At 47.2% G+C, this 72,089-nt stretch overlaps 1 protein-coding gene and 1 long non-coding RNA gene across 2 annotated transcripts; both read left to right on the top strand.

Annotated features, from left to right (window-relative positions):
- Positions 1 to 21,484: 21,484 nt before the first annotated feature.
- LOC139049796 (uncharacterized) lies at positions 21,485 to 27,120 on the top strand. The gene is made up of 3 exons (XR_011508571.1): positions 21,485 to 21,550; positions 21,614 to 21,746; positions 27,017 to 27,120. It is a non-coding gene; the product is annotated as an uncharacterized lncRNA (long non-coding RNA).
- Positions 27,121 to 40,585: 13,465 nt separating this feature from the next.
- Positions 40,586 to 54,299, top strand: LOC135917965 (uncharacterized). Its single transcript, XM_070524725.1, has 9 exons — positions 40,586 to 40,661; positions 47,573 to 47,674; positions 47,782 to 47,870; positions 47,979 to 48,110; positions 48,174 to 48,306; positions 48,748 to 48,875; positions 48,938 to 49,065; positions 49,380 to 49,488; positions 49,986 to 54,299. The coding sequence occupies exons 6-9, from the start codon at positions 48,818 to 48,820 to the stop codon at positions 50,279 to 50,281; spliced, it is 591 nt and encodes a 196-aa protein (XP_070380826.1). The 5' UTR covers positions 40,586 to 40,661; positions 47,573 to 47,674; positions 47,782 to 47,870; positions 47,979 to 48,110; positions 48,174 to 48,306; positions 48,748 to 48,817; the 3' UTR covers positions 50,282 to 54,299.
- The last annotated feature ends 17,790 nt before the right edge of the window (positions 54,300 to 72,089 follow it).

Below are 72,089 nucleotides of genomic sequence, written 5' to 3'. Positions count from 1 at the left end.
TTCATTTGCTGTTTCATTGCTGCAACGACTTGTTTTATCTGTGCAGGTTGTTGCTCTAATTTATGATTAGCTATAGCCTCCGCGCCGCGCGCTTCCACTTCACGGCGTTTGCCCGTTCCTGGTTCTGCTCCTAGACATGGATCTGCTGCGCCCTTCTTTCGAAGGTTTTGAAAGAGTTTACTGTCGATCTTCAGGCTGCTTATGCTATACGACTCAGCTTGCGTCGTGTAGTTTTCTTGTTCTTTGCCTCTTTCTTGCTTAATTCTTTCCCAGCGACGTTTCTTCACCAGGAAGGGTATATTGTACGTTGTCTTGCATTCTTGATCGACTGTAGGGTGATCCATATAGCATAACTGACACTTAGCCTTGCATTCATGGTTTTCGGGAGGGTCTGCCTACCCGCGCCTTCGGTACATCTTGACTTCGGAATTAGGACACACGTCCGCTCTGTGTTCTGTTCGTCTACATTGGTAGCATAAGTCGAGTTTCTTGTATAGTGAACACCTCAATAAGGCCGTACCGTATCTCACGTAGCTTGGGACCTTGTATCGGTCGAACACCAGAATCATATTAGCGGTGTTGCCAATTTTCTTAGCAGCGATTGCTGCAGGATTTCTTGGAGTTGTTACTTTTCTCACGATGTGTTTTGCACTGTCTTCCAGTCGTATGCCCCGGATCACTCCTTTGAATGGATTGTCCAGGGTGGCTTCGCAAGCGCTGGCTTCATATTCCTGTGCACTTGTCCTGATGCAGACTATCTTGTTGTAGTTGTCAGCGTGTTCTTCTTTGCTGGTTCTGATCAGTATTATGTTCGGTTGATAGTCGATACATATGGTGTCTTTCGCTTGAGCCTCTTCAGGTAGGCTGGTCGCATTGATGATGCCTTGTACGAGGTGGGTGCTCGTGTAGTCAGAGACTCGAAAACCCCCTCTTGGTCGTACTATTATATTGTATTGCCCGTTGGGTAAGTACGGCATTCCGCTGGCCTTGTTGATCCGTCGTATACGCGGTTATATCTTCTTGCCTTCTCTTGTCGACTGGGGTCACGCGTGTTGTCACTCTGGCGTTGATACCGTGGCTTTACGTCGTATAACCGGACACCAGCTTGTGCTATCCTCGCAGATTTGGTGCGTAACCTCTTCTCTTCAACCGATACTTCGATATGTCTAAATTTCCTGCCCGCTATGCGCACGGGAAGCCACATCGACAGAGAAGTGGCGAAGCCGCCGACTGCTGCCATCCAGGCGCAGTGTGGTCGAAAATCGGTCCTTACCTGAATTAGGTGTCGGGGCGATCGTGGTGATTTGCTGCGTCATCTGTGCTATGCCGCCACATACGTGATCTGACTTATGACGAACACCGGCATGATTCTCATGACGCTTGCTTCTTTCATTCCGTCGTGCCTGTTGGTGATTTTCTTGATCAATCGCATCGTCTGAGAAACTTTGGCTTCGATATTGCGAATGGCGTCTCGATTGGTGCACTTGGCTTCTATGATCACTCCCAACACCCTCATCTTCTCGACTTTGGGTATGAGTTTTCCATCTTTGTGAGTTGTGGTTCTTGGAAGGTCTCCCTTTAGCGTTGGTCTGTACAGCAACAACTCAGATTTTTCGGATGAACATGTTAGATAGGCGCCTTCTGTGTATTTCTCGACATATTCATCTGCTTCTTTTAGTCAGTTCAATCGATCCGTCACTGCCATAGTTTATCCATAACGTGATGTCGTCTGCATAGATTGTGTATGTAAGTCCATTAAATTCTTTGTAATTTGCTAGGAAGACTGATCAGAGAGAGGTTAAAGAGCTTAGGCGACATAACCAATCTGTGCGGTGTGCCTGCCCTGCCGATAGGCACTCTCTCGCACGTCCGATCTCCTACCGTGATTTTTGGTTCCCTATGCGTTAAGATGTTTCGTATATATTCGCACGTCCGTTCGCCGAAGCCAAGGTAGCTAGCTGATTTGGCGCAGTGTGGTTTGGTGTGCCACATTGTCGAATGCCTTCTTGAGATCTAACCCGAGGATGGCTCGAGTCGATCTCCCTGGTTCGTATATTACTTGGTGCTTCAGTTGCGGCGTGGCGTCTTGTGTAGACATGTTTCTTCGGAATGCTATTATTGCGTTTGTTAGCAAGTCCTTCTATTCTGTTGGTGAGTGGCGAGGAAGGCAAGCTCAATTATTTTTCCCCACGCAGGAAGTTAAGGACATGGGTCTTAGTTTCCCGATTTGCAGTTGTTTGCCATGCTTCGGAATTAGGATGACTTGTGCCGTCTTGCAGTGCTGTGGTATCTTTGCTTGTTTCCAGCACTCGTTGATATATTCTGTTAGTTTGCCAATTGACGCCTCGTCCTGGTTTCTGAGTGCCTTATTTGTAAGTGCGTCTGGATATTGTGGCGATTAGGCTACCGTGCTGTTATTTCTGCATCGCTAAACTCTTCGTCGAGGTCGGAGTTATGTTCCCCTCGTATTCGGGATGAATCCATGGTGATGCCTGCCATATGTATTTGTGTTGGACCTCGTTCAAGAATTCTTGCTGTGTTCTTTTATACGCGTATAGTATGTTCATGTTTTGCCTGTGCACCATTTTGTTTCCTCTGGGTGAAGGAGATATTTGAGTAGCCTCCACGTCTTGCTCGTGCTCAGTTGCTGATCCATCTCCCTTCATAGTTACTCCCATTGTCGTGTTTGTAGCGGTTGCGCATATTGCTCTTTTTGTTTAGTAAGGCTATCTTACTTAATATCGTGTTATGTTTCTCCGTATTGCATCGTTCCTGCAGGCTTGGTTTGGCTTCCCACATGAGGGAGAGCCTGCTGTCTATCGCTTCTAGCTGAGCCTCTTGCTGGATCATCTCCTTTGATTTGGAGATGTCTTCCTTTAGTTTTGCTGTTTAATTGCCTATGTGTGCAATAGTTTCTTAGTGCCTCTCTTCCCTTACTTTAGTGAATTACGCCAAATCAACTAATTTGAGGTAATTACCTGTGTGCTTTTCAGGACCTTCATTTGGCTGGATTTCGATTATGGAGTGGTCCAACCTCAGGCTTTCGTGTGTATTTAGCCATCTTATTGATTGTGCATTTTTAGCGAAGGTGAGGTCTGGTGTGGAGTCGTCACAGACGGCTATTGCGTTGCCGTGTGGGCGTAGCTGTGTCCGTGACGAGGGTTAGACCTTCATGTTGGTAGCCGAGCCATAGATTTATGCCTTCGGTGTGAACGTACTTGTACCCCCACGTGGTGGGGCAGCGTTCAAGTCTCCACCTATTATCACCTTCCGGTCAAGTGCTATGTTGAACGTGCGGTTGAATAGTGTTAAGGATCTGTGTTTCTTTTAGAAGTTTAGAATATATCTGTCTTCTTTGATGGTATCATTTCAATTAGAATGTTTCCTATGTCTGTGATTCGTCTATCATGTTGTGCACCGTACGGTCTCTTCTGAGTAGGGTAGTAATGGTGTAGGTTTCACCTATGGTATTGCCTATGGTTTGGTACCCTGATAGTCTGCCGGAATTCGTTTCTTGTAGAATTATTACGTTTGGCCTGTCCTTTATTTTAGGTATTGATAGAGATTCGCTTTTTGATTTCGGTAACTCCTGCAATTCCATTGCCATATAGTATATATACTTTTACTTTCGCCGGGACTATTGTTATATTTAAGGCCGTCCTGTCTATTGTCGACGGCTTGAGCAATAAGGAAGACTTGAGAGCTTCCTGGACTTTTTGCATTTCCTTTGCAAGAGGTACAGCGTCGATTCTTTCTTCTAATTTCATCACTCTTGACCTTATGTTGTCAAGATGTTGCTGTACGGGTTGCAGTTGGGCGACTGTTCTGACCACGGCCGCCTTCATTGATAATTCGACCAGGCTCATGCCTTCTATCTTTTTCTCATGTCTGGGTGCAAATTCTTCTAGACGTCCCTTTCTTATGCTTGCAGGTTTAGTTTTCTTGGGTTTGGTTTCGTTGTCCTAAATAACCTCTGCGGTCTTGCGTTTAAGTTGTATAGTATCGCTGTTTTGTTTCATGTTCACCTTCTCGCTATCCATTAAGTTTGTTGTACCTGCGCTGTGTTCTCGTTTTTCACCGTGATGTTTGTAAACCTCCTTTAATTTGTTATTCTCCTCACTCAATTGAACCATTTGTTGTTTCATTGCTGCGACGACTTGTTTTAGCTGTGCCAGCTGTTCCTCTAACTTATGATCAGCTACAGCCTCCACCTCCGCGCTCTTCCTTTTGACGGCGCTTGCGCAACTCACGGTCGGTGTTGGCGTGGTGCCTCCAGAAATCTGGGGTTCCTTGGTATCTTGGACCTAGCTCTGCTCCTCGACCTCCATCTGCTACCCCTTCTTTCTAAGGTCTCGAAGGCGGTTCCAGCCGATTCTTCAGGATGCTTGGGCGATGGGGCTAATCTTGCGTCGTGTAGTTTTCTTCTTCTTTATGTCTTGTTTAATTCATTCCCCGCGGCGTTTTTTCACCAGGAAGTGGATGTTGTACCTTGCCTTGCATTCTCAATCAGCCGTAGGCTGATCCATGTAGCAGAACTGACACTTAGCCTTGCATTCATGGTTTTCGGGAGGGTCCGCCGACCCGCATGTTCGGATAATCTTGTCGCCGGAATTAGGACACACGTCTGGTCTGTGTTCTGATGGTCCACATTGGTAACACATGTCGAGTTTCTTGTATAGTGCGCACCTCAACAAGGCCGCACCGTATCTCAGGTAGCTTGGGACCTTGTATCTGTCGAACACCACAATCATGTCTGTTGCGTTGCCATTCTGTTGTCGACGATTGCTGCAGGATTTCTTGGAGTTACTACTTTTCTCACGATGTCTTGTTCGCTGTCTTCCAGTCGTATGCCTGGGCTCACTCATTTGGATGTACTGAATGGGTCGCTTCGGAAGCGCTGGCTTCATATTCCTGTCTATTCGTCCTGATGCAGGCGATCTTGTAGTTGTCGGCGCGTTCTTCTGTAGGAGTACTGATCACTATTATATTCTGTTGATAGTTGATACACATGGTGTCTTGCTCTTGAGCCTATTCAGGTAGGCTGGTCGCATTGATGATACTGTGGACAAGGTGGGTGCTCATGTAGTCAGAGACTCGAGAACCGCTTCTTGGTTGTGCTATTATCTGGTATTTGCCGTTGAATAGGTACATTATTCTGCTGGCCTTGTTGATCCGTCGTACACGCCCTTATATCTTCTTGCCTTCTCTTGTCGACTGCGGTGACACGTGTTGTCACTCTGGCGTTGATTCCTTGGCTTTACGTCGGATAACCCTACTCCAGCCTGTGCTATCCTCGTAGTCTTCCTGCGTAACGTCTTCTCCTTCGACCGATACTTCCATATTTCTAAAATTCCGGCACACTGTATGCGTAAGAAGCCACGTCGATTGAGAAGCGGCGAAACCGCTGACGGCGGCCGTTCACGCGTAATGTGGTCGAAAATGGGTCCTCCTACCCGAATTAGGTGACAGGGCGATCTCGGTGGCTTGCTGCGTCATCTGTGGTATTCCGCCATATACGTGATCAGACTTATGACGAACAGCTGCATGACTCTCATGACGCTTGCTTCTTTCATTCCGTTGTGCCTGTTGGTGATCTCTTCTCTTAGGATGCTCCATTTGTTTGCCCCCGCAGGATTAGTCTCAGATTCCCGATTTGTAGTGTTTTGTCTGAGAAACTTCGGCTTCAATTTTGCGAATGGCATCTCGATCGGTGTTCTATGATCGCTCCGAACACCCTTATCTTCTTGACTTTGGGTATGGGTTTTCCATCTTGGGTCATAAGTTGTATGTCTTTGTAGGTTTGTGCGTTGTGGTTCTTCAGAGGTCTCCCTCTAACGTTGGTCTTTACAGCAACTGCTCAGATTTTTTCGGATGAGCATGTTTGACCGGTGCCTTCTAGGTATTTGCCGACATTTTCAACTGCTTCTTGTAGTCTCTGTTCAGTCCATACATCAGTGCCATCGTTTATCCATAGCTGTATGTCGTCTGCATATATTGTGTGTGTAAGTCCATTCGATTCTTTGTAGTTTGCTAGGAAGACCAATCAGAGAGAGGTTAAAGATGATTGGATATATACCCGGTCCCTGCGGCGTGCCTGCACTGCCAGTACGCACTTTCTCGGACATTAGCTCTCTTACCGTGATTTTTGCTTGTTGTACATTAAGGAGTTTCGTATATAGTTGTACGTCCGCTCGCCGAAGCAGAGGTTGCTGATTTGGTGCAGTATAGTTTGGTGTGCCACATTGGCGAATGCCTTCTTGAGATCTAACCCGAAGATGGCTCGAGTCGATCTCCGTGTTTCGTCTATTACTTGGTGCTTCAGTTGCAGCATGGCGTCTTTTGTAGACAGGTTTCCTCGGAATCGCATCATTGTGTTTGGGAGCAAGTCATTGTGTTCTATGTTGTTGGTGAGTGGCGAGGAAGGCATGCCCCATTAGTTTGCCCCCGCAGGAAGTTAGCGATATGGGTGTCAGGTTCCCGATTTGTAGTTTTTTGCCAGACATTGGAATTAGGATGGTTTTATCCGTCTTGCACTGCTGCGGTATCTTTGCTTGTTTCCAGTAGCCGTTGATATATAGCGTTAGTTTGCCAATGGGTGCGTCGTCCACGTTTCTGAGTGTCTTGTTTTAAGGGAGTCTGGGCGTTTCGACGATTTGGTGTTGACTTTATACTGGACTGGTGTTATTTCTGCTTCGCTTAAGTCTTTGTCGAGGTCGAAGTTCACTTCCCCCTCGTTTTCGGGACGAATACATGGCGGTGCCTGTGATATGTATTTGAGTTAGACCTCTTTCAGAATTTCTCTCTCGGTTTATTTATAAGCTTATAGGTTCTTGTGCATGTTTCGCCATTGCTTCGTATATGTTTCGTCTGGGTTAAGGAGATTTTTGAGTGACCTCCACGTCTTGCTTGTGTTTCCGTAAACAGTTCTTCCCATTGTCGTGTTTGGAGCAGTTGTGCATATTTTTCTATTTCTTTGTTTACAAAGGCTATTTTTCTTAATCTTCAGTTATGGTTCTGCGTTTTGCATCGTTTCTGCAGCCCTGGTGTGGCCTGCCTCATGTGCGAGAGCCTGCTGTATATCGCTTCTAGCTGAGCCTCTTGCGGGTTCACCTGCGTTGATATGGAGATGTCTTCCTTTATGTTGGTTGTCCAATGGTCAATGTCTGCAATGGTTTCTAAGTTCCTCTCTTGGCTTATATTCTTGAATTTGACCCAATCAAATAACTTTACTTGATTACCCGTGGGTTAGTCAGGTTCTCAGTTGAGCTGGATTTCGATTATGGAGGGGTCGATTCTCAGGTCTTCGTGTGTATTTAGCCATCTTATTGATTGTATATACTTAGCGAAGGTACGGTCAGGTATTTAGTCGTCAGAGAAGCTATTGCGTTGCCGTGTGGCCGTTGCTGGGTCTGTGACGAGGGTTAGAACTTTCAGTTGAAAGTCGAAACATAGATTTTCACCTTTGGTGTTGACGTACTTGTACCTCCACGTGGTGTGGGCAACGTTGCAGTCCACCTGTCATCACCTTCCCGTGACGTGCTATGTTGAGTGTGCGTTTGAATAGTGTTAAGGATCTGTGTCTCTTGAACTTTGGACTGCTGTCAACGTGTAAAGTATATTTGCATTTTTTGATGGTATAAGTTCCAAAAGTATGTTGTCTATGTCGGTGACTCGTGTATCATGTACAGCCGTACGGCCTCTTCTGACTAGGGTGGTAAAGGTCTAGGTTTCTCTTAGAGCTTTGTCGAAGGGTTGGTACCCTGATAGCCTTCCGGGACCATTCGTTTCTTGTAGTTATTAATAGAGATTTGCCTTTTTATTTCAGTAACTTCTTCAATTCCATTGCCATATTGTATATCTACTGTTTCATTGCCTGACCATGATTATGTTGTGATTTAGGAGGCCGTCGAGTATAGTATCGACGGCTTGAGCAGTAAGGAAGACTTTGGAGTTGCGTGGACTGTTTCCATTTCCATTGCAAAGGCTACAGCGTGGATTCTTTCTTCTAACCTTGTTGCTCTTGCTTTTATTTTCTCAAGATGCTGTTACGGGTTGCACTTGTTGTGCGACTGTGCTGACCTGGACCGCCTTAATTGATTCTTCCATCTGGCTCATGCGTTCTTGTATCTTTTTCTCAAGTCTGGGTTCAAATTTTCTAGACGTTCCTTTCTGATGCTTGCAATTTAGCTTTTTTTTGGATTTACTTCCATTGTCATCAATAATCTCTGTGGTCTTGCGTTTAAGTGCTGGATTGTCGGTGTTTCCTACCATGTACACATTCGCGCTGTCCATTGTGTTTGCTGTACATGCGCTATGTTCTCGTTTTTCAACATGGTGCTTGTGAGTGTCTTTTTTTATCTATTATTCTCCTCACTCAATAAATCAATTGTTGTTTCATTGCTGCAACGACTTGTTTTAGCAGTGCCAGCTGTTCCTCTAATTTATTATTAGCTACAAGCTCCGCCTCCGCCCGCTTCCCCTTGACGGCGCTTCCCCAGGTCACCGTTGGCTTTCAGATATATGGGGTTCCGCAGTCTTGGACCTGGCTCTGCTCTTGAACCTGGATCTGCTACGCCCTTTTTCGAAGGTTTCGAAAGGAGTTCCGGCCGATTCCTCAGTATGCCTAGGTGATGCGAATCATGTTGCGTCGTGTAGTTTTTTTGTTCTTTGTGTCTTTCTCGTTTAATTATTTACCAGCGACGTTTCTTCACCAGGCAGGGTATCTTGTACCTTGGCTTGCATTCTCGATCTGTGGTATGGTGATCCAGGTAGCATAACTGATACTTAGCCTTGCATTCACGGTTTTCAGGAGGTTCGCCAACCTGCATCTTTGGCAAATCTTGTCGCCGGAATTACGACACACGTCCGGTCTGTGTTCTGATCGTCCACATTGGTAGCACATGTCGAGTTTCTTGTATAGTGCGCACCTCAACAAGGCCGCACCGTATCCTACGTAGCTTGGGACCTTGTATCCGTCGAACACCACAATAATGTTTGTGGCGTTGCCGATTTTCTTGGCGGCGATTGCTGCAGGATTTCTTGGGAGTTATTTCTTTTATCATGATTTCTTGTGCGCTGTCTTCCAGTCCTATGCCTTGCATCACTGCTTCGGATGTATTGTCCGGAGCCTCTTAGTAAGCACTGGCTTCATATTCCTGTGTATTCGTCTTGATGCGGACGATCTTCTTGTACTTGTTGGGGTGTTCTTCTGTGGGAGTAGCAAATAATCACGGTTATGCTCTGTTGATAGTTGATACATATCGTGTCTTGCTTTTGAGCCTCTTCAGGTAGGCTGGCCGCATTGATTATGCTTTGGACAATGTGGGTGCTCGTGTAGTGGGAGACTCGAAAACCCCCTCTTGGTCTTACTATTATCTTATATCGCTTATTGGGTAGGTACGGCGTTCTACAGGCCGTGGTGATCTTTCGTATGCGCCGTTAAATCGTTTTCTTGGCTTCTCCTGTCGAATGAGGTGGCACGTGTTGTCACTCTGGCGTTGATTTCTTGGTTTTACGTCCCATAACCGGACGCGAGCTTGCGCTATCCTCGTAGTCTTGCTGCATAACGTCTTCTGCTTCGACCGATACTTCCATGTTGCTAAAATTCCTGCCCACTTCGCGCGCGGGAAGACACGTTGACAGAGTAGAGGCGAAGTCGCCGACTGGTGCTGTCTACGCGCAATGTGCTTGAAAATCGGTCCTTCCACCTGAATAAGGTCTCAGGACGATCGCTGTGACTTGCTGCATCATCTGTGGTTTGCCGCAACATACGCGATCTGACTTCTGACGAACGCCTAGATGATTCTCATGACTCTTGCTTTTTTCATTCCGTCGTGCCTCTTGTGGTTCTCTTGATCAATCGCATCGTCTGAAAAATTTTGGCTTCGATTTATGAATGGCGTCACCGTTGGTGCACTTTGCTTCTATGATCACCCCAACACCGTTATCTCCTCGACTTTGTGTATGGTTTTTCCATCGTGGGTTATGAGTTGTATGTCATTGTAGGTGTGTTGTGGTTCTTGGGAGGTCTCCCTTTAGCGTTGGTCTGTACAGCAACAGCTCAGATTTTTCGGCCGAGAATGTTGGACCGGTGCTTTTTAGGTATTTCCCGACTATTTCAACTGCTTCTTGTGGTCTGTTCATTCGATCCATCACTGCCATCGTTTATCCACAGCGTGATACCGCCTGCATAGATGGTGTGCTTAAGGTCTTCGATTCTTTGTAGTTTGCTAAGAAGACCAATCAGAGCCAGATTAAAGAGGATTGGATATATGCCCGGTCCCTGCGGTGTGCCTGCACTTCCAGTATGCACTTTCTCGGGCGTCAGGTCTCCTACCGTGATTTTTGCTTCTTCATCCGTTAAGAAGTTTCGTATGTAGTTGTGTGTCCGCTCGCCCAAGCCAAGGTAGATGATTTGGTGCAGTATAGTTTGGTGTGCCACATTGGCGAATGTCTTCTTGAGATCTAGCCCGAAGGTAGCTCCAGTCGATTTCTCTGTTTCGTCTATTGCTTGTTGCTTCAGTTGCAGCATGGCGTCTTGTGTAGACAGGTTTCTTCGGAATCCTATCATTGTGTTTGGGAGCAACTCATTGTCTTCTATGTAGTTGGTAAGTGGCGAAGAAGACATGCTTGATTATGGTGTCCACGCAGGAAGTTAACGATATGGGTCTTATATTGCCGATTTGCAGTTGTTTGCCAAGCTATTCAATTAGGATGTCCTGTGCCATCTTGCATTGCTGCGGTATCTTTGCTTATTTACAGCGCTCTTTGATATATTCTGTTAGTTTGGCAATGGAGGCGTCGTCCAGGTTTCTGAGTGTCTTGTTCGTAAGTGCGTCTGGCCACGGTGCCGATTTCTTGTTTAGTTTTTGCTCGGGTGCTGTCTTTTCTGCTTTGCTAAACCCCTCGTCGAGGTCGGAGTTCTATTGCCTTCGTATTCGGGATGAGTCCACGGCGGGCCCTTCATATGTATTTGAGTTCGAAGTCTTTCAAGAATTCTTGCGGTGTTCCTTTATACGCGTATAGAATGTTGTGCATGTTTTGCCTGTGCACCGTTGTTCTTTTTACTGGGTTAAGGTGATATTTTAGTAACCTCCACGTATTGCTCGTGCTCATTTGCTGATCCATCTCCGTATATAGTTCCTCCTATTGTCGTGTTTGTACCTGTTACGCATAATGTTATATTTCTTTGTTTAGTAAGGCTATCTTCTTCCTTAATCTCCTGTTATGATTCTGCGTTTTCCATCGTTTATGCAGCCCTGGCCTCCCAGTTTTGGCCTCCCACATGATTTGGCCTCCCACATCGCTTCTACCTGAGCCTGTGTCGGTTTCACCGGCGTTGATTTGGAGATGTCTTCCGTTAGGTTGGTTGTCCAATGGTCAGTGTGTGTTATTTTTTCTCTGTTCCTCTCTTTGCTTATTTTCCTGAATTTTACCCAATCGAATAATTTGAGTTGACTGTCCTTGTTTTTGCCTGACCTCCATTGAGCTGGATTTCGGTTATGGTGAGGTCGATCCTCAGCTGTTCGTTTGTATTTAGCGATCTTATCGATTATACATCTTTAGCGAAGGTGCCGTCTGGTGTGGAGTCGTCACAGACGCCATTGCGTTGCCGTATGGCCGTTGTTTCGTCCATGACGAGGGTTAGACCTTCCTTTTGGGAGTCGAGCCATAGATTGTTGCCTTTGGTGTGGACGTACTTGTGCCCCCACGTTGTGATTTTAGAGGCCGTCGGGTGTAGTGTCGACAGCCTGAGCAGTAAGGAAGACTGGGGAGTTTCCTGGACTGTTTCCATTTCCTTTGCAAGGGTAACAGCGTCGTTTCTTTCTTCTAACCTCGTTACTCTTGCTTTTATATTCTCAAGATGTTGCTGTACGGGTTGCAGTTGTGCGAATGTGCTTACCATAGCCGCCCTAACTGATTATTACGATGTGGTCCATGTGACTCATGTGTTCTTCTGTCTTTTTCTCAATTCGGGGCGCAAATTCTGCGAGTCGTTCGTATTCTATGCTTGCAGTTTTAGTCTCCTTGGGTTTCGTTCCGTTGTCCTCAATATTCTTTGTGGTCTTGCGTTTAAGCTTTTTGGTTTCGCTGTTTTCTTCCAAGTTCGCATTCCCGCTATGCATTTTGTTTGTTGTACCTCGCTCTGTTTTCATCTTTCAACTTAGTGTTTGTGAACTTCTTTTAATGAGTTATTCTCCTCACTCAGTGCTACCATTTGTTGTTTCATTGATGCAACGACTTGTTTTAGCTGTGCCAGCTGTTTCTCTAACTTATTATTACCTACAGCCTCCGCCTCCGCGCGCTTCCCCTTGGCGGTGCTAGCCCAGATCACAGTTGATGTTGGCGTGGTGCCTCCAGAAATGTGGGGTTCCTTGGTCTTGGACCTGGCTTTGCTCCTAGACCTGGATCTGCTACGCTCTTCACTGGAAGGTTACGAAGGGGGTTCCGGGTGCTCTTGCGTCTTGTAGTTTTCTTGTTCTTTGTCTCTTCCTTGTTGAATTCTTTCCCAGCGACGTTTCTTCACCAGGAAGGGTATCTTGTACATTGCCTTGCATTCTAGATCTGCTGTAGCGTGATCGATATAGCATAATTGACAGTTAGCCTGACATTCATGGTTTTCGGGAGGGTCCACAAACCCGCATCTTCGGCAAATCTTGTCGTCGGGGTAAGGACACACGTCCGCTCTGTGTTCTTATCGTCCACATTGGTAACACATGTCGAGTTTCTTGTATAGTGAACACCTCAACGAGGCCGCACTGCATCTCACGTAGCTTGGGACCTTTTATCCGTGGAACACCACAGTCATGTTTGTGGCGTTGCCCATTCCCTTGGCGGTGATTGCTGCAGGATTTCTTGAAGTTATTACATTTCTGAGAATGTCTTTTTCGCTGTATTCCAGTCGTATGCTTCGGATCACTCCTTTGGATGTATTGACCGCGGCCGCTTTGTAAACGCTTGCTTCATATTCCTGTGTATTCCTCCTGATGCAGACGATCTTCTTGTCGGCGCGTTCTTCTGTGCGAGTACTGATCACTGTTATGTTCGGTTGATAGTTAATATATATCGTCTCTTAATCTTGAGCCCCTTCAGGTAGGCTGGCTTCGTTGATGATGCTTTTGCAATGTGCTTGCTCGTGTAGTCGGAGACCAGGAAACCAACCCTCTTGGTCTTCCTATTATCTGGTGTTGCTCCTTGGGTACGTACGGCATTCTGCTGGCCTTGGTGATCTGTCGCATATGCCGTTCTATCTGCTTCCTTCCTTCTCCTGTCCAGTAGGATGGTACGTGTTGTCGCTGTGGCGTTGATTCTTTGGCCTAACGTCGTATAACCGGATGCCAGCCTGTGCTATCCTTGTAGTCTTCTGGCATAACGTCTTCTCCTTCGACCGATACTTCCCTCTTGCTACAATTCCTGCCCGCTACGCGAGCGGGTAGCCAAGTCGACCGAGATGCGGCGAAGCCGTTGACGGCAGCCGTGCACGCCTGATTTGGTAAAAATTGGTCCTCGTACCTGAATTAATTTTGACGACGATTGCGGTGACTTGCTGCGTCATCTGTGGTATGCCGAAACATACATGTTCTGACGTATGACGAATGCCTGGAAGATTTTCATGACGCTTGGTTCTTTTATTCCCTCGTGCCTGTTGGTAGTTCTATTGATCAATCGCATCGTCTGAGAAACATTGGCTTCGATTTTGCGAATTTTTTCATCGCTGGGGCCCTTTGCTTCTATCATGATTCGCAACACCCTTATCTTATCGACATTGGGTATGGGTTTTCGATCTTGGGTCATGAGCTTTTATATGCGTATATGATCTTGTGCATGTTTCGCCTGTGCACTGTTTTTGTTTCCTCTGGGTTAAGGAAATATTTGAATAACCTCAAGGTCTGGCTTGTCCTTAGTTGCTGATCTATCTCCGTACATAGTTGCTCCCATTGTCGTGTTTGCAGCTATTGCGCATATTGTCCTATGTGTTTGTTTAGTAAGGCTATCTGTCTTTGTAGGTTTTTGTCCTGTGGTTCTTGGGAGGCCTCCCTTTAGCGTTGGTCTGTACAGCAACAGCTCAGGCATGTCGACCGTGTATGTTAGACCGGTGGCTTCTAAGTATTTGCGGACTGTTTCAACTGCTTCTTGTAGTCTCTGTTCAGTCCATACATGAGTGCCATCGTTTAACCCTTGCGGTATGTCGTCTGCATAGGCTGTGTGTTTAAGGTCTTCGATTCTTTGTAGTTTGCTAGGAAGACCAATCATAGCCAGGTTAAAGAGGATCGGATACACACCCGGTCGCTGCGGTGTGCCTGCACTACCAGTATGCACTTTCTCAGACATGAGATCTCCTACCGTGATTTTTGCTTCTTTCTCTGTTAAGAAGGTTCGTACATAGTAGGTCCGCTCGCGCAAGGTAAGGTTGCTGATTTGATGCAGTATGGTTTGGTGTGCCATATTGTCGAGTGCCTAGCTGACATCTAGCCCGAGGATGGCTCGAGTCTATCTCCCTGGTTCGTCTATTACTTGGTGTTTCTATGGCAGCATGGCGTCTTATGTAGACAGGTTTCTTGGGAATCCTATCACTGTGTTTGGGAGTAAGTGATTGTCTTCTATGTAGTTGGTTAGTAGCGAAAAAGGCATGCTCCATTATTTTGCCCACGCAGGAAGTTAACGATATGTGCCTTAGATGCCCGATTTGTAGTTGTTGGCTAGGATTTGGAATTAGGATGATTTGTGCCGTCTTCCACTGCTGAGGTATCTGCTTGTTTCCAGCACTCGTTGATATATTCTGTTAGTTTGCCAACGGACGCGTCGTCCAGGTGTTTGAGTCTCTTGTTTCTAAGGGCGTCTCACTACGGTGCCGATTTGGTGTTGAGTTTCTGCAGGACTGCAGTTATTTCTACATCGATAAAGTCTTCGTCGAGGTCGGAGTTCTGTTCCACTCGTATTCGGGATGAATGCACGGCGATGTTTGTCATATTTATTTGAGTTCGACCTATTTCAAGAATTCTTGCTGTGTGCCTTTATGTGCACTACTACCTTGTGCATGTTTTGCCTGTTCACCGTTTTTGTTTCCTCTGGGGTAAGGAGATATTTCAGTAACCTCCACGTCTTGCACGTGCTCAGTTGTTAATCCATCACTGTTCATAGTTCCTGCCATGGTCGTCTTTTGAGCTGTTGCGCATATTGTTCTATTTGTTTAGAAAGGCTACCTTCTTCTTTAATATCTTGTGTTTCGGTGTTTTGAATCACTTCTAGAGGCCTGGTTCGGCCTCCCACATGTGCGAGAGTTTGCTGTCTATGGCTTCTAGCTGAGCCTCTTGTGGGAATGTCTGCGTTGATTTGGAGATCTCTTCCGTTGAGTTGTCTGTCTTATGGTCAATATCTGCAATGGTTTTGATGTTCGTCTCTTCCCCAATTTTTCTGAATTTCACCTAATCAACTAATTTGAGTTGATTACCCATGCGTTTTTCAGGACCTCCATTAAGCATGATTTTGATTGTGTCGTCGTGCATCATGAGGTCTTCCTGTATATTTAGCCATTTTATTGATATTAAATCCTTAGCAAAGGTGTGGATCTGATGTGGAGTCGTCACCGACGCTATTGCGTTGCCGTGTAGGCGTTTTGGGTCCGTGACGAGAGTTAGACCTTCGTGTTGGTAGCCGAGTCATGGACTTTTGCCTTTGGTGTGGATGTACTTGTACCCTCACGTGGTGTAGGCAGCGTGAAAGTCCACCTGTTATCACCTTCCGCTGACGTGCTATGTTGTGCGTGCGTTTGAGTAGTGTTTAGAATCTGTGCCTCTTGAACTTTGGACTGCTGTATACGTTTAGAATATGTTTGTCTTCTTTGATGGTATAATTTGAATTAGGTTGTCGATATCTGTGACTTGAGTTTTATGTTGTACAACCGTACGGTCTCTTCTGACTAGGGTGGTAAGGGCCAACGTTTCTGCTGCGGCATTGCCTAAGGTTTAGTTTCCTGATATTCATCCGGGCCATTCGTATCTTGTAGAATTATTACGTCTGTCTTGTCCTTCGTTTATAGGTATTGATACAGATTCGCCTTTTTATTTCGGTAACGCCTGCACTTCCATTCCCATATGGTATATACACTTTTTCTGTGCCTGGCCATGATTATGCTGGGAGTTCCGGCCGATTTTTCAGGATGCTTAGTCGATTCGTGTCATCTTGCGTCGTGTAGTTTTCTTCTTTTTGTCTGTTGTTTAATTCTTTCCCAGCGGCGTTTCTTCACCAGGAAGGGGATGTTACACCTCGCCTTGCATTCTCTATATGCTGTAGGGTGACCCATATAGCACTACTGACGCTTTCCCTATCATTCATAGTTTTCGGTAGGGTCCACCAACCGCATCTTCGGCAAATATTTTCGTCGTAATTGGGACACATGTGCGCTCTCTGTTCTGATCGTCCACATTGGTAGCACATGACGAGCTTCTTGTATAGTGCACACCTCAACAGCTTCGGACCCTGTATCCGTCGAACACCGCAATCATGTTTCTTGGATTGTCCATTCTCTTGGCAGGGACTGCTCCAGGACTTCTTGCAGTTATCACTTTTCTCACGGTGTCTTTTGCGCTATCTTCCAGTCGTATGCCTCTGATCACTCCTTTGGATGTAATGTCCGGCGCTGATTCGTAAGCGCTGGCTTCACATTCCTCTGTATTCGTCCTGATGCAGATGATCTTCTTGTACTTGTCGGCGTGTTCTTCTGTGGGAGTACTGATCACTGTTATGCTCTGGTGACTGCTGATACATGTCGTGCCTTGCTCTTGAGCCTCTTCAGGTAGGCTGGCCGCATTGATGATGTTTTGGACAATGTGGGTTCTCGTGTAGTCGAAGACTCGAAAACCCCCTCTTGTGTTTACGATTATGTAGTCGTGCTCCTTGGGTAGGCACGGCATTCTGCTGCCCTGAGTGGTCTGCCGTATACTCTGATTTACCGCCTGGGGTGGCACGTGTAGTCGCTGTGGCGTTGATTCCTTGACTTTGCGTCGTATTACCGGACGCCAGCCTGTTCTATCCTTGTAGTCTTTCTGCGTAACGTCTTCTTCTTCCCCCAATACTTGTATCTTGCTAAAATTTCTGACACAATGAGCGCGGGAAGCCTCGTCGACGGAGATGCGCCGTAGCCGCCGACGGCGGCCGTGCAGGCGTAATGTAAATAATCGGTCCTCCCACCTGAAATTGGCATGAATGCGATCACGGAGACTTGGTGCGTCAATACGTGATGGTTGTTCCGATTATTCTGGTGATTTTCCGCCCAAGATTCACTCCAGAAATAAAGCCGAGGTGGGGTGCGTCCGCTGACCTTTGTCTTCTTCCCTCTCAATAACCGAAAGCAGGAAGACATTCCATACCTCAATATCGACAGTGCACAGTAGTGTACTATTCGGTCTCAGGTTCCTTAGAGCATAACAACTAGAAGTCTTGTCAGTGACGGAAACGTGAGGAGCTACGTTGCACATTAGCTTTAGGTTGAGCGCACCTTAGACAGAACTAGCCAGTAAAGTTCGCACCTTACGTTTTCGTTATGGACATTGGCCTGTTCCGAATGCACTTGCAACGAAGAACTTTTATCGTGTCAAGGAATGTCCGCGCGCGAAATGTGCTCTTGAACGATAAATTGATCCTAGATGCAAGGCATTCGGAATTCTCGCCCACCACATCTAGCAACTGCGAAGAACGGACGTTGCCTACGGTCTGCGACACATCGCACTTCCGTCTCAGCAAAGGTACTGTGACTGACTATTTATCGACAAATGCTGCAATTATGAATGGACAAATGCTGTTATTATGAATAACAATGGCGATTTCAGCTCATGGACTGTTTACTTGGCTGCAATCTCTTTGGGATACAAGACATTTGTGCTCACTTTATTAAAAAGTATTTGGAGCCTTATATTTTTGCAGATTGGCCTCCTCACTCCGAACACAGTTCGAGCAAGGGCATCGCAGCGCTCTGCAATTTTCGGATTTAATTGTTCGTGCTCCGTGGTTGTGCTTCAAGCGTCAATGACTCCTGCCACCGCCATTCTGTTGGCTGGCACTTCTCAGGTAATCTCCTGAATGACCGGGTTGGCTTTTCGGTAATGAGTTTGCTTTCCGAATTTTCAGCATTCCACTCAACGTTGAATTTTGCATGTTGAAGTGTCAGCTGAAGGTTTCCGGACAGCTTGGAACCAGAAAATAACCGGCGACGGTGGACGGATCCGAAAAACCACGGGAAAGCTTCATCACGGTGCACAACAGAGTACGTATCCAGAGATATCAGTAGTGTTGAGTTTCAGTTTAATCCATCGTGCATAAGTTAGACTGGTCACCCTATATTTACTAAGCTCTATTCCCGGGTGTATCCAGATGTACTTCCTGGACCGTGGAATCGTATCAACTTTTCGAAGGTTATCATCGTATGGTCGAGCCATGGAGTGTCGCAGTGGACTGATGACGAAAGCGATGGTGTTGCTACACACCTTCTTTGGTGCTGCTTGACAGGTAAACAATATCAGTTAATTTAATTTCCATGGACTAAGTTTCTCTTCGTATGAAATATATGCAGACTCGGTCTCAAGTATATCATTGGCAGGACGGCTCCACCATGACCACTGCAAGACCCAGTCGTGCCGTGCATTAATGGATTCACTCGAAAAGAGGGCCGTTACCACCATATTGCCTCGTTCCTTCGGCAAAGGTGAGCATCGTTACTGATTGTTCTCCGTTTTGACTTAGCTTTTGTTTTCTTTTAAATTTTTAGATCGTCTACCTGGAGATTCTGTTTGGTTGGGTTGTTTCATCGAGATCATGGAAGTGATAATTGGTGGAGTTAAGAAGTGTTCCGGTATTGGACATCTGCCGTTGGACCCTACTGACATTCAACTGTTGCTCAGGTGAAAAACTTCGGTTGCTTTTTTTCAGTTTTAAGAAGCTACTCCCACCTTTAGAAACAGCATATTCGGCATAAAATATACCTTTTTCTCGAGCGTTCCACAGTGGTCATTGAACAGTGCAGTCGTACAGCACTTCTCTCGTGGAAGATGGAGGGATACTTCCGCCGTAACTCCTGGTTTGTTATTCTATGATGAATATCTTTCGTAGTTCATATTGCTTTTACAAAGGTGTTTTGCTATATTTGTAGATCAAATACCACAAGTTTGATTTTGTATTGGAGTTTTCATTGTGGTCGTGGAATATATCAGTGGCAGACTATCAAAGAGCTTTAGCGATGTATGCGTGGCAATCGAACGCATTCACTTGCTGTTGCTGCTGAAGTGAACAATTTCAGTTGCCTTATTTCCTTTTAACAAAGTGGGAATGTCTTTTCATGTCTGCAGGATCGGCCTGTGGTCTATCCTCTGAACGGTTCTACCCTGATCATTTCACTTTCGAGTGGGGGCATTTAGGATGAGGATTCTCGATAGAACAGCTGTGGTCGGCCTAATGCTTTGCTGCAGTTTATCAGGTGAGTCTTCGTTTAAAAAAACAGTCTCCTTTTTCTAAGCTTTCCTTTGTGTTCATTTGCAGATGCGCTACCAGACGTTGGTGTTGATGGTTCCACTGTGATTGAGGAACACACCAATCGTGGAATGCAGAAGGGCTCTGTTGATGAAGATGTTTTATTGACACTACATGTTCTAGCAGCTCTATCTCAGGTGAGGAAATCGCTCTACTTACATTATTTTGATTATAGCAAGCTTCCTGGGCCCTATGCATTCGCGAATGTACCGCTTTGCGTTTAAATTTGTGTGGAACGCATTAGTAAGGACCGCAGGTCGTTTGATAGCTTTGAATGTAGACGTTGTCAACTGTGGGAACGTTTCGGTTTTAAGGAGACTCAATGCGCCACCCTCGTGTATGGAAGTTGCGAGTTTGGCGAACGCGTACACTACTTTGCTGCTTTGTTATGGATGCCTTTTTGTCTGCCTAATTCGGTGCACCACTAAATCTGTGGTCCCAAACATTTCAGTGGCAACTGGAGGTGTGATTGGGCAAGTTCAAAGTGGTGTTTGACTGGACAATGCGGATAAAGAACTGGCTTCTAGCTTCCAGCTTCCAGCTTCATAGCATCCCATCGCAGAGTAAGTGTACGAGGCCAATACCCTCGTGGTGAGGGTGGAATGTGTCCAAGGAACCGCTTGAATACACAATCCTAATTGTCATTAACTGAAGCTTCACATCACCAATAACTGGAAGCAGCTAGACATTCTATACAATTTTATCGACAGTGCGCAGTAGTGTACTATTCGGTCTCAAATTCCTTGGAGCATCACCACTAGAGGTCTTGTCAGTGACGAAAACGTGAGGAGCTACGTTGCGTATCAGATTTAGGTTTAGCGCACCTCGGGCAGAACTAGCAGATAGGGTTTGCACCTTACGTTTGCGTTACGGACATTGACCTGTTCCGAATGCGCTTGCAACCAAGTCCTTTTATCGTGTCAAGGAATGCCCGTGCGCGAAAAGTGCTCTTGAACGATAAATTGATCCTAGATGCAAAGGCATTCGGAATTCTCGCCCATCACATCTAGCAACTGCGAAGAACGGACGTTGCCTACGGTCTGCGACACATCGCACTTCCGTCGCAGCAAAGGTACTGTGGCTGACCATTTATCGACAAATGCTGCAATTATGAATGGACAAATGCTGTTATTATGAATAACAATGGCGATTTCAGCTCATGGACTGTTTACTTGGCTGCAATCTCTTTGGGATACAAGACATTTGTGCTCACTTTATTAAAAAAGTTTTTGGAGCCTTATATTTTTGCAGATTGGCCTCCTCACTCCGAACACAGTTCGAGTAAGGGCATCGCAGTGTTCTGCAATTTACGGATATAACTGTTCGTGGTCCGTGGTTGTGCTTCAAGCGTCAGTGACTCCTGCCACCGCCATTCTGTTGGCTGGCACTTCTGAGGTAATCTCCTGAATGACCGGGTTTACTTTTCGGTAATGAGTTTGCTTTCCAAATTTTACGGCTTTCCACTCAACGTCGAATTTTGCATGTTTCAGTGTCAGCAGAAGGTTTCCGGACAGCTTGGAACCAGAAAATAACCGGCGACGGTGGACGGATCTGAAAAACCACGTGAAAGCTTCATCACGGTGCACAACAGAGTACGTATGCAGAGATATCTGTAGTGTTGAGGTTCAGTTTAATCCATCGTGCATAAGTTAGACTGGTCACCCTATATTCACTAAGATCCATTCCCGGGTGTATCCAGATGTACTTCCTGGACCATGGAATCGTATCAACTTTTCGAAGGTTATCATCGTATGGTCGAGCCATGGAGTGTCGCAGTGGACTGATGATGAAGGCGATGGTGTTGCTACAAACCTTCTTTGGTGCTGCTTGACAGGTAAACAATATCAGTTAATTTATTTCCATGGACTAAGTTTCTCTTCATATTGAATATATGCAGACTCGGTCTCAAGTATACCATTGGCAGGACGGCTCCACCATGACCACTGCAAGACCCAGTCGTGCGGTGCATTAATGGATTCACTCGTGAAGAGGGCCGATACCACCGTATTGCCTCGTTCCTTCGGCTAAGGTGAGCATCGTTACTTATTGTTCTCCGCTTTGACTTAGCTTTTGTTTTCTTTTAAATTTTTAGATCGTCTACCTGGAGATTCTGTTTGGTTGGATGGTTTCATCGAGATCATGGAAGTGATAATTGGTGGAGTTAAGAAGTGTTCTGGTATTGGACATCTGCTGTTGGACCCTACTGACATTCAACTGTTGCTCAGGTGAAAAACTTCGGTTGCTTTAATTCAGTTTTACGAAGCTGCTCCCAGATTTAGAAACAGCATATTCGGCATAAAATATACCCTTTACTCAAGCTTTCCACAGTGGTCATTGAACAGTGCAGTCGTACAGCACTTCTCTCCTGAGGAACGAGGGCTACTTCCGCCGTAACCCTTCGTTTCTTATTCCATGATGAATATCTTTCGTAGTTTATATTGCTTTTACAAAGCTGTTTTGCGATATTTGTGGATCAAATACCACAAGTTTGCTTTTGTATTGTAGTTTTCATTGTGGTCGTGGAATATATCAGTGGCAGACTATCAAAGAGCTTTAGCGATGTATGCGTGGCAATCGAACGCATTGACTTGCTGTTGCTGCTGAAGTGAACAAGTTGAGTTGCCTTATTTCCTTTAATTAAAGTGGGAATGCCTTTTCATGTCTGCAGGATCAGCCTGAGGTCTATCCTCTGAACGGGTCCAGCATGATCATTTCACTTTCGAGTGGGGGCATTTAGGATGACGTTTCTCGACATAACAGCTGTGGTCGGCCGAATGCTTTGCTGCAGTTTATCAGGTGAGTCTTCGTTAAAAAAAAAACAGTTTCCCTTTTCTAAGCTTTCCTTTGTGTTCATTTGCAGATGCGCTACCAGACGTTGGTGTTGATGGTTCCACGTTGATTAAGGAACACACCAATCGTGGAATGCAGAAGGGCTCTGTTGATGAAGATGTTTTATTGACACTACATGTTCTAGCAGCTCTATCTCAGGTGAGCAAATCGCTCTACTTACATTATTTTGATTATAGCAAGCTTCTTGTGCCCTATGCATTCACGAATGTACCGCTTTGCGTTTAAATTTGTGTGGAACGCATTAGTATTGACCGCAGGTCGTTTGATAGCATTGAATGTACACGTTGTCAACTGTGGGAACGTTTCGTTTTTAAGGAGACTCAATGCGCCACCCTCATGTATGGAAGTTGCGAGTTTGGCGAACGCGTACACTACTTTGCTGCTTTGTTATGGATGCCTTTTTGTGTGCCTAATTCGGCGCACCCCTAAATCTGTGGTCCCAAACATTTCAGTGGCAGCTGGAGGTGATTGGGCAAGTTCAAAGTGGTGTTTGACTGGACAATGCGGATAAAGAACTGGCTTCTAGCTTCCAGCTTCCAGCTTCATAGCATCCCATCGCAGAGTAAGTGTACGAGGCCAATAGCCTCGTGGTGAGGGTGGAATGTGTCCAAGGAACCGCTTGAATACACAATCCTAATTGTGATTAGCTGAAGCTTCACATAACCAATAACTGGAAGCAGCTAGACGTTCTATACAACAGTATCGACAGTGCACAGTAGTGTGCTATTCGGTCTCAGGTTCCTTGGAGCATCACCACTAGAGGTCTTGTCAGTGACGGAAACGTGAGGAGCTACGTTGCGTATCAGATTTAGGTTTAGCGTACCTCGGGCAGAACTAGCAGATAGGGTTTGCACCTTACGTTTGCGTTACGGACATTGGCCTGTTCCGAATGCGCTTGCAACCAAGTCCTTTTATCGTGTCAAGGAATGCCCGCGCGCGAAAAGTGCTCTTGAACGATAAATTGATCCTAGATGCAAAGGCATTCGGAATTCTCGCCCACCACATCTAGCAACTGCGAAGAACGGACGTTGCCTACGGTCTGCGACACATCGCACTTCCGTCGCAGCAAAGGTACTGTGACTGACCATTTATCGACAAATGCTGCAATTATGAACGGACAAATGCTGTTATTATGAATAACAATGGCGATTTCAGCTCATGGACTTTTTACTTGGCTGCGATCTCTTTGGGATACAAGACATTTGTGCTCACTTTATTAAAAGAGTTTTTGGAGCCTTATATTTTTGCAGATTGTCTCCCCACTCCGAACACAGTTCGAGTAAGGGCATCGCAGTGTTCCGCAATTTACGGATATGACTGTTCGTGGTCCGTGGTTGTGCTTCAAGCGTCAGTGACTCCTGCCACCGCCATTCTGTTGGCTGGCACTTCTCAGGTAATCTCCTGAATGACCGGGTTTACTTTTCGGTAATGAGTTTGCTTTCCAAATTTTCGGCTTTCCACTCAACGTCGAATTTTGCATGTTTCAGTGTCAGCTGAAGGTTTCCGGACAGCTTGGAACCAGAAAATAACCGGCGACGGTGGACGGATCTGAAAAACCACGTGAAAGCTTCATCACGGTGCACAAAAGAGTACGTATGCAGAGAGATCAGTAGTGTTGAGGTTCAGTTTAATTCATTGTGCATAAGTTAGAATGGTCACCCTATATTTACTAAGCTCTATTCCCGGGTGTATCCAGATGTACTTCCTGGACCATGGAATCGTATCAACTTTTCGAAGGTTATCATCGTATGGTCGAGCCATGGAGTGTCGCAGTGGATTGATGACGAAAGCGATGGTGTTGCTACAAACCTTCTTTGGTGCTGCTTGACAGGTAAACAATATCAGTTAATTTATTTCCATGGACTAAGTTTCTCTTCATATTGAATATATGCAGACTCGGTCTCAAGTATACCATTGGCACGACGGCTCCACCATGACCACTGCAAGACCCAGTCGTGCCGTGCATTAATAAATTCACTCGAGAAGAGGGCCGTTACCACCATATTGCCTCGTTCCTTCGGCTAAGGTGAGCATCGTTACTTACTGTTCTCCGCTTTGACTTCGCTTTTGTTTTCTTTTAAATTTTTAGATCGTCTAGCTGGAGCTTCTTTTTGGCTGGATGGTTTCATCGAGATCATGGAAGTGATAATTGTTGGAGTTAAGAAGTGTTCTGGTATTGGACATCTGCTGTTCGACCCTAGTGACATTCAGCTGTTGCTCAGGTGAAAAACTTCGGTTGCTTTATTTCAGTTTTGCGAAGCTACTCCCACCTTTAGAAACAGCATATTCGGCATAAAATATACCCTTTTCTCGAGCTTTCCAAAGTGGTCATTGAACAGGGCAGTGGTACAGCACTTCTCTCGTGAGGAACGAGGGCTACTTCCGCCGTAACCCCTCGTTTCTTATTCCATGATGAATATCTTTTGTAGTTTATATTGCTTTTACAAAGCTGTTTTGCTATATTTGTAGATCAAATACCACAAGTTTGCTTTTGTATTGGAGTTTTCATTGTGGTCGTGGAATATACCAGTGGCAGACTATCAAAGAGCTTTAGCGATGTATGCGTGGAAATCGAACGCATTCACTTGCTGTTGCTGCTCAAGTGAACAATTTGAGTTGCCCTATTTTTTTCAATAAAGTGGGAATGCCTTTTCATGTCTGCAGGATAGGCCTGAGGTCTATCTTCTGAACGGTTCCAGCATAATCATTTCACTTTCGAGTGGGGGCATTTAGGATGATGTTTCTCGAGATAACAGCTGTGGTCGGCCGAATGTTTTGCTGCAGTTTATCAGATGAGTCTTCGTTTAAAAAAACAGTCTCCTTTTTCTAAGCTTTCCTTTGTGCTCATTTGCAGATGCGCTACCAGACGTTGGTGTTGATGGTTCCACATCGATTAAGGAACACACCAATCGTGGAATGCAGAAGGGCTCTGTTGATGAAGATATTTTATTGACACTACATGTTGTAGCAGCTCTATCTCAGGTGAGCAAATCGCTCTACTTACATTATTTTGATTATAGCAAGCTTCCTGTGCCCTATGCATTCGCGAATGTAGCGCTTTGCGTTTAAATTTGTGTGGAACGCATTAGTATTTACCGCAGGTCGTTTGATAGCATTGAATGTACACGTTGTCAACTGTGGGAACGTTTCGCTTTTAAGGAGACTCAATGCGCTATCCTCGTGTATGGAAGGTGCGAGTTTGGCGAACGCGTACATTACTTTGCTGCTTTGCTACGGATGCATATTGGTCTGCCTATTTCGGCGCACCACTAAATCTGTGGTCCCAAACATTTCAGTGGCAACTGGAGGTGATTGGGCAAGTTCAAAGTGGTGTTTGACTGGACAATGCGGATAAAGAACCGTCTTCTAGCTTCCAGCTTCCAGCTTCATACCATCCCATCGCAGAGTAAGTGTACGAGGCCAATAGCCTCGTGGTGAGGGTGGAATGTGTCCAAGGAACCGCTTGAATACACAATCCTAATTGTGATTAGCTGAAGCTTCACATAACCAATAACTGGAAGCAGCTAGACGTTCTACACAACAGTATCGACAGTGCACAGTAGCAGAGGGCGTATGCAGAGATATCAGTTGCGTTGAGGTTCAGTGTAATCTATCGTGCATAATTTAGACTGGTCACCCAATATTTACTGAGCTCTATTCCTGGGTGTATGCAGATGTACTTCCTAGACCATGGAATCGTATCAACTTTTCGAAGGTTATCATCGTATGGTCGAGCCATGGAGTGTCGCAGTGGACTGATGAGGAAAGCGATGGTGTTGCTACACACCTTCATTGGTGCCCGCTTGACAGGTAAACAATATCAGTTAATTTATTTTACATCGACTAAGCTACTCTTCGTATTGAATATATGCAGACTCGGTCTCAAGTATACCATTGCCAGGACGGCTTCACCATGACCACTGCAAGACCCAGTCGTGCCGTGCATTCATGGATTCAGTCGAGAAGAGGGCCGTTACCACCATATTGCCTCGTTCCTTCGGCTAAGGTGAGCATCGTTACTGACTGTTATCCGCTTTGACTTAGCTTTTGTTTTCTTTTAAATTTTTAGATCATCTAGCTGGAGCCTCTGTTTGGCTGGATGGTTTCATCTAGATCATGGAAGTGATAATTGGTGGAGTTAGGAAGTGTTCTGGTATTGGACATCTGCTGTTGGACCCCACTGACATTCAACTGTGTCTCAGGTCAAAAACGTCGGTTGCTTTAATTCAGTTTTACGAAGCTGCTCCCAGCTTTACAAACAGCATATTCGGCATAAAACATACCCTTTTCTCAAGCTTTCCACAGTGGTCATTGAACAGTGCAGTCGTACAGCACTTCTCTCGTGAGGATGGAGGGCTACTTCCGCCGTAACTCCTCGTTTCTTATTCTATGATGAATATCTTTCGTAGTTTATATTGCTTTTGCAAAGCTGGTTTGCTATATTTGTCGATCAACTACCACAGGTTTGCTTTTGTATTGGAGTTTTCATTGTGGTCGTGGAATATAACAGTGGCAGACTATCAAAGAGCTTTAGTGATGTATGCGTGACAATCGAACGCATTCACTTGCTGTTGCTGCTCAAGTGAACAACTTGAGTTGCCCTATTTTTTTTTAATAAAGTGGGAATGCCTTTTCATGTCTGCAGGATCGGCCTGAGGTCTATCCTCTGAACGGTTCCAGCATGATCATTTCACTTTCGAGTGGGGGCATTTAGGATGATGTTTCTCGGGATAACAGCTGTGGTTGCCCGAATGTTTTGCTGCAGTTTACCAGGTGAGTCCTCGTTTAAAAAAATAGTTTCCCTTTTCTAAGCTGTCCTTTGTGTTCATTTGCAGATGCGCTACCAGACGTTGGTGTTGATGGTTCCACTGTGATTAAGGAACACACCAATCGTGGAATGCAGAAGGGCTCTGTTGATAAAGATGTTTTATTGACACTACATGTTCTAGCAGCTCTATGTCAGGTGAGCAAATCGCTCTACTTACATTATTTTGATTATAGCAAGCTTCCTGTGCCCTATGCATTCGCGAATGTAGCGCTTTGCGTTTAAATTTGTGTGGAACGCATTAGTATTGACCGCAGGTCGTTTGATAGCATTGAATGTACACGTTGTCAACTGTGGGAACGTTTCCCTTTTAAGGAGACTCAATGCGCCACCCTCGTGTATGGAAGGTGCGAGTTTGGCGAACGCGTACACTACTTTGCTGCTTTGTTACGGATGCCTTTTTGTGTGCCTAATTCGGCGCACCACTAAATCTGTGGTCTCAAACATTTCAGTGGCAACTGGAGGTGATTGGGCAAGTTCAAAGTGCTGTTTGACTGGACAATGCGGATAAAGAACTGGCTTCTAGCTTCCAGCTTCCAGCTTCATAGCATCCCGTCGCAGAGTAAGTGTACGAGGCCAATAGCCTCGTGGTGAGGGTGGAATGTGTCCAAGGTACCGCTTGAATACACAATCCTAATTGTGATTAGCTGAAGCTTCACATAACCAATAACTGGAAGCAGCTAGACGTTCTATACAACAGTATCGACAGTGCACAGTAGTGTGCTATTCGGTCTCAGGTTCCTTGGAGCATCACCACTAGAGGTCTTGTCAGTGACGGAAACGTGAGGAGCTACGTTGCGTATCAGATTTAGGTTTAGCGTACCTCGGGCAGAACTAGCAGATAGGGTTTGCACCTTACGTTTGCGTTACGGACATTGGCCTGTTCCGAATGCGCTTGCAACCAAGTCCTTTTATCGTGTCAAGGAATGCCCGCGCGCGAAAAGTGCTCTTGAACGATAAATTGATCCTAGATGCAAAGGCATTCGGAATTCTCGCCCACCACATCTAGCAACTGCGAAGAACGGACGTTGCCTACGGTCTGCGACACATCGCACTTCCGTCGCAGCAAAGGTACTGTGACTGACCATTTATCGACAAATGCTGCAATTATGAACGGACAAATGCTGTTATTATGAATAACAATGGCGATTTCAGCTCATGGACTTTTTACTTGGCTGCGATCTCTTTGGGATACAAGACATTTGTGCTCACTTTATTAAAAGAGTTTTTGGAGCCTTATATTTTTGCAGATTGGCCTCCCCACTCCGAACACAGTTCGAGTAAGGGCATCGCAGTGTTCCGCAATTTACGGATATGACTGTTCGTGGTCCGTGGTTGTGCTTCAAGCGTCAGTGACTCCTGCCACCGCCATTCTGTTGGCTGGCACTTCTCAGGTAATCTCCTGAATGACCGGGTTTACTTTTCGGTAATGAGTTTGCTTTCCAAATTTTCGGCTTTCCACTCAACGTCGAATTTTGCATGTTTCAGTGTCAGCTGAAGGTTTCCGGACAGCTTGGAACCAGAAAATAACCGGCGACGGTGGACGGATCTGAAAAACCACGTGAAAGCTTCATCACGGTGCACAAAAGAGTACGTATGCAGAGAGATCAGTAGTGTTGAGGTTCAGTTTAATTCATTGTGCATAAGTTAGAATGGTCACCCTATATTTACTAAGCTCTATTCCCGGGTGTATCCAGATGTACTTCCTGGACCATGGAATCGTATCAACTTTTCGAAGGTTATCATCGTATGGTCGAGCCATGGAGTGTCGCAGTGGATTGATGACGAAAGCGATGGTGTTGCTACAAACCTTCTTTGGTGCTGCTTGACAGGTAAACAATATCAGTTAATTTATTTCCATGGACTAAGTTTCTCTTCATATTGAATATATGCAGACTCGGTCTCAAGTATACCATTGGCACGACGGCTCCACCATGACCACTGCAAGACCCAGTCGTGCCGTGCATTAATAAATTCACTCGAGAAGAGGGCCGTTACCACCATATTGCCTCGTTCCTTCGGCTAAGGTGAGCATCGTTACTTACTGTTCTCCGCTTTGACTTCGCTTTTGTTTTCTTTTAAATTTTTAGATCGTCTAGCTGGAGCTTCTTTTTGGCTGGATGGTTTCATCGAGATCATGGAAGTGATAATTGTTGGAGTTAAGAAGTGTTCTGGTATTGGACATCTGCTGTTCGACCCTAGTGACATTCAGCTGTTGCTCAGGTGAAAAACTTCGGTTGCTTTATTTCAGTTTTGCGAAGCTACTCCCACCTTTAGAAACAGCATATTCGGCATAAAATATACCCTTTTCTCGAGCTTTCCAAAGTGGTCATTGAACAGGGCAGTGGTACAGCACTTCTCTCGTGAGGAACGAGGGCTACTTCCGCCGTAACCCCTCGTTTCTTATTCCATGATGAATATCTTTTGTAGTTTATATTGCTTTTACAAAGCTGTTTTGCTATATTTGTAGATCAAATACCACAAGTTTGCTTTTGTATTGGAGTTTTCATTGTGGTCGTGGAATATACCAGTGGCAGACTATCAAAGAGCTTTAGCGATGTATGCGTGGAAATCGAACGCATTCACTTGCTGTTGCTGCTCAAGTGAACAATTTGAGTTGCCCTATTTTTTTCAATAAAGTGGGAATGCCTTTTCATGTCTGCAGGATAGGCCTGAGGTCTATCTTCTGAACGGTTCCAGCATAATCATTTCACTTTCGAGTGGGGGCATTTAGGATGATGTTTCTCGAGATAACAGCTGTGGTCGGCCGAATGTTTTGCTGCAGTTTATCAGATGAGTCTTCGTTTAAAAAAACAGTCTCCTTTTTCTAAGCTTTCCTTTGTGCTCATTTGCAGATGCGCTACCAGACGTTGGTGTTGATGGTTCCACATCGATTAAGGAACACACCAATCGTGGAATGCAGAAGGGCTCTGTTGATGAAGATATTTTATTGACACTACATGTTGTAGCAGCTCTATCTCAGGTGAGCAAATCGCTCTACTTACATTATTTTGATTATAGCAAGCTTCCTGTGCCCTATGCATTCGCGAATGTAGCGCTTTGCGTTTAAATTTGTGTGGAACGCATTAGTATTTACCGCAGGTCGTTTGATAGCATTGAATGTACACGTTGTCAACTGTGGGAACGTTTCGCTTTTAAGGAGACTCAATGCGCTATCCTCGTGTATGGAAGGTGCGAGTTTGGCGAACGCGTACATTACTTTGCTGCTTTGCTACGGATGCATATTGGTCTGCCTATTTCGGCGCACCACTAAATCTGTGGTCCCAAACATTTCAGTGGCAACTGGAGGTGATTGGGCAAGTTCAAAGTGGTGTTTGACTGGACAATGCGGATAAAGAACCGTCTTCTAGCTTCCAGCTTCCAGCTTCATACCATCCCATCGCAGAGTAAGTGTACGAGGCCAATAGCCTCGTGGTGAGGGTGGAATGTGTCCAAGGAACCGCTTGAATACACAATCCTAATTGTGATTAGCTGAAGCTTCACATAACCAATAACTGGAAGCAGCTAGACGTTCTACACAACAGTATCGACAGTGCACAGTAGCAGAGGGCGTATGCAGAGATATCAGTTGCGTTGAGGTTCAGTGTAATCTATCGTGCATAATTTAGACTGGTCACCCAATATTTACTGAGCTCTATTCCTGGGTGTATGCAGATGTACTTCCTAGACCATGGAATCGTATCAACTTTTCGAAGGTTATCATCGTATGGTCGAGCCATGGAGTGTCGCAGTGGACTGATGAGGAAAGCGATGGTGTTGCTACACACCTTCATTGGTGCCGCTTGACAGGTAAACAATATCAGTTAATTTATTTTACATCGACTAAGCTACTCTTCGTATTGAATATATGCAGACTCGGTCTCAAGTATACCATTGCCAGGACGGCTTCACCATGACCACTGCAAGACCCAGTCGTGCCGTGCATTCATGGATTCAGTCGAGAAGAGGGCCGTTACCACCATATTGCCTCGTTCCTTCGGCTAAGGTGAGCATCGTTACTGACTGTTATCCGCTTTGACTTAGCTTTTGTTTTCTTTTAAATTTTTAGATCGTCTACCTGGAGATTCTGTTTGGTTGGATGGTTTCATCGAGATCATGGAAGTGATAATTGGTGGAGTTAAGAAGTGTTCTGGTATTGGACATCTGCTGTTGGACCCTACTGACGTTCAACTGTTGCTCAGGTGAAAAACTTCGGTTGCTTTAATTCAGATTTACGAAGCTGCTCCCAGCTTTAGAAACAGCATATCCGGCATAAAATATACCCTTTTCTCGAGCTTTCCACAGTGGTCATTGAACAGTGCAATCGTACAGCACTTCTGTCGTGAGGATGGAGGGCTACTTCCGCCGTAACTCCTCGTTTCTTATTCTATGATGAATATCTTTCGTAGTTTATATTGCTTTTGCAAAGCTGGTTTGCTATATTTGTCGATCAACTACCACAGGTTTGCTTTTGTATTGGAGTTTTCATTGTGGTCGTGGAATATAACAGTGGCAGACTATCAAAGAGCTTTAGTGATGTATGCGTGACAATCGAACGCATTCACTTGCTGTTGCTGCTCAAGTGAACAACTTGAGTTGCCCTATTTTTTTTTAATAAAGTGGGAATGCCTTTTCATGTCTGCAGGATCGGCCTGAGGTCTATCCTCTGAACGGTTCCAGCATGATCATTTCACTTTCGAGTGGGGGCATTTAGGATGATGTTTCTCGGGATAACAGCTGTGGTTGCCCGAATGTTTTGCTGCAGTTTACCAGGTGAGTCCTCGTTTAAAAAAATAGTTTCCCTTTTCTAAGCTGTCCTTTGTGTTCATTTGCAGATGCGCTACCAGACGTTGGTGTTGATGGTTCCACTGTGATTAAGGAACACACCAATCGTGGAATGCAGAAGGGCTCTGTTGATGAAGATGTTTTATTGACACTACATGTTCTAGCAGCTCTATGTCAGGTGAGCAAATCGCTCTACTTACATTATTTTGATTATAGCAAGCTTCCTGTGCCCTATGCATTCGCGAATGTAGCGCTTTGCGTTTAAATTTGTGTGGAACGCATTAGTATTGACCGCAGGTCGTTTGATAGCATTGAATGTACACGTTGTCAACTGTGGGAACGTTTCCCTTTTAAGGAGACTCAATGCGCCACCCTCGTGTATGGAAGGTGCGAGTTTGGCGAACGCGTACACTACTTTGCTGCTTTGTTACGGATGCCTTTTTGTGTGCCTAATTCGGCGCACCACTAAATCTGTGGTCTCAAACATTTCAGTGGCAACTGGAGGTGATTGGGCAAGTTCAAAGTGCTGTTTGACTGGACAATGCGGATAAAGAACTGGCTTCTAGCTTCCAGCTTCCAGCTTCATAGCATCCCGTCGCAGAGTAAGTGTACGAGGCCAATAGCCTCGTGGTGAGGGTGGAATGTGTCCAAGGTACCGCTTGAATACACAATCCTAATTGTCATTAGCTGAAGCTTCACATATCCAATAACTTGAAGAAACTAGACATCCTATACAACAGTATCGACAGTGCACAGTAACAAAGTACATATACAGAGATATCAGTAGTGTTGTGTTTCAGTTTAATCCATCGTGCATAAGTTAGACTGGTCACCCCATATTCACTAAGCTCTATTCCTGGGTGTATCCAGATGTACTTCCTGGACCATGGAATCGTATCAACTTTTCGAAGGTTATCATCGTATGGTCGAGCCATGGAGTGTCGCAGTGGACTGATGACTTAAGCGATGGTGTTGCTACACACCTTCTTTGGTGCTGCTTGACAGGTAAGCAATATCAGTTAATTTATTTCCATGGACTAAGTTTCTCATCATATTGAATATATGCAGACTCGGTCTCAAGTATACCATATCCAGGACGGCTCCACCATGACCAGAGCAAGACCCAGTCATGCCGTGGAATAATGGATTCACTCGTGAAGAGGGCCGATACCACCGTATTGCCTCGTTCCTTCAGCTAAGGTGAGCATCGTTACTTATTGTTCTCCGCTTTGACTTAGCTTTTGTTTTCTTTTAAATTTTTAGATCGTCTACCTGGAGATTCTGTTTGGTTGGATGGTTTCATCGAGATCATGGAAGTGATAATTGGTGGAGTTAAGAAGTGTTCTGGTATTGGACATCTGCTGTTGGACCCTACTGACGTTCAACTGTTGCTCAGGTGAAAAACTTCGGTTGCTTTAATTCAGATTTACGAAGCTGCTCCCAGCTTTAGAAACAGCATATCCGGCATAAAATATACCCTTTTCTCGAGCTTTCCACAGTGGTCATTGAACAGTGCAATCGTACAGCACTTCTGTCGTGAGGATGGAGGGCTACTTCCGCCGTAACTCCTCGTTTCTTATTCTATGTTGAATGTATTTCGTAGTTTATATTGCTTTTACAAAGCTGTTTTGCTATATTTGTAGATCAAATACCACAAGTCTGCTTTTGTATTGGAGTTTTCATTGTGGTCGTGGAATATACCAGTGGCAGACTATCAAAGAGCTTTAGCGATGTATGCGTGGCAATCGAACGCATTCACTTGCTGTTGCTGCTCAAATGAACAATTTGAGTTGCCTTATTTCCTTTTAATAAAGTTGGAATGCCTTTTCATGTCTGCAGGATCGGCCTGAGGTCTATCCTCTGAACGGTTCCAGCATGATCATTTCACTTTCGAGTGGGGGCATTTAGGATGAGGTTTCTCGAGATAACAGCTGTGGTCGGCCGAATGCTTTGCTGCAGTTTATCAGGTGAGTCTTCGTTTAAAAAACAGTCTCCCTTTTCTTAGCTTTCCTTTGTGTTCATTTGCAGATGCGCTACCAGACGTTGGTGTTGATGGTTCCACATTGATTAAGGAACGCACCAATCGTGGAATGCAGAAGGGCTCCGTTTATGAAGATGTTTTATTGACACTACATGTTCTAGCAGCTCTATCTCAGGTGAGCAAATCGTTCTACTTACATTATTTTGATTATAGCAAGCTTCCTGTGCCCTATGCATTCGCGAATGTTCCGCTTTGCGTTTAAATTTGTGTGGAACGCATTAGTATTGACCGCAGGTCGCTTGATAGAATTGAATGTACACGTTGTCAACTGCGGGAACGTTTCGCTTTTAAGGAGACTCAATGCGCCACCCTCGTGTATGGAAGGTGCGAGTTTGGCGAACGCGTACACTACTTTGCTGCTTTGTTACGGATGCCTTTTTGTCTGCCTAATTCGGCGCACCACTAAATCTGTGGTCCCAAACATTTCAGTGGCACCTGGAAATGATTGGGCAAGTTCAAAGTGGTGTTTGACTGGACAATGCGGATAAAGAACTGGCTTCTAGCTTCCAGCTTCCAGCTTCATAGCATCCCATCGCAGAGTAAGTGTACGAGGCCAATAGCCTCGTGGTAAAGGTGGAATGTGTCCAAGGAACCGCTTGAATACAGAAACCTAATTGTGATTAGCTGAAGCTTCACATAACCAATAACTGAAAGCAGCTAGACGTTCTATACAACAGTATCGACAGTGCACAGTAGTGTACTATTCGGTCTCAGGTTCCTTGGAGCATCACCACTAGAGGTCTTGTCAGTGACGAAAACGTGAGGAGCTACGTTGCGTATCAGATTTAGGTTTAGCGCACCTCGGGCAGAACGAGCACATAGGGTTTGCACCTTACGTTTGCGTTACGGACATTGGCCTGTTCCGAATGCGCTTGCAACCAAGTCCTTTTATCGTGTCAAGGAATGCCCGCGCGCGAAAAGTGCTCTTGAACGATAAATTGATCCTAGATGCAAAGGCATTCGGAATTCTCGCCCACCACATCTAGCAACTGGGAAGAACGGACGTTGCCTACGGTCTGTGACACATCGCACTTCCGTCGCAGCAAAGGTACTGTGACTGACCATTTATCGACAAATGCTGCAATTATGAATGGAGAAATGCTGTTATTATGAATAACAATGGCGATTTCAGCTCATGGACTGTTTACTTGGCTGCAATCTGTTTGGGATACAAGACATTTGTGCTCACTTTATTAAAAAAGTTTTTGGAGCCTTATATTTTTGCAGATTGGTCTCCTCACTCCGAACACAGTTCGAGTAAGGGCATCGCAGTGTTCTGCAATTTACGGATATAACTGTTCGTGGTCCGTGGTTGTGCTTCAAGCGTCAGTGACTCCTGCCACCGCCATTCTGTTGGCTGGCACTTCTCAGGTAATCTCCTGAATGACCGGGTTTACTTTTCGGTAATGAGTTTGCTTTCCAAATTTCCGGCTTTCCACTCAACGTCGAATTTTGCATGCTTCAGTGTCAGCTGAAGGTTTCCGGAGAGCTTGGAACCAGAAAATAACCGGCGACGGTGGACGGATCTGAAAAACCACGTGAAAGCTTCATCACGGTGCACAACAGAGTACGTATGCAGAGATATCAGTAGTGTTGAGGTTCAGTTTAATCCATCGTGCATAAGTTAGACTGGTCACCCTCTATTTACTAAGCTCTATTCCCGGGTGTATCCAGATGTACTTCCTGGACCATGGAATCGTATCAACTTTTCGAAGGTTATCATCGTATGGTCGAGCCATGGAGTGTCGCAGTGGACTGATGACGAAAGCGATGGTGTTGCTACAAACCTTCTTTGGTGCTGCTTGACAGGTAAACAATATCAGTTAATTTATTTCCATGGACTAAGTTTCTCTTCATATTGAATATATGCAGACTCGGTCTCAAGTATACCATTGGCAGGACGGCTCCACCTTAACTCTGCAAGACCCAGTCGTGCCGTGCATTAATGGATTCACTCGAGAAGAGGGCCGTTACCACCATATTGCCTCGTTCCTTCGGCTAAGGTGAGCATCGTTACTGATTGTTCTCCGCTTTGACTTAGCTTTTGTTTTCTTTTAAATTTTTAGATCATCTAGCTGGAGCTTCTGTTTGGCTGGATGGTTTCATCGAGATCATGGAAGTGATAATTGGTGGAGTTAAGAAGTGTTCTGGTATTGGACTTCTGCGGTTGGACACTACTGGCATTCAACTGTTGCTCAGGTGAAAAACTTCGGTTGCTTTAATTCAGTTTTACGAAGCTGCTCCCAGCTTTAGAAACAGCATATCCGGCATAATATATACGCTTTTTTCGAGCTTTCCACAGTGGTCATTGAACAGTGCAGTCGTACAGCACTTCTCTCGTGAGGATGGAGGGCTACTTCCGCCGTAACTCCTCGTTTCTTATTCTATGATGAATATCTTTCGTAGTTTATATTGCTTTTTCAAAGCTGTTTTGCTATATTTGTAGATCAACTACCACAGGTTTGCTTTTGTATTGTAGTTTTAATTGTGGTCTTCGAATATACCAGTGGCAGACTATCAAAGAGCTTTAGCGATGTATGCGTGGCAATCGAAAGCATTCACTTGCTGTTGCTGCTCAAGTGAACAATTTGAGTTGCCTTATTTCCTTTTAATAAAGTGGGAATGCCTTTTCTTGTCTGCAGGATCGGCCTGAGGTCTATCCTCTGAACGGTTCCAGCATGATCATTTCACTTTCGAGTGGGGGCATTTAGGATGATGTTTCTCGAGATAACAGCTGTGGTTGCCCGAATGTTTTGCTGCAGTTTACCAGGTGAGTCTTCGTTTCAAAGAACAGTTTCCCTTTTCTAAGCTGTCCTTTGTGTTCATTTGCAGATGCGCTACCAGACGTTGGTGTTGATGTTTCCACTGTGATTAAGGAACACACAAATCGTGGAATGCAGAAGGGCTCTGTTGATGAAGATGTTTTATTGACACTACATGTTCTAGCAGCTCTATCTCAGGTGAGCAAATCGTTCTACTTACATTATTTTGATTATAGCAAGCTTCCTGTGCCCTATGCATTCGCGAATGTACCGCTTTACGTTTAAATTTGTGTGGAATGCATTAGTATTGACCGCAGGTCGTTTGATAGCATTGAATGTACACTTTGTCAACTGTGGGAACGTTTCGTTTTTAAGGAGACTCAATGCGCCACCCTCGTGTATGGAAGTTGCGAGTTTGGCGAACGCGTACACTACTTTGCTGCTTTGTTTCGGATGCCTTTTTGTCTGCCTAATTCGGCGCACCACTAAATCTGTGGTCCCAAACATTTCAGTGGCAACTGGAGGTGATTGGGCAAGTTCAAAGTGGTGTTTGACTGGACCATGCGGATAAAGAACTGGCTTCTAGCTTCCAGCTTCCAGCTTCATAGTATCCCGTCGCAGAGTAAGTGTACGAGGCCAATAGCCTCGCGGTGAGGGTGGAATGTGTCCAAGGTACCGCTTGAATACACAATCCTAGTTGCCATTAGCTGAAGCTTCACATATCCAATAATTTGAAGAAACTAGACATCCTATACAACAGTATCGACAGTGCACAGTAACAAAGTACATATACAGAGATATCAGTAGTGTTGTGTTTCAGTTTAATCCATCGGCGAACGCGTACACTACTTTGCTGCTTTGTTTCGGATGCCTTTTTGTCTGCCTAATTCGGCGCACCACTAAATCTGTGGTCCCAAACATTTCAGTGGCAACTGGAGGTGATTGGGCAAGTTCAAAGTGGTGTGTGACTGGACAATGCGGATAAAGAACTGGCTTCTAGCTTCCAGCTTCCAGCTTCATAGCATCCCATCGCAGAGTAAGTGTACGAGGCCAATAGCCTCGTGGTGAGGGTGCAATGTGTCCAAGGAACCGCTTGAATACACAATCCTAATTGTGATTAGCTGAAGCTTCACATCACCAATAACTGGAAGCAACTAGACGTTCTATACAACAGTATCGACAGTGCACAGTAGTGTGCTATTCGGTCTCAGGTTCCTTGGAGCATCACCACTAGAGGTCTTGTCAGTGACGAAAACGTGAGGAGCTACGTTGCGTATCAGATTTAGGTTTAGCGCACCTCGGGCAGAACTAGCTGATAGGGTTTGCACCTTACGTTTGCGTTACGGACATTGGCCTGTTCCGAATGCGCTTGCAACCAAGTCCTTTTATCGTGTCAAGGAATGCCCGCGCGCGAAAAGTGCTCTTGAACGATAAATTGATCCTTGATGCAAAGGCATTCGGAATTCTCGCCCACCACATCTAGCAACTGCGAAGAGCGGACGTTGCCTACGGTCTGCGACACATCGCACTTCCGTCGCAGCAAAGGTACTGTGACTGACCATTTCTCGACAAATGCTGCAATTATGAATGGACAAATGCTGTTATTATGAATAACAATGGCGATTTCAGCTCATGGACTGTTTACTTGGCTGCAATCTCTTTGGGATACAACACATTTGTGATCACTTTATTAAAAAAGTTTTTGGAGCCATATATTTTTGCAGATTGGCCTCCTCATTCCGAACACAGTTCGATTAAGGGCATCGCAGTGTTCTGCAATATACTGATATAACTGTTCGTGGTCCGTGGTTGTGCTTCAAGCGTCAGTGACTCCTGCCACCGCCATTCTGTTGGCTGGCACTTCTCAGGTAATCTCCTGAATGACCGGGTTTACTTTTCGGTAATGAGTTTGCTTTCCAAATTTTCGGCTTTCCACTCAACGTCGAATTTTTCGTGTTTCAGTGTCAGCTGAAGGTTTCCGGACAGCTTGGAACCAGTAAATAACCGGCGACGGTGGACGGATCTGAAAAAACCACGTGAAAGCTTCATCACGGTGCACAACAGAGTACGTATGCAGAGATATCAGTAGTGTTGAGGTTCAGTTTAATTCATCGTACATAAGTTAGACTGGTCACCCTATATTTACTAAGCTCTATTCCCGGGTGTATCCAGATGTACTTCCTGGACCATGGAATCGTATCAACTTTTCGAAGGTTATCATCGTATGGTCGAGCCATGGAGTGTCGCAGTGGACTGATGACGAAAGCGATGGTGTTGCTACACACCTTCTTTAGTGCTGCTTGACAGGTAAACAATATCAGTTAATTTAATTTCCATGGACTAAGTTTCTCTTCGTGTTGAATATATGCAGACTCGGTCTCAAGTATACCATTGCCAGGACGGCTCCACCATGACCACTGCAAGACCCAGTCGTGCCGTGCATTAATGGATTCACTCGAGAAGAGGGCCGATACCACCATATTGCCTCGTTCCTTCGGCTAAGGTGAGCATCGTTACTGATTGTTCGCCGCTTTGACTTAGCTTTTGTTTTCTTTTAAATTTTTAGATCGTCTACCTGGAGATTCTGTTTGGTTGGATGGTTTCATCGAGATCATGGAAGTGATAATTGGTGGAGTTAAGAAGTGTTCCGGTATTGGACATCTGCTGTTGGACCCTACTGACATTCAACTGTTGCTCTGGTGAAAAACTTCGGTTGCTTTAATTCAGTTTTACGAAGCTGCTCCCAGCTTTAGAAACAGCATACCCGGCATAAAATATACCCTTTTCTCGAGCTTTCCACAGTGGTCATTGAAAAGTGCAGTCGTACAGCACTTCTCTCGTGAGGATGGAGGGCTACTTCCGCCGTAACTCCTCCTTTCTTATTCCATGATGAATATCTTTCGTAGTTTATATTGCTTTTACAAAGCTGTTTTGCTATATTTGTGTATCAAATACCACAAGTTTGCTTTTGTATTGGAGTTTTCATTGTGGTCGTGGAATATCCCAGTGGCAGACTATCAAGGAGCTTTAGAGATGTGTGCGTGGCAATCGAACGCATTCACTTGCTGTTGCTGCTCAAGTGAACAATTTGAGTTGCCCTATTTTTTTTTAATAAAGTGGGAATGCCTTTTCATGTCTGCAGGATCGGCCTGACGTCTATCCTCTGAACGGTTCCAGCATGATCATTTCAATTTCGAGTGGGGGCATTTAGGATGATGTTTCTAGAGATAACAGCTGTGGTCGGCCGAATGCTTTGCTGCAGTTTGTCAGGTGAGTCTTCGTTTAAAAAAACAGTCTCCTTTTTCTAAGCTTTCCTTTGTGTTCATTTGCAGATGCGCTGCCAGACGTTGGTGTTGATGGTTCCCCTGTGATTAAGGAACACACCAATCGTGGATTGCAGAAGGGCTCTGTTGATGAAGATGTTTTATTGACACTACATGTTCTAGCAGCTCTATCTCAGGTGAGCAAATCGCTCTGCTTACATTATTTTGATTATAGCAAGCTTCCTGTGCCCTATGCATTCGCGAATGTACCGCTTTACGTTTAAATTTGTGTGGAATGCATTAGTATTGACCGCAGGTCGTTTGATAGCATTGAATGTACACGTTGTCAACTGTGGGAACGTTTCGTTTTTAAGGCGACTCAATGCGCCACCCTCGTGTATGGAAGTTGCGAGTTTGGCGAACGCGTACACTACTTTGCTGCTTTGTTTCGGATGCCTTTTTGTCTGCCTAATTCGGCGCACCACTAAATCTGTGGTCCCAAACATTTCAGTGGCAACTGGAGGTGATTGGGCAAGTTCAAAGTGGTGTTTGACTGGACAATGCGGATAAAGAACTGGCTTCTAGCTTCCAGCTTCATAGCATCCCATCGCAGAGTAAGTGTACGAGGCCAATAGCCTCGTGGTGATGGTGGAATGTGTCCAAGGAACCGCTTGAATACACAATCCTAATTGTGATTAGCTGAAGCTTCACATAACCAATAACTGGAAGCAGCTAGACGTTTTATACAACAGTATCGACAGTGCAGAGTAGTGTGCTATTCGGTCTCAGGTTCCTTGGAGCATCACCACTACAGGTCTTGTCAGTGACGATAACGTGAGGAGCTACGTTGCGTATCAGATTTAGGTTTAGCGCACCTCGGGCAGAACTAGCTGATAGGGTTTGCACCTTACGTTTGCGTTACGGGCATTGGCCTGTTCCGAATGCGCTTGCAACCAAGTCCTTTTATCGTGTCAAGGAATGCCCGCGCGCGAAAAGTGCTCTTGAACGATAAATTGATCCTAGATGCAAAGGCATTCGGAATTCTCGCCCACCACATCTAGCAACTGCGAAGAACGGACGTTGCCTACGGTCTGCGACACATCGCGCTTCCGTCGCAGCAAAGGTACTGTGACTGACCATTTATCGACAAATGCTGCAATTATGAACGGACAAATGCTGTTATTATGAATAACAATGGCGATTTCATCTCATGGACTGTTTACTTGGCTGCAATCTCTTTGGGATACAAGACATTTGTGCTCATTTTATTAAAAAAGTTTTTGGAGCCCTATATTTTTGCAGATTGGCCTCCCCACTCCGAACACAGTTCGAGTAAGGGTATGAGCCATTGCGTTGCTGAATGAACGTGTTCCACGTCAGCTCTCTGAATTTTCACTAATTGCGCCGATTATTCAACTCGGATCTTCATGAAAGTGCATCGATCGGTTGTATGAACCTACGTGGACCACCGGGATACCCAATTCCGCGGTAGGCGTCCATTTATTCGGCAATTAGAACCGATTTTGTGACCCACGAAGAGCGCCCACCGGCCTCGGCTTCGGCCGAGGGAAGCGGTAGGCCTACTCTCAGGCCGCATCGAGCCGCAGCCCATTACCGACCAATCGCTAATTTGACAAGCGGACAGGGACCCAATATGTCGACCGCTATGAGAATTGAGGTCGATGGCGAAGAAATTTCGCCGGATCAGCTCACGAGAGCCGAGGGGTGGAAAACCGCCGGCGAGAAGTTGAAGCAAAGGAGCCACGCAAGCCAAGATGGCGCCGAAGCCACAGTTGACGTCAGCAACAGACGTGGCGATTACAACGATGGCACCACCGACAAGAGCCTTCGTCACAGGATGAAGCGAGTAAACAAGGGCAAGCTGCTCAAGGGCGCGAGAATGCCGGACCTCCCGCGCGAAGACGTGAAGATTGTAATGCGGCCACGCGGCGGGCTTCAAGTGAGCGATGTGGCCCGGGTCGAAATCAGCCGAGCCATTACTGGGGCGGCCCAAGTCGATGCAATTGCAGCAAGAGAAGATATTATTTGTCCAAACCATCAACAGAACATAATCGTTGTGAGTACCTCGAAGAGGGAGCACGCCGACAAGTACGCCATGGTGAAACGCATCGACATTCGAGGAACGGCCCACGAGGTGAGCACTTACGAATCGGCGCCTCACGGAACAGTTAAAGGAGTGATACGAGGCATCCCGCTAGAGGACACCGCCCAAGAAATTCAAGACCTAGTGGTGCACAAGCACAACCCGACGGCGTTGCAGGCGAAACGAATTGGCAAGACCAGATCCGTGGTGATCGCCTTCGAGGGACCCAAGGTTCCCAATTACGTGCGTTACGGGAACCTGCTCGTTGAATGTTCACTGCACCGCAAGCAGATCGACGTCTGCTACCAGTGCGGCCGCGTCGGACACCGAATGGACGTGTGCCCCAATCCCCAAAATCGCATCTGCCGGGGGTGCGGCATCGCCAACCCGGACAAAGAGCACGCGTGTGTGCCCAAGTGCGGCCTGTGCGGCGGCAAGCATCTCACCGCCGACCGGGCCTGTAAGGCAAAATTCAAGACGCCGTACGTGGTGCGGCGCCGGCGCTGGGAACGGCGCCGGGCCATCGACGACAGTAGCCAAGAAGATAGAGGTCCTGCAGGCCGTGCCCAACGCAGCACCTCTTCGCGGAGCCGTTCGAGAACGCCGGCCCGCAAGGGCAGCCACCAAAGCCGCCAACGATCGCGATCCTGTTCCCGGGATGGCCCGAACAGGGCCGACCAGGCGCCATCGGCTGGCTCCAAGGACGGCCGCCGCTGGGAGACGATGGGGAAAGGAGGCAGTCGTAGCTCGAGCGGAAGACGCCGGGGATCCCGTTCGAGGTCCCGGACCAGATCAAGAACCCGGGTCGAGTCCAACCAACGAGGGATACTCGCCGAGAAAAAGGTGGGCTGGACCAACAGGTCTTCCGTCGCTCTAGGGGACGACAGAGAGTTCCCACCCCTCAAACCTACCCCACCTGCCCCCTCTAGCCAAAACGTCGCAACACGCCAAGAGTGCGGCGAATGTACAGAACTTAAAAGACTAATCGAAAGGCAAAACGCCCAGATTCAGGAACAGAATGTGCAGATCAGAGCACTCATGAGTAAAATAGACGCGCTAGCTAGCGGCAGCTCAGCGACTAAAATAACCAAAACGAGCCCGGCACCCGAGGACGCCAACGAGAAACGCAAGGTGCCACGGAGGGACCCCCTCTCGCCGCGCCAAGAGCGGAGAGGAGAGGCGCAGCCCATGCACCAAGCATTGAATGTTCAAGAAGCGATGGACGCTGAAACCACAGCTGACTGCAAGACGGCAGCAGCGGCACCGCAGACGTCAAATCAACAACAGCAACCACCGCAAGAGGGCAAACTGGCAGCGATACTCGCAGCCATCAATCAAATTAACGAGAATCTCGACAATATGAATGCCAGGTTAGAGGTCTTCGAGGGTCAAATAAAGATCCTGTCAGTCAAGCACGAACGACTGGCGGCGAAGACAGCGACGATAACCGTGAAGAACAAGTTCGCAGCGCTAAGGAAAGAACGCGCCAATAAAGTCAAGGAATCAATCGCGTACAGGCGCGGTCGCATCAAAACGTCAAAGGAAGATGGCGCAGACGCCGAACAGTAAAAAGCAAATCCGCGGGGGGGAAACAACGATCATTTACCAATGGAATTGCAGGGGCATCCGCACCAAGGAAGCCGAGTTACAACTTCACTTAGATGGGCTCGACCAGAAACCGGATATTATCGCGTTACAAGAGACACACGGCAGACCCAGACTCCCGGGTTACATCACGTACACGGATCCGACGGAAGGCGGGACGGCGTTACTGGTGCGCACCAACATAGCAGCCACCCAGCACCTCACCGCGCAAAAGGGCTGCGAACACACGCTGGTCGAGGTTCACACAAGGACTATTGGCAGTGCCGGAAACCTGTTTGTGATGAGCGCATACTGCAGGCCGTCACAAAGGCAGTACGACTTTGAAACAACAGTGAGCCAGGCGAAGAGGTTGGCGGGGAACAGGCCGCTCCTGGTCCTAGGCGACTTCAACGCCCCTCACACTACATGGGGTTACAAATACCAATCTAAACGAGGCAAGGCTCTAGCAAAGGCAATGGAGGACCAAGAAATGGCGCTCCTCAATGAACCGGGCGTCGCCACCCGAAAGGGAAACAGCGTCAACAGGGACACCACCCCGGATCTGTCGTGGATGGCGGGCTCCCTAGAAGTGGCCTGGAGGAACGAAGACGTAGACCTGGGCTCCGACCACAGTATCATAAGTGTAACGATCAAGGGACCAAGGTACCGGGCAGCCCTCGGCAAAGCCCGAATCACCGACTGGGACCGAATGCGCAAGCACACGGACGAAGAAAACGAGACCTCCGGGGAAAACGCGGAGGAGGGCAGACATCAAACGTACGCAGAATGGGCGCGAGAACAAAAGATCGCGTTCGACAGATTTACTCAAGAAGTTGTGACAACGATGCAGACGCCCTTCGTCGACACCAAACTAGCACACATGTGGGAGGCGCGGCACTCGCTCACGCGAAGATGGAAGCGTCAACGACGAAACAAGAAGCTCGTCAAACGCATCGCGCTCCTCAACAAACAGATCGCTGAATACGCAACCAAGCTGTGCCGAGAGAACTGGATGAGTACGTGCGACGGGCTGCAGGGAAAGCTGTCGGCGCGCAAGACCTGGTGCCTGCTCAGACACCTGATCGACCCGTTGAACAGCAAGACCGCAACCAACCGCAACCTCACCAAAGTTCTGAACGCTTACGATGGCAACGGCCAAAGGCTCATTGAAGACCTCAAGGCGATCTACCTCAAGACGGAGAGAGGGCGATTTCCGATACCGGAGGAGTACGGGGGACCGGAAAATCCGGCATTGGATGAACCGTTCACCATCACGGAGTTGTTAACAGCCATAGACGAGAGTAATAAGGCAAGCGCGCCAGGAATGGACGCCATTACATACAAGCTGCTCAATAACATGAGTGATGCGGCGGCACGTGGGCTCCTGGGTCACATCAACAGAACCTGGGAAAGCTCGAAGTTGCCCGCAGAATGGAAAGAGGCCGAGGTACGGTTCATACCTAAACCCGGCAAACCTCTGACCATCGAGAACATGCGCCCCATCTCGCTCACGTCCTGTGTGGGCAAGGTCATGGAACGCATGGTTCTCAGGAGACTTCAAGCACACCTGGACGAGACAAATCAGATGCCGGCGACCATGTATGGATTCCGCCAGCACCTGAGCACCCAAGACGTCTTGATCCAATTACACGAATTGGTGATTAAAAAAGCAACGAGGCACGCGCCCCGGGGTATACTGGCTTTGGACCTCAAAGGGGCCTTTGACAACGTGTCCCACGCCAGCGTGCTCGAGAACCTGCGCAAGACGGGGTGTGGCCGCAAGACCTACGGTTATATCAAAGACTTCCTAACCAATAGAGCAGCAACTATCCGGATAGGAAATGAACGGTCAGAGCCTGTGGAGCTCGGAGACAGGGGTACCCCACAGGGGTCTGTCCTGTCGCCTCTGCTTTTCAACCTAGCACTCCTGCCCCTGCCCGAACTACTCAATCAGATCGAGGGCGTGGACCACGCGTTCTATGCCGACGATATAACGGTGTGGACGAACCGCGCGGGTTCCGATGCCTGGGCGGAGGAAGCCCTGCAGAGAGCGGCAACGACCGTCCACGAGTATGCCAGGACCTGTGGCCTGAGCTGCGCTCCACAGAAATCGGAGCTGCTCATGGTACAGCCCGGAAGACCAAAGAAAGAGCCGCCGCCAAACATAATCATCACCATCGACGGCACAGAAATCAAACCAACGCAGCAGATCCGGATACTGGGCCTGCTGTTGCGCAGCGACGGCAAGGCGCACGCAGCCGTCAACAAAATCAAGACCACATCCGAGCAAGTCCTCAGCATGATCCGGAGAGTCACCAACCGGAACAGAGGAATCAAAGAAGAAGACGCACTGCGCCTGGTGCAGGCATTCGTCGTGTCACGCGTAACGTACTCCGCCCCGTACCTCCAGCTTGCGAAGGTGAACCGCGAAACGCTGAACACGACGATAAGGAAAGCAGTAAAACTCGCCATGGGCATCCCAGTCTACTCGTCAACGCAGAAGCTGCTGGAAATGGGTGCCCACAACACGGTGGAAGAGCTGGTGGAAGCACACCTATCCCACCAGAGGGTAAGGCTGAGCCGGACAGAGCACGGTCGGGCCGTCCTACGCAAGATAGGATGGCAAATTGAACAGCTACCGACAACGGAGCCGCTCCCCACAACGTGGAGAGACATTATTAAGACCAAGCCCCTCCCCCGGAACATGCAGCCGGGGAGGAACAACGAGAGACGCTCTGCGCGGGCCAAGGCACTGGCTCGACAGCTGGAAGAGGACCCCGAGGTTCTCTACGCGGACGCCTCACTTCCCAAGCACGGAACCAGAGCAACGGCGGTCGTCACCACCATCGATAAACTTGTCACAGGCGCGTCGATACGGACGACGAATACAGCCGAAGCAGAAGAAGTGGCCGTGGCCCTCGCACTCGCACAACCGGGAGTGAGGACCGTTGTCACAGACTCCCAGACCGCCTACGCAAGCTACCGCAAGGGGAACATCTCTTCCGTGGCACTAGCGATCCTCAACAAATGCAAATCACCGGGGCGGGCCGTTGAGCTCGTGTGGGTCCCGGCTCACTCGCAAGTGGAAGGCAACGCACTCGCCGACCACTATGCCCGAGAACTATCGATCCGGGCCGAGGACGAGCCAGGGCTACCGCACCCCGTGACAAGCTACAAAGACATCACGCAAATGTACAGAAGCGGCAGATGTAGGCTTCCCCGTCCGCATCCGCAACTCAACCGAATTCAGCAAACGATCGTGCGACGCATGCAAGCGGGGTCGCTAGCGAATCCAGTGCTCTTGCATAAGATGTTCCCAACAGAGCATGACACTTCATGCCCTTTTTGCAGACGGTCAAAAGGCACTCTAGCACACATCCTTGCAGAGTGCACTAAGCTCAAGAACCCCCCACCATCCCTACCCCCCACCCTCCCCAGCCCCAACCCCCCCGAGCGATGGGAGACCTTGTTGTCCAGCCCCGACCTACCGACCCAGCTCGCGCTGGCGGCTAGGGGCCAGGAACTGCTGGACACATATGGGACCTGAGAATAAGGTTCCACCCCATCTGGTGCCAGCGCGCACCACCCGTCACTGAGGGCTCAGCACAAAAGTTGATTCTCTCTCTCGAGTAAGGGCATCGCAGTGTTCCGCAATTTACGGATATGACTGTTCCTGGTCCGTGGTTGTGCTTCAAGCGTCAGTGACTCCTGCCACCGCCATTCTGTTGGCTGGCACTTCTCAGGTTCTCTCCTGAATGACCGGGTTTACCTTTCGGTAATGAGTTTGCTTTCCGAATTTTCGGCTTTCCACTCAACGTCGAATTTTGCATGTTTCAGTGTCAGCTGAAGGTTTCCGGACAGCTTGGAACCAGGAAATAACCGGCGATGGTTGACGGATCTGAAAAACCACGTGAAAGCTTCATCACGGTGCACAACAGAGTACGTATGCAGAGATATCAGTAGTGTTGAGGTTCAGTTTAATCCATCGTGCATAAGTTAGACTGGTCACCCTATATTTACTAAGCTCTATTCCCTGGTGTATCCAGATGTACTTCCTGGCCCATGGAGTCGTATCAACGTTTTGAAGGTTATCATCGTATGGTCGAGCCATGGAGTGTCGCAGCGGACTGATGACGTAAGCGATGGTGTTGCTACACACTTCTTTGGTGCTGCTCTATAGGTAAACAATATCTGTTAATTTATTTCCATGGACTAAGTTTCTCTTCATATTGAATATATGCAGACTCGGTCTCAAGTATACCATTGGCAGGACGGCTCCACCATGACCACTGCAAGACCCAGTCGTGCCGTGCACCAATGGATTCACTCGAGAAGAGGGCCGTTACCACCATATTGCCTCGTTCCTTCAGCTAAGGTGAGCATCGTTACTTATTGTTCTCCGCTTTGACTTAGCTTTTGTTTTCTTTTAAATATTTAGATCATCTAGCTGGAGCTTCTGTTTGGCTGGATGGTTTCATCGAGATCATGGAAGTGATAATTGGTGGAGTTAAGAAGTGTTCCGGTATTGGACATCTGCTGTTGGACCCTACTGACGTTCAATTGTTGCTCAGGTGAAAAACTTCGATTGCTTCAATTCAGTTTTACGAAGCTGCTCCCAGCTTTAGAAACAGCATATTCGGCATAAAATATACCCTTTTCTCAAGCTTTCCACAGTGGTCATTGAACAGTGCAGTCGTACAGCACTTCTTTCGTGAGGATGGAGGGCTACTTCCGCCGTAACTCCTCGTTTCTTATTCCATGATGAATATCTTTCGTAGTTTATATTGCTTTTACAAAGCTGTTTTGCTGTATTTGTAGATCAAGTACCACAGGTTTGCTTTTGTATTGTTTTAATTGTGGTCATGGAATATACCAGTGGCAGACTATCAAAGAGCTTTAGCGATGTATGCGTGGCAATCGAACGCATTCACTTGCTGTTGCTGCTCAAGTGAGCGATTTGAGTTGCCCTATTTTTTTTTTATTAAAGTGGGAATGCCTTTTCGTGGCTGCAGGATCGGCCTGAGGTCTATCCTCTGAACGGTTCCAGCATGATCATTTCACTTTCGAGTGGGGGCATTTAGGATGATGTTTCTCGAGATAACAGCTGTAGTTGCCCGAATGTTTTGCTGCAGTTTACCAGGTGAGTCTTCAATTAAAAGAACAGTTTCCCTTTTCTAAGCTGTCCTTTGTGTTCATTTACAGATGCGCTACCAGCCGTTGGTGTTGATGGTTTTAGTGTGATTAAGGGATGCACCAATCGTGGAATGCAGAAGGGCTCTGTTGATGAAGATGTTTTATTGACACTACATGTTGTAGCAGCTCTATCTCAGGTGAGCAAATCGCTCTACTTACATAAATTTGATTTTAGCAAGCTTCCTGTGCCCTATGCATTGGCGAATGTTCCGTTTTGCGTTTAAATTTTTGTGGAACGCATTAGTATTGACCGCAGTTCGTTTGATACCATTGAATGTACACATTCTCAACTGTTGGAACGTTGCGCTGTTAAGGAGACTCAATGCGCTACCCTCGTTTGTGGAAGGTGCGAGTTTGGCGAACGCGTACATTACTTTGCTGCTTTGCTACGGATGCATATTTGTCTGCCTATTTCGGCGCACCACTAAATCTGTGGTCCCAAACATTTCAGTGGCAACTGGAAGTGATTGGGCAAGTTCAAAGTGGTGTTCACTGGACAATGCGGATAAAGAACTGGCTTTTAGCTTCCAGCTTCCAGCTTCATAGCATCCCATCGCAGAGTAAGTGTGCGAGGCCAATAGCCTCGTTGTGAGGGTGGAATATTGTCCAAGGAACCGCTGCACCTTTTTCGGCTTGTCAAGCGTCTCTTCACCCTGAGGGTGGCTTTTTTTTCGGCATTGTAGCCGAGTAATTTCCTGATACGGCTGAACTCTAATTTAAGCATATTTCCAGCACTATTTCCAGCACTCTTGAATATGTGGAAGACGGTAGGGGCAGATATTTGGAACACTGTTCCGGATAATGGTGGCCATTTGTATTGAACACAGTTGCGTATTTTTATGCTATGTGAATATAATAAAGTTCAATATTATCTAACGCCGTTTCGTATATTTCATGATTTCGTGTGGAATGCTGTTCGATTTGAGTGAAAAATATACGAAAAGACCTTTTTGCCTATAACTGGAAGACAAATGTAAGCGATTATAAGAGAGTGTTTGTGAGACCCTCTGACCAGCCTCAAGAGCGCTTTTACAGTTGTTGCGTGTTTTTCTTGCAGCCTGCTCGCACTCGAAGGCCACCGAGTTCTACGCCGAGTCGGTGCGCGAGTGCGACTTACCGACGCGCTCGTGCAAGAGCTACGCCGACTTCGTGGCCGGCAAGTGCGCGCCCAGCTGCGAGGACGGCCGCACCTGCGGGCTCATGGGCCACCCGGCCAGAGTGCCGCTGGCCGGCCACCACTTCACGAAGACCACGAAGCAGCAGTGCCCGTCCCGGACCATTGGCTACGACCTGCGGGTCCAGACCACGCCTCGGAGAATGGACCCGGACGCGATGCTGGTGAACTCGCTGTGACGTTCGGCGCAGATCCTGCTCAAAGATGCCACTCCCGAAGAACGTCGGGTACTGCTGGACGCGCTCATAGAGGAGATGGCTGTGCGTGCCGGTGAGCGGTCCCCGTATGATGGACAACAGTGGGACTGACCACTAGATCGACCGCTAGCTAACACACACTCACACACACACACACACACACACACACACACACACACACACACACACACACACACACACACACACACACACACACAAACACAAACACACAGACTGTCCCGTTGTAGAAGCTTTACCGCGCGTTTGTACTTTAATAAGTGCGTAAGTTGGGAAATTCGAAACTAAAGGTCGCCTCGTGATGCCGGACCTGGCACCATCGACATTATCGCGAGACCACGACCGAGCAGAATTTGCTGTCACTTTGTAGCAATAATCGTAAATAATCGGCCTTTTAAATTCTGCGGGACTTTCTCACATTGAGGCGAAGCCCTGCCCTTTGTGTATAGTTCAACAGACAGGGCATACACTTCTAACCACGTATAAGTTTTCTGGATTTGTAGAGACAGTACCGTTTCCGTCGGCTCACTCGACAACACGGGCAAGAACAGCGGGGTGCACAGGGACTAACTGTTTCCGTTCTTCCACCCGTTGCTCTCTTTCTGACCAAAGACTACACACTTGTCGTCGTGTGTTAAGGGATCGGGGAGTGACAGTGCGCGACACCAGTGGTTTACATAACGGGAGTGGTGCGGCGAGGACAACTTAACATCGAGAACGAATGAACGAGCGCAGGAATACCGCGACGACGCGATATCTCACGCGTCGTCGGAACACAATACAAAGAAGAAAGCGACCATTAGGGACCATGCACGATAGTAGGTGTAAAAGAAGAAGAAGAAGAGAGGCACTGGAAGATGTTGGAAATAAGCTGATAGGTTCGGGACAACAGTGTGGCGATGGAAGCATGGGGACAATCAACTCTGGAGGTGGTTCAGCATCTACTAGTTCCCCCTCCCACCGACTCTGCTTGTGGCAACTATACTATACGAGATTCAGAAATTGAAGACGCAGAACATAACTCACGGGCTTAAAAAAAAAAGAAGAAAAGAAAGAAAGAGCTATGTCGACTATCAGTGCGGATTCTCCCCCATTTTCCCATACGAAATCTAAGAAATGCCGGTCTAAGTTTACTTTCAAGGAAAGGTCATCGAAGACGTCTCTTTCGACTGCAGTATCTTATTTATCATAGAATCGTTAAAGGTACTTCAGTGGAACTGCCGCTCAATATTATCAGCTGTCTATATCAATATTATCAGATCTGTTTTATCTTACTAACCAACTTAATCCAGATATGATAACAATACAGGAAACTTTGTTGGCGATGGCGAAAAATTTCCCTTTAAGATTCTTGCAGCTCTTTTTTTGGCTAGACCAACCGAAAGAGAGGGTGGACTAATAATATTTATTTCTCCTAAAATATGTCATAAAGCTAAATTTATATTTGAACTGATGAATGAGTGCGAAATTTTGGCTGCAGAACTCATTCTTCCTGATTATGGCCCACTTGATATCGTAAATACTTAGTTCCCTTCCGGTGTGCTGGACACTAGCTCGCTTGACAGTGTTCTAGCTCGCTGTGGACGTGCTCTCTTATTTAATCGGGATTTCAATTCATATCATGTTACATGGCGTTTAAAGACAGATTCGTGCGGTAACCGCTCGTAGAAATGGTCATTAAGCAATAATCTTTCTTGTGAAAACTTACGGTCAACTAAATTTGTGCCTGGACAAAATCAGTCTTCAATCGATCTCATATTCTCTAATCGTTGTCTCTCTGTGCCTTCGAGGTCGGCTATCGATTTTGCCTCTAATAATGATCATGTGCCACTATTCTTTGAAATAGCCTGCTCTATTACATATACGGATAACCATGTTCGAACTTTTGTAAACTACAATACCTTCAAGAAGTCTTTGCGGTCTGTGCTTTAATCCTTGTCGGATGCTTCGAGTGAACAAAAAACGAAGGTTATTTATTCTTCCCTTGAAAAGCCTAGCAAACAATCGGAATTTGCAGTTCGATCTGGTAAAGGTTACTCCTAGAGTCCTTGGCGGAATACCGACTGTTCACGTGATTATGAAAGAAGAAAAGTAGCCTGAAAAAAGTTGCTATATAACCAGTGTCCAAAAAATTATAGGGATTATAAATTCTACAGAACCGTATTTAAACATATTGTTCCTAAAGCAAACTATGACTGTGATTGCAAACATTTCGATTATCTATCAAAATGTAAAAACAAGCATACTTTTCAATTAATTTCGTAGCAGAAACATAGTGCCGTGACCGACTGAAATTAAACCGATGGTTCCCACTGGAGCAGAAATGACTAAAATGACAGAAGAAATCGCGAAGAGTTTAAATAGTTGATTCACTTCCTTATTATCTCCATGTACCAAGTTACGAATCCGGTCAGATGATTTTACCGAGAACATTATGCTGGAACTAGCTGCCATATTCCGCCCCTGGCGTGGACGGAGTAACGCCGAAGGGTTAAACATTTTATTCAAGGCGTTTCCAGATGACCTTTTAGGCGTAATAAACTATTCTATTCCGTTTTCGTGGATACCTTCCAGTTGGAAACTCGCTAAAATTATTCCGGTTCTTAAGAATAACGGAGACGGATTCATGCTGGACAATCGACCAATAACTCTAACCTCACATTTGGTTAGATTAATAGAAAGGATTCTGAATATTCGTCTTGTGAAAATTAGTGGAGTACAAAGATGCACCCAGCCCTTGTCAATTTGGTTACAGATCTTTCTGTTCCCTTTGGCAAATTCATGTGGACCTGGAAAACCGCATAGATGTAGCAAAACGCCAGAGACAAGTGCAGCTCTAGTAACGTTGGATAAATCAAAAGTCAATGATATTGTAGATTCGATCAACTAACGTTGATTTGCCAAAATATATAATAAAATAATGACAGAATTTTATGGTTCTGTGAAATGATTTTCTTCAAATGGGCATAAACACTAGCGTGGGGTTCCACAAGGAGCTGTCACTTCACCTTTATTGTTTTAACATATTACTAAGCTCTTTGCTTTGTCATAATGGCATATACACATATGTACATCACATGTACACACATCGCGTTTTCTGCATCAGACAACGACATCCACTGTTTATGTAGCCGAGTGCAAACATGCCTGTGCGCCATAGGAAACTGGTTACATAACATTCGCCTCTCTCTTAACATCAGAAAATGCTGAATAATAGTTCTTCCTATAAGAGATCGAATACACATAGAGCTTACCTACCGCCAGCGGAATATACCTCAGGTAGACTCGGCAAAGAACCTTGGCATAATATATGATAACCAGCTTAGTTGGCGCAAATACATTGAATGTACAAAAAAATAAGGAGTGTGAACGGTTTGACTGCTAAGAAGGCTTGGCAACAGTCGACCGGGGATGCGGAGAGACTGTCTTGTGAGGATTTATAAAATGTCCTACAGCCAATTCTGGAATTTTGATGCGTTCAATATTGAGGTGTGCTGGCATGCAAATTACATCCCTTGTTCTTCCGCAACGGGAAGCTTTACGCCTGTGCCTCGGTTTACCAAAGTTCGTTGCCATGCACTATACCTAGATGCACGCCTACCGTGTCTTTTGTGTAGATTTCGGCTGTTAACTGTCCAAACGCTCTTAAATATGTACGAGTCCAGATAGATCTCCAGATTGTATTTGACGACGTACATCCAAACAACGCGAAACTACTTTCTTACGATATAATAAATGAGGTGTTAGAAAATCATTTATTGGAGCTAAAAATAAAAACGCCGTCAGAGCGAGAGATGCATCACAATCACAAGAAAAATCGGGAATTTTAATTTTCTCTTCCGTTTTATACTGGTCGTTCTCTTTAAGACTTCCTAATTACATGCCAGTATTTTTAGCTGAGTTTCTGGCAGTTACACTGGCTTCACGAAAAGTGAACTCCTCAATCTGTGTAGTCGTAGTAGTGGGGGATTCTTTAACTTTATGTTCAGCTCTCACTACAAATAGTGGCTTATATATATATATATATATATATATATATATATATATATATATATATATATATCACGTGGATTTCACTAATACCCTCTCACGTAACACTAATTAGATTGGCATGGGTGCCTGGTCCCAAAGGATTAGTTATTAATGCACAGCAGACTGCTTGGCGAGAGCGGCCCTTAGCGGTCCAATTATTTCGATCTTTCCTGTATCAGCTTTCACAACTGCTGCTTTAGTTCAGGGGACGCGCAGTCATGAACGAATCTTTGAACCTATCATTAACAAATTTAATGGATTACCGACACCTGTTGTTTCGTTGGAGCAGAAACTTCTGCGGCAATAGAAAATTTGAAGTCCTGTTTACAAAATGTAGATGTCGAAAACCTACATTACACTATTATCTGCGTCGATCTGGTGCGGCGCCCTTCTCCTAATGCTCTTACTGTGGTGAGAGTGAGACAATGGAACACTTCTTCCCGTCATGTCCCCGTCTTTCACCATTAGGAAAACAACACTTTAGAAAGGCAATTTCATGATGCTGGATTGAATATATCGATTCCTGATATTCTATCTTTCGCAGCCTCTTCTCTGGGACACTATCACAAGGATGTTGATTCAGCTGTTGTGAGATACACAGTTGTATCAGGACGATTCCTTTGCTGAATTCTTAGTTCACCAGACTTCATCGTTTAAGCTATTCAGATTTTTCAATAGTGCTTGTTTTTAGATTCGTTTAGTCTTTTTATTACATCACCCGGTTATTGGCCAATCCGTTGTACTGGGTATGAGTCACTCTGACAAACAAACAAACAAACAAACAAACAAACAAACAAACAAACAAACAAACAAACAAACAAGCCAGAAAGCAAGCAAGCAAACCCTAGAACGGCATGGTGGTGCTCGGACCTAAGGTGGAACCTCGGAAATCAGCGCCTGTCGGGCCCTGGGCCCGAGCTTCCGGACGTCTACCGGCAGAAACTGGAATGACCAACCACCTGAGCCCAGCACAAGGTCCTGCCTCGTGACAACACGGAGTTGGCTCAAGGAGCGACGAGTATATTCCGTTGACGACGGCTCGGCGTTCTTCGCTTGTGCGCCACCACGTGCCCGAACTGTTGGTGAGCCGCAGCCCGCTACCATTCCACTGTCCTTGTGTATTTCGGACACTCCTAGAAACTATAGAGATTAGAACTGAAGTGGTCGTTTGACTTTAATATTGGACGTCTTGCTCTAGTTGACGAGAACAGTGTTTACTGTGAGGAGTGTGGTGCGTTCTTTTTCCCGTTGGTTACGTGCAAGTTTTCTTTCTGTATGCAAATATACTTTCTTCCTGCTCTAATGAAATCAAACGCTCGCTTCCTTCATTTGAGTAGAAAACTCTGATACGGACATCTTTTGAAGTCGCTTTCCTTAACCGAACCTTGAGAGCAGCTACCCTCCTAAATTTGCACATGGCACACATATATATATATTGTAGCGAAGAGAAGCGCTAGTGGGTTCAGCGCTACTGGCTCTGAAGGGTAGTGGGTCGAGCGCTGCTGCTCAGCAACGGCTCTCGTGCTTGGAAGCTGTGACTGCCCTGCCCGTCGACGTTGCGCTGCTCCGAGCTCTGCCTTATAAACACCTTTAGAATTGGTGGAGGTGCGGGGTACCCTCAGACGATCATCCTGGAACTCCGGTCTCGTACCCTACCATCTACCATGCCCCAAGACGCCTCCCAGCAAACGCCTCCTCCTGCGCCCACTGCGTGTCCCGGGGTGCCTCGTCATCGCGACCCTCCTATCTACACTGGAGCGGACGACACTGACGTGGACGAATGGCTCACGGCATACGACAGGGTAGGCGACCATAACAAGTGGGACGAAGCGACCAAACTAAGCCATGTTCTGTTCTACCTCGCTGGAGTTGCCAGCCTGTGGTATAACAACCATCAAGCAGAGTTCCAGACATGGTCGGAATTTAAGACTTCCCTCGCCGATGTATTTGGTCGCCCTGCTGTTCGCAAGCTGCGTGCCGAGCAACGTTTGCGAGAACGAGCTCAACAGCCAGGCGAAACGTTCACCAGCTATATCGAAGATGTCCTGGACCTATGCAGGAAAGTCGATTCGACCATGGCGGAGTCTGATCGAATCCGAAACATCCTGAAGGGCATAGAAGACGACGCTTTTAACATGTTGCTGGCCAAAAGTCCACGCTCTGTGGCTGAAATTGTCACACTGTGTCAGAGCTATGAAGAACTCCGCAGGCAGCGGTCACTGACCCGTCGATCTTTACCTCGTGACGAACACCTCGCTGGTCCAACCAGGCAGCGTTGCTCGCAGAAATGAAGGCGTTCGTCCGCGAGGAAGTTGCCCGGCAACTCTCGTTGATGGATTTTGCACAGCCGCAGTCGGTACACGCGCCTACGCCAAGTTTTGCGCCTCCGCTTCGCCGCGTCATAGCGCAAGAACTGCACGATGTTTTGCCTGAGCGCCACCAGCGTGTTCCTGCGGCTGCGCCTCACAGCTACACCGTAGTCATGGCCAGGCCCCAACAGATCCCGACGGCTATGCCACTCAGCTACGCGGAAGTCGTCACCCAGCCTCAACAACTCCCTCAGCGGGGACCTCTCACGTACGCCGAAGTCCTCGCTATGCCCCGACAACAGTCTGCTATGCAATCAATTCACCAGCCGCCACGTCCAACGCGTCCTTCCACATGGATGGGACCTGCCGCAACGACTCGGTGGCGTACAGCGGACAATCGACCGATATGTTTTGTGTGCGGCTACGCAGGCCACGTCGCACGCTACTGTAGTCGCGTGCAGTCGCCTAGCGCTACACCATATGGGCCAAGTTCTATGGTGGCTTCTCCGCGCCCTTATTACGACGACGAACCTCGGGCTGCGTCACCACCATTCCGCCGGTCCGCCAACATCCGCCGCTCAACTTCTCCACGCCGACGCTCCCCATCGCCGATGCGGCCTCGGCCCGAAGCTCGGGATGAGGAAAACTAATCGTCGCAGTCCATGAGGCAAGGACTGCGACCCCATCGAAACGCGAAAGTCCTCAACGTATCCCGACCAATGTGATAAACGTGTTAGTTGACGGTGTGCACACATATGCCCTCGTGGATACCGGAGCCGCTGTATCAGTTATGGACGCAAAGCTTTGTCGCTTCCTTCGAAAGGTTACGACGCCCATTGCTGGACTCGCCCTCCGAACAGCAGGCGCACAGCGTATTCACCCGATTGAGGCGTGCACCGCTCGTGTTCTCATCGAGGACGTTATATACGCCGTCGAATTTATTGTGATTTCCTCGTGCTCCCACGAAGTTATTCTGGGGTGGGACTTTCTCGCCCGCCACGATGCCGTCATTCATTGCGCACGGGCCGAACTAGAACTGTCGCCGATCGCAGATATGACGCTTGCCGATAATGCTTCTTTTGCGCATAAACTACTCGTCAGGCACGACACAAACGTTCCTGCCAACTCGTCAGTGATTGTGTCAATGCAGTGCAGCAGCCTCTCTGACGCCATCGCACTACTTTCTCCGTCGGGCCACTTTTATAGTCGAAAAGGTCTGCTGCTGCCTTTTGCGACTGTGAACGTCAAACAGGGCTCCACAGCTATTTTTGTCTGTAACCCCTTCCCATTCCCTGTGATGCTGCTTCAAGGCGAATGTCTTGGCCACGTGGAAGTGATCGACGCCGTGCAAATTACGTATGTTCCCGAAGACACGTCCTGCGCAAGTTACAACACGCTCGGTTCTCTCTCTACGTCGGACCCTTTGCCCACAGGCGTGTTCGATTCATCTATTGCCGATGGCCTCACCCCACCTCAGCGTTCACAGCTTCTGCGCATCTTAGAAGAATTTCGTTCTTCTTTTGATGTCGGGCAACCTTCCCTTGGCCGGGCGTCTGCTGTCACGCACCATATTGACACTGGCTCCCAACCGCCATTGCGGCAACGACCATATCGCGTCTCTGCCACAGAACGTCGTGTGATTAATGAGCAAGTGGAAGATATGCTTCGCCGCGAAGTGATCCGACCCTCGAACAGTCCATGGGCATCTCCTGTCGTCCTTGTTACGAAAAAAGACGGCTCGGTGCGGTTCTGTGTAGACTATCGGCTCCTGAACAAGATCACTCGCAAAGATGTATACCCGCTGCCGCGAATCGATGACGCCATCAATAGCCTACACGGAGCAGAATTCTTTTCATCACTAGATTTACGCTCCGGCTATTGGCAAGTACCCATGGCTGACGTCGATAGGCCGAAGACAGCCTTTGTCACACCCGATGGCTTATACGAATTTAACGTCATGCCGTTTGGACTTTGTAATGCGCCAGCAACCTTTGAACGCATGATGGACACAGTTCTCCGCGGTTTGAAGTGGCACACGTGCTTATGTTATCTCGATGGCGTTGTTGTTTTTGCCTCTGACTTCACTACGCACCTTCAACGCCTACGGCGTGTTTTGATGTGCTTAGCAAACGCTGGCCTCCAACTGAACCTAAAGAAGTGCCGATTTGCAGCGCGGCAGCTCACGATACTAGGTTACGTCGTCTCGAAGGATGGAATCCTCCCCGATCCAGACAAACTTGGTGCCGTAGCTGAATTTCCTAAACCGACGTCCGTCAAAGAACTGCGCAGTTTTGTAGGTTTGTGTTCCTACTTCAGGCGCTTCATTCGCAATTTCGCCGCCGTCATATCGTCCCTGACGAAGCTCCTTGGCAGCAACGGACCTCTCCATTCGTGGTCGTCCGAGTGCGACGAGGCGTTCACTAAGCTCCGTCGTTTGCTGACGTCTCCTCCCATTTTGCGCCACTACGACCCAACGGCACCTATTGAGGTACACACAGATGCCAGCGGTGTTGGCCTCGGCGCTGTCCTAGCGCAGCGCAAAGAAGGGTTTCCTGAATATGTTGTGGCATATGCAAGCCGTATGCTTACTAAAGCCGAAACCAATTACACAGTCACGGAAAAAGAATGCCTGGCGACCATCTGGGCGCTTACCAAGTTTCGGCCCTATTTGTATGGTCTACGATTTGATGTCACGGACCACCATGCACTATGCTGGCTGTTGTCATTGAAGGATCCCTCAGGCCGTCTCGCCCGCTGGGCGCTTCGCTTACAGGATTACGATATCCGCGTACTGTACCGGAACGGACGCCAGCACGCTGATGCTGACGCCCTCTCACGTTCTCCCTTGCCAGTCGACAATCCCTGCTGCGCAATATCCCAGCTTGACGTTTCTTCCGTCGACATTGGGACCATCGCTTCTGAGCAGCGCAAGGACCCCTGGATTGCCTCCATCATAGACTGCCTTGCTGATCCGTCATCGCAGCCAACCACTCGTGCATTGCGCCGTCAAGCTCGCCATTTCGCCATTCGAGACGACCTGCTTCACCGACGCAATTACACCTCTGACGGCCGCCAGTGGTTATTAGTTGTACCTCGAAGCCTGCGTTCTGAAATCTGCGCATCGTTCCACTCTGATCCACAGTGTGCTCACTCGGGACTTTTCAAAACCTACCAGTGCCTCCGACGACGCTACTACTGGCGGGGAATGTACAACTACATTCAAAAGTTCGTGCGCTCATGCCCCGACTGCCAGCGCCGAAAATCTTCACCCCACCACTCGCCAGCTGGTCTGCAGCCTCTACCCTGCTCTATCCGGCCGTTCGGGCGCGTTGGCATCGATTTGTATGGGCCACTTCCCCTGACGTCGTCTGGTAACCGCTGGGCCATTGTGGCAGTAGATCACCTGACACGATACGCCGAAACCGCCGCTCTCCCAGCAGCTACAGCGCGCGATGTTGCATCATTCCTGCTACGCCGATTCATCCTGCGGCATGGTCTACCTCAAGAACTGCTCAGCGATCGCGGACGCGTCTTCCTGTCGGAAGTCGTTGAAGCGATTCTCAAAGAGTGCCACGTTGTTCATCGTACGACTACGGCGTACCACCCTCAAACGAACGGCCTCACAGAACGCTTCAACCGTACGCTCGGCGACATGCTTTCAATGTACGTTGCCTCCGACCACACGAACTGGGACGCCGTTCTGCCATTCGTCACCTACGCGTATAATACCGCTACGCAGAGCACCACTGGATTTTCACCCTATTTCTTGCTGTATGGTCGACACCCTTCGCACACCATTGACACCATTCTGCCGTACCGGCCGGATGCATCCGAGTGCGTGCCTCCTTCTGCCACGGTCAGACATGCAGAAAAGTGCCGCGACCTCGCACGGGTCTTTACTTCCTCTGATCAAGAGCGCCAGAGGAGCACTCGCGGTGACGCCACTCCCACGGTCACCTTCGATCCGGGAGCGCTCGTGTGGCTCTCAGTTCCTCTAACTGCCCCTGGCCTCTCATCAAAACTGGTCCCTAAGTATGAAGGCCCTTATCGTGTTCTCGAACGTGCATCTCCTGTGAACTATGTCATCGAACCAGTTGAGCCATCTTCAGACATGCGCCGCCGTGGACGCGACATTGTCCATGTCGACCGTTTAAAGCCTTACTACGACCCGCTCATCGTGACGAGCTGTTAGGTCGCCGGACGGCTCCCTTCTCGCTCCCGGGGGGTGATTGTAGCGAAGAGAAGCGCTAGTGAGTTCAGCGCTACTGGCTCTAAACGCTAGTGGGTCGAGCGCTCCTGCTCAGCAACGGCTCTCGTGCTTGGAAGCTGTGACTGCCCTGCCCGTCGATGTTGCGCTGCTCCGAGCTCTGCCTAATAAACACCTTTAGAATATATATATATATATATATATATATATATATATATATATATATATATATTAGTCGTATAATGAGAAGCCAACAAACACTGACACCAAGTACAACATAGGGGAAATTGCATCTGCTTAATAAATGAAATAAAGTAATGATAAATTAATGGAAATTAAAGTGGATGAAAAAACAACTTGCCGTAGGTGGGAACCGAACCCACAACCTTCGCATGTCGCGTGCGATGCTCTACCAATTGAGCTACCGCGGCGGCGTTTCCCCATCCACTTTCTTGGGTATTTATGTGTACTAGTAGAACCCTGGGAGTGTTCTCGTGACGCCTGCGGCAAAAAAGACGTTCCACGTCCGCCGCCAAGGTCTGTGTGAGGGGGCGCTGGCTAACACTCCCAGGGTTCTACTAGTACACATAAATACCCAAGAAAGTGGATGGGGAAACGCCGCCGCGGTAGCTCAATTGGTAGAGCATCGCACGCGACATGCGAAGGTTGTGGGTTCGGTTCCCACCTACGGCAAGTTGTTTTTTCATCCACTTTAATTTCCATTAATTTATCATTACTTTATTTCATTTATTAAGCACATGCAATTTCCTCTATGTTGTACTTGGTGTCAGTGTTTGTTGGCTTCTCATTATACGACTAATAAATATCGGGTCCCTCGGTTAACCCCCTTTCTTCTCGTTTATATATATATATATATATATATATATATGCCATTTAATAAAAGTATTCAGCACCGACATTTTATCTGAATGTTGTGCATAAGTATAAAGCGCCCTGTGCTGCCGGTTGCCCATGCTTTTGAGCAATATCATGTTTGCACGAAATTACATAAGTGAAGTGCGTTGTGGGAAATTATCGAAATTTCGTCCAACTTCTTGGGCGAGCCATTTCCCTATGCTCAAGTAGAGAGAACTTTATTGAGAATGCCTCAGGTACATTTTTCTGGCCAGCTATGTTGCGCTGGAGGAAGGAAGGGTAACAGAAAACGAAACAGAAACGAAATGGGGCTCGGTGACAGCTTACAGGGGCACAACACAACGAGCAAGCCTACTGATAGCTATAGAGTCCAGGCCCGCACTTTTTCAATATCGAAGTAAGGCCTGGATGGCCTGAAAACGATGCCAAGGGCTCTGCAAAGTGCCACCTAACAATTGAGCTTTGGCAGTCATGACAGGAAAGAGCAAGAGGGTACCTTTACCGGTCTTCTATGTAGCAAGGGCACTCCCACATGCTTTATAAATTCATAAACATGGCACAGCACACAGTCTGGAGATCCAGCAGAGAGAATACAGTGAGCTCTTCATTGAAATGCAGAGCATTCTGCTGGCTTATGCGTAGGCGCTCACATTCTATTCTGGATAGGGAAGGGAAAAGCCACAGGAGGATGAGGGTAAAAAGAATAACAAGAAAAAGAAAATAGAGAAGAAATGTGATTATGGTACTTACAGGTAAGACAAAGGTGATGGGTGTTAGAGCTTGTCCGGCTAGAGCTTGTCGTTTAAGCCGATGTCCTCAAGGAATATAAGAAGAAATTTTAAAGCTTACTGTTGCTTTGTAGGAGAAAACATAACACCTCGCATTTCTCCTAAGTGTTGTGGTTCTTGGGGAAGAGAGCCCATTCTAGCAAATCAACTGGTTCTCTTGCCTCAGTGATTTGAATACTCCAACAAAACGTGCTCCACGGCTTCTAGTGCAACACAGTTATCACAACATGGGTCAGTGGTCAGTCTCGGTCGGTACAGGGAGCTATTAGCGAATGCAACGTTCAGACTAGGTCGATAATGCATAGTCTCGAAGTGGGGAATGGGGAGAGATGATCAGCAAGTCTGTAAATGTGGAAGTCGCATTAGTCGCATTGTGGCTTTGCATAAAATCAGGCTGCGAGTTCTCGAAGTTGAACAAGTCTGCCGGGCGTTTTCGCTTTATTCTTGCTGTGTGCGTGTCGTACTGAGGCTCGCATACTACTCGCAGATTTTTCGAGAAGTAATTGCTGGCAGGGAGCATACAGGGAGAAAAGTTGCACGTCTGCGATCATCAGATTTTACAATTGGACAGAACAATACTGAAATGCAGTGTCATGGCGCCCGCACAGTCATCCATAAGCTCCAGCAGGAGCGCTGGAGCTAACAGACGAATAAAAACGTGTGGTGCCCGTTAAATGTGCGTATTTGTATTTCTTGCACTGCGCAGCGAACAGGTGCCGCTTTGCAACGTGTGGCTGGCTGCAACGCTTGTTAACAACTCCTGGTCCATGGCAACTTTTGTACCCTACGGATCGCGGTCAGGGGGGCGTGAAGTCAGGAAATTAGCCGTCTGTGAAGTTTGCCCCTGATTGGTGTTTACACTAATTCCTTCTAACAGCACTTCAATGGCGAGAGAGTGGCTGCAGCGCTTAGTTCAGATGGGAAGTGCCTTAACAGCCGCCATGTCTAATCATATTCGTAAGTGAATCGTGGGCGCATTAAGGAGCGCTATTCAATTGGTTGAAGCTGACTAATTACGAGGACCACTGGACAGCCACCTCGCCGGGTCTTCGACCATTCGCCGACACCAATGAAAGGTAGCAAACCAGACGCTGTCTGGTTGAGCTTGAATTAGGAAGGAACAGCGCCAACTAAGACGATCACAAGTGGGGAGAACGACACAGGACAAGCGCCAACCTGTGTCGTCCTCCCGCTTGTGATCGTTCTCCCACTTGTGATCGTTCTCCCACTTGTGATCGTCTTAGTTGGCGTTGTTCCTTCCTAATTCAAGTATGCACCATCTAGCCCAAACGAATGTTGTTGTGGTTGAGCTCCCCCTGTTTTCTCTCGCATCATCTTATCCCTGGTGGAAACGCGGAAGCGTTGTGGACCTACATCCTGAGAATACCCATGCGATATTGTCTGAAAGAACACCTAATTATGTGCAAGACATTGTTCTGTTTCTTGCGCTGGTGTCCACAGATAATATCTCATTGACGAACAACTAATTTTTGGTTGGATGTCGCGTGAATACCAGTGCAAGAAACCAAATGACCTACCACCTAGCCCAAAAAGAAGTTAGACTGAGTGAGCTTGCTAGCATTCCCTCTCTGAAAGTGTCGAATGTCTAACCTGTTCTGAATGCCACAGCGGTCCAGCCGCCATATCGTGTCAAGTGAACCAAGGCCGCGGAAGAGTTGTTCAGCAAAATGTGGTTCGCATACGAAAGAAAGGACGTTGCTTGGCGGTCTGTGGTGCAATGTGTCCTGGCTACAGCCAAGGTAGGTGGGCATGTAATGCAGATATCATTGTGCACGACACTCGCCAGCCTTCGTTTCTTGCGTCGAACGTGAAATAGAGCGGGCTGATAGGTGGGTCAATCCTGACACTAAGCACGTTATGAGCAAGCTTTCGGGGCAACTCAGATTTCCGTATACAAGCACAAATACATGTGAAACGCAGAAATGCGTTTACGGGCAACCGCTGGACCGAGTTATACGAAATTTGTGCCGTTCAAGAGGTGAATGTTAAATTCTAGTGACTCTGGAATGCAAAAGTTTGAGTTAGAACCATGATGTTTTTTACAAAGCTCGCGCGAAATTGAGTGACGCTTAATTGAGACATATGCGACAAAGGATAATAAACTCCTAGGTTAATTACCTACACTAACGTGGGATTCGCGCAAGCTGTCACAGCCAGTGCGTCACTGGCTAACTAATCACAAGAAACGCCGCTTTTGGACTTCTCCTTCGATGTGTAAAGTATTATGTCGGTGGAGCATGTGTCGGGGTGAAAAACGGAGCGGGGAAGGAGGTGAAGCTTTGTAGTGTGACGTAGAGAGGTGCACGTGACGAAAGAAGTGGCGGCCATTGCGAGAGTGTTAGGCGGACGCGCTGGATTGCGCAACGATCACGCTTCTCTGTATGGAGGTCGTTCCGGGGAAGGAATGTAGATGCGTAATCATCAATTGATAGGACGCCATAATGCCCTAACAGCAGTGGTTCAGGTGTGGCACCAGGACTTACGAGTTTTCGTTACTCTTCCACGCCGTCCCAATTGTCCGCATCTTGTCACTGCTTCTAAGAGCCACCGTGTTGTCAAGCGAAATCGGCATGCCGGTTCCGTCAGTTTGTCGTTCGGCAGTTACTACAAACAGGCGTCCGTTCGATTCGCCTGCACTTCTTGAACTGTGGTCCAGTAGGTGCCCGACGTCGTCATTAGTTTCAAACAATGCAGGCTTCGTGCAGGGCGAGTTCGCAGCACTTCATGCCCTCGTAAAGAAGTTAGTGCACCGCGCCGGTACTCCACGAGCAGGAAGGAACTGGCACTGCACTGGCGTGAACTAAACCACTAAGTGTCGGACGAGTGTAATCGACCTTACACCTCCGACGAGAGCGTCGCACAAGCGATATCGTTTCGTGCACGAACGCTGGGCCTTTGTGATTACGTTATCTTTCACTTCTTGTTGTCAAAATTGTCATCGTCATCTCGTTTCAGATACGCTGACGTGATTATGTGTATCCCTGCTCGAAGAACGTGTTCCTGCATGCAGCCAAGGAGGACTGCAGGCCTCGCGTCGTCTTTGAGCTGTTGCGTGGTCCCGAAGCTGTAGAGCACACAGAAGTTTTCGGAATGTTGTTCCTGTCTTCCACGCAAAGCAGCATGCTGCAGAAAAGAAGGCGTTGGCAGAAATAGTGTGGTCAAGCGCGGCTATGTGCAAACATTGTGCCCTATGAGGCCGTGGTATAAACCGGGCGTCGTCGGATACTGCTACACCACGAGCCCTTTACGTGCGGTGTTCAACAAGCCAGGCATTTCTACTATACGGACACTTTTCGTCCACCGAGTCTTCGTGGGTTCTACCTCACTCGGAATGGCGTTGGCCTGCGAATTCACCAAGGTAATATTCCTAAAGGTCCTTACCGCTCTTTGCCTTCATCTGACGGCTGTGCCACAGATCGTGCCCCGTGTGTTCACCAGACTGTTTTGCCGCAAGAGCTTGCCTTTCTTCGATGCATGCGTATAGCAGCCTTGTCACAAATCACTTACGCCCTGCACGTTCATTGCACAGTCATGTTGTGTTTTCCTGCTACGCCATGCCTGCTCATTGGACGGTCTTACTGCAAACTGTTACTGTAACCGTGTGAGTTCTCCAGACTCCTTCACGGCCCAAGAACGCGCCCTCTGGGCCCATGCGGCAGTTCTAACACAGCTCCTTGTACCCTGCATGGTCGTCGGACATTTACATCGCCCGTTCTTACTCGCCATTCACGTGTGTTGGATAGTTCTGCAAGTGACAGCGGTGCCTGAGGTATCCATCGGACAATATTGAGACGCTCTCTCCCACTAGCCCTTTAGGTATCTGTGCTGATTTGCGTGACCGTCAATACTGCATCGAAGACTTTGCCTGCTGTGGTACCTGAAACTGTGCTCAAGTGCTTTTCTATCCCCTTCGCTTTAGGCATGTATTAAAATTGTTACTGTAGCATTTGCGCGCATTACGCTTCACGTTCCTGCCAATACTTTTACGCTCACTGGCGTGAGCTGGTTCGAGCGCGTTGTTGTTTGCACGGACCTGTTCAGCTAGGAGCTTCGATTTTTTACGAATGCAGCGATTCAAGTGCACTGAAAGTTTCAAAACTTTGAAGACACCGAAAATCTGAATAAATAGGTAAGTACGGGGTCATCAAGAAACAACGAAGGATACTCGAACGCGACACAGCTTCAACGGCCATGTAAAGGTAAGAAAAAATAGAAAATGTTTTCTTTTTCGGGAACACAATAATGGAGGAACAAGAAAAAGCTATGTAAACTTGTTCTCACAAGAAATATAGAGAGAAAAAAATTGAAAGAGAAAAGGAGGGATGTTCACCAGAAAAGTGTCTGGCTGGATACCCTACGCCGGGGGAATATAAAAAGGGAATATAGAAAAGCGCTCTTGCACGTCGTCTGCTAAGCGACTCATATTTTTCGTCCACTGGATTCTCTAGTTAGCTTATCAGTGGCGCACTACAAGCAGTGGTAACATCAAATGGCGTGTTCCTCGTGGTCGCGCTGATAGCACATTCTGCCGTCACTCATTCCTTTTCGTCGCGTAGGGTAGCAAACCGGAGGCACATCCGGCTGACCTCCCTGTTTTTCATTACTTCCATCATGTGCACGCTGTAGCAAGGCCGCACAGTGCCCGCGTTCAAAGTGGCGATACAACTTAAGGGCTTGGCGACGCGTGACAAGTGAAATCCAACGGGAAGAAGGAGAACGAGTCAACGAACGAGAAAAAAAAAAGAAGAGAAAGAAAAAAAAGCGAAGAGCGAGTGCGCTGACACAAAACTTATAACGATTCCGCTACTTATTCAATGCGAGGCTTAGCATTCGGCAGAAAACATGCCTAAACTATATTTCCACGTGGTCTGTGGTATAGTGAAGCCGATCATCTTCTTACAGTGAAGCTGATGCGAACAATGATTCATAGTTCGCGTGTGGTGAGGCTCCCTCTAGAGAGTTTGTTAGCCGGCCCCACACACCGTCACTGTTCTCGTAGAGCAGCGCGGCGACTCCGATGAACAGCATTACCGGGCGCATCTCGTTTGCGTTTATCACGTGTGGGCTGTCGCTCATACAGAGTTTATTTCCCTTCATTTTTTTGTTTTTTGTAAGGGGAAAACTCCATGTTGTTTGAGCGAAAAGTGCGCTTCGGTATGTTGAGTGTACCGCAGTACAAAATATAGCAAGAGGCAGGCTTCACCACAGCATAGGCCGTGGGAAAAAAATGTTACGCCGTTTCGGTCTGATCTGCGCGTACGCAGTTACATGATTTGAAACTTGGCGCCAATCCACATTCTCTCTTTTTTTTCTCCTGTTCCCGCCGCATGTGCTCCTATATTTCTCCTTCTCATTGGACAACAACCATCACGTGACATAGCAGCCTTTTACGCACGCTTCTACACCGCTGTGGCCGGGAAAGCCGTAAGTACGGCTGTACGATGACTCATGTTCACGAAGCAGTAAGGCTGTGCGGCGCCCGCAACTACAGAGGCGATTAAAAAGAAAAAAAAAAAGGTGCGTGGAGTCACGTGACGTGAAACGTAATCCAATAGGAAGGAGGAGAACGGGGCGCGAGGCACGAGGAAAGGAGAAAGGCGAGGAGAAGGTTCAGTGGCGCTAAACTTTAAACGTTGGCCTTGCTTATACAGCGCGAGGCTTATCTTTTGCGAAATCAAGCCTCAAATTTTTTTCCCACGGTCTGCGCTGTAGTGAAGCCGACTACTTGCAGTGTCCTGTCTTGCAGTGGAGCCGATACATACTATAAAATGTACGTACTTGTACTATTCATTAAAGCATAAAAATAGTATAAAAGGAGGGAAAACGGGAAATTACTGCAGACCGTGGTGTAGCTATCTACCGTGGGCTGCTGACACCTGAACGACGATCACCAGAGTGGATAATAGGGGAGGGAAAGGACTGGAATATACAGGATAGCAGAGAGGATATACTTATTAATCCGAAAGCATTATGGGTTCCTCGAAGCGGGAAATCCGGCGTCCGTCCGGCGTTAGCATATACGATGGTACCGAAACCTTACCTATGACCGTCGGACGGACCCCGTGGCCCGCACTCAAATAGTTTAGTTTGCTAAATTCGACAATTGAACTATTTTCAAAACCGTCCCTGATCCACTCCAAAAATAGACTTGGCCCGCCCGAAAAATTTACTTTGTCCAATTCGAAAATTGAGATGGCCCAAGTTCAAAACCGACCTGGCCCTCTATCAGAGTTGACTTGGTCCGCCCCCAAAACTGACTGACATTGACATTGACACCTAGCTGCGCAGAGATGAGCAAGTGGCACAATGGTTAAGCGTACTTAGGGAACTCCCGGAGCAGTTTCTGCGTGAACTTTTTTTTGCAAAGGGAAGCGCCATAGGTAACTTATTGTACGTATCTTACTCTGCATCGCAAATGAGTGCTGCTATTCTTTACGAAAGAATATGATTTCCTAATTCGCTGGCGAAGTTTAACTGTGGCGTTCTGGGAGTGGAGACCGTCTACATATAGAGGGGCGTTTTAGGCAATGAAGGACGGCTGTCAAATTATTAAATTCTGGGGTGCAACGTGCCCAATTCAACCTACGATTATGAAGCACGTCGTAGTGAAGCACTCCTGATTCATTTAGACGACCTGGGGTTCTTTATCTTGCACTCAATGCACGATTGACGGGCGCTTTTTCATTTCGTGCGCCATCGAAATGCGGTCGCCGCGGCCCACATTGGATCCCGCATGCTCGGCCTTAGCAGCACAGCGCAAAAGCCAATATGTCACCACGGCAGGTAAAGAGTTCAGAAACAAACTACTGCGTCGATCGGAACGTTGGACAGACTTTGCGAACTTCAATGAATCCGCTTTTACCTCGCTACAGCGGCTACAGTCAAAGCAACGAAGAAAAAAAAAATGTACCAAGATGGCTGATATCTTGACGTGGTTGCTAGATCGAGCGCAAGATTATGTATATGTGCCTGCTGGTAGACCGGTGAGACTGTTCCGGCCGTGGTCGAGTCGTTCCGACGAACGTTGATCAAACTCGCTGATAAGGTGAAGGCGAGGTCAGTAGTTCGATTCCAGCGTTTTCTATGTTTCTTGAAATAATTATATATTTGACATGTTTACACGTACGCGACTTTTTTTATTGTGTGTGTGAGAGAGAGAGAAATGATTGTACTTGATGCGCATCGTAGTGTTGGGCAGCTATCGTGTACACGTTCGAAAAGCCGACGTTCGATTTCGCCTCACGCGATTGGACTAGACTGGCCTAGGCCGCGATATCGGCGCAGCCTGGACAATCGCGCGAGGCGAAATCGAACGTCGGCTTTTCGAACGTGTACAAGATAGCGGCCTTGATCTCTAATACTCCATCACTCAGATGGTGTTATAAGCATACCACTAAGTGGCTCGGACGAGTCAACGGGCTATTGAAAAAATTGAGTCATTTATGTATTTACCATTTAATTATGTTGCAACATGTGCACAGGAGCTGGACCTAACCTTAAGCTTCCCATAAACACTAATTTAATAACGTCAGAAAGACCCCAACGACATACGAAATTATGCGTTGCCTTCACTGCTGTACATATAATAAAGTTTGCGAATAAAAAAAAAAGTTCCACGTCATTTGAGGAAAAACTGCGCTTCGGCATGTCGGGTGTATAGCAACATAAAGCGTAGCAAGAGGTAGGCTTCACCACAGCACAGACCGTGTGAAAATTTTTACGCCGTTTCGGGCAGATCTGAAGCCCCCCTCTGTACGTACGCAGTTACACTATTTCAAACTTCGCGCCAATGCGCCTTCTCTCCTTCTTTCTCCTGTTCCCGCCGCACGCTCTCCTATTTGGCTCCTTCCTATTGGACTGCAACCATAACGTGACGTAGCACCCTTTTAAGCTGGCTATCACGCCGTTGTGGCTGGCAGAGCCCGAGGTACAGCAGTAGGATGAATCATGTCCACGCATTAGTGAAGCTGCATAGCGTCCACAGCCAAAGAAACGACTTTAACAAGAAGAAAAAGAAAGAAAGCGTTGTGTCACGTGACTTAAGGCATAGTCCAATAGCAACGAGGTCAACAGGAGGGCGAGGCCCGAGGAAAGGATGACGGGGAGAACGTTTAGTGGCACGAAACTTTCGAAAGTGGCCTTGCTTACACACTGCGAGGCTTATCTTTCGCGAAATCAAGCCTCAATTTTTTTTCCCACGGTCTGTGCTGTAGTGAAGCCGACTACTTGCAAGGAATTGACTCGCAGTGAAGCCAATGCTTAGTATATATTGCATGTAAGTACTTGTATTGTTTAATAAAATAATAAAAGAAAAGTGAGGGAGGGTGAATAATTACTGCAGGCTTCGCTGTAATAATTTACCGCGAAGCTACTGACATCTGAACGACGGTCACCAGAGTGGGTAATATTTTGGTGAAAGGACTGGGATATAGATGTTTGCGGACAGGACATACTTATCCATTGCGAGGCTTTGCTTTTGACCAAACTGCTCTGTTTTTCCCACGGTCTGTGACTGTGGTAAACCGCACGCCTTGCAGTGCAGCCGATGCATAGTCCCAGTGAGAAGCACTACACTGCGCATTTCGTCGGCGATTCTCATGCCTTCGCTTCCACTTAAGCTGCGTGTTCGCTCTTCCCGCCAGTTCTTGCGCTCACGCCGACATCGATACCAAGGAAGGGAACGGAAGGGCCTAGTGTTCAAAATTTGCCTGAAGTGATGAAGTGATGTGAGCACCGCTGTCCTATCACTATCCGTAATGGAACCCACTTTCCTGACACACGCGCGCGCACGCACACTTTATTCAACCTGCATTGCATAATTGCTCGCTTAATCTGTTCAGTCCAAGGCAGCTGTCACGCGGCAGTGCGTTCTGAAGTGTGATACGCAAATTGCTCGCTTAATCTGAAGTATGATACGCACAACTGCGCGACCAACTTATCAATTGACCACGTGGGGCACGGACACGGAGATATCTCTTGAATGTAGCCACTTTCGTGTGGGCCAGGCGCTGTCGTCCACTAACTGTCACCTGTGTTATGCGTCCATTTCAACTTCGTGACGGAATAGTTACGCGTGTGCGTGTTAAGCAAGCAAAGCAACGAGAACGGCGATTAGCTTGCGGCGAGCGTCCGCCAGCTGGCCTCCCATCGACCTTCTTGCGAACAGCGAAGACGTGCTGTCCACAACTACAGCAACATACCCGCGCATCGAGCGAGGAGAGAAGCTGTCCGCGATCACCGCATCGAATAATTCGCGGCAACAACGCGTGTCATTGCTATACAGCTCGCGTGTCGGGTGAGTGTGGGTTCTAGGTGAATTTCCGTCGTTAGGGCAATATATAGATGCATCTCGCGCGAAGATTCATGTCCGCATTATTCGATAGATGAATATGAAGAAGTCGGCATTTGAACAAACTCCCCTGCCGGTAGGAATGTTGTAGGGATTTTGCCAACTTCAGGGAATCCCGCTTTCATTTCGCTGCAGCAGCTAGTCAAGAAACGACGATAAAGTTTTGAGTTCTTTATTGCGCATCACTCTA

This window comes from Dermacentor albipictus, chromosome 9, assembly GCF_038994185.2.
Source record: "Dermacentor albipictus isolate Rhodes 1998 colony chromosome 9, USDA_Dalb.pri_finalv2, whole genome shotgun sequence".
NCBI lineage: Eukaryota > Metazoa > Arthropoda > Arachnida > Ixodida > Ixodidae > Dermacentor > Dermacentor albipictus.
Note: the sequence above shows the minus strand (reverse complement) of the source record. Positions and strands in the feature narration are given on the sequence as shown.

Bases quoted from the DNA above. Each gene is read 5' to 3' on its own strand.
- LOC135917965 (XM_070524725.1), top strand. From the start codon at position 48,818: ATGATGTTTCTCGAGATAACAGCTGTAGTTGCCCGAATGTTTTGCTGC. The intron at 48,876-48,937 runs GTGAGTCTTCAA...GTTCATTTACAG, and splicing joins GTTTTGCTGCAGTTTACCAG to ATGCGCTACCAGCCGTTGGT. The intron at 49,489-49,985 runs GTAAGTGTGCGA...TTTTTCTTGCAG, and splicing joins TCATAGCATCCCATCGCAGA to CCTGCTCGCACTCGAAGGCC.